Genomic DNA, 71,372 nt, shown 5'->3' on the forward strand with positions numbered 1-71,372 from the left:
CGCCCGAGAATATTCCGTGAAGGGGATCTAGTGCTAAAAAGAATTTGGCCAGTCCAGAAAGATTTCCGAGGAAAATGGACGCCAAATTGGGAAGGACCTTATGTCGTGAAAAGGCTTTCTCGGAGGAGCCCTTGTCTGGCTGAAATGACGGACCTGAACTGCCACATCCCATCAACTCGGACGCAGTCAAGAAATACTTCGTTAGGATGAAAACCAAGAGGGCGTCCTAAGTTGAAAAAAAAAAAAAAAAAAAGTGTTTAGGGAAAACTCGAAAGGGCGCCCAAATTGAAAAAGAAAAAAAAAGAGGAAAAGAAATAAAAGAAGAGAAATAAGGTGGGTTCAGATGAAAACCGCAAAGGGCGTCTTGCAACCAAGGATGAGTCCAAGTTAAAAACCCGGAAAGGGCGATTGGATATTAGCAATGGAAACATCCGGCACAGGAATCTTCTACAAACTCAATAAATCGGAGAAATGTCACACTCCCAAACGTTGTCGCATTTTCAAAATCCTTTGGCAAAGGCTGCATTCAAGTCACCAAACGACTTATCAGCTCAGAAGTGCCCACATTATCGAGATCTAAGACGTTCATTTACATCATTGTATATTCGTTTTCTAGAATGTTGCCATGTATTATGTTCTTCTCCCTTATGAATAAGACCATCTTTCCTCCAACCTTTTGAGCATCTTGAATTAGATTTAAACCTATGGTTTATTTATTTTTATGAAAGATCGCATTTACTGTACAAAGATTCATTGAAAAGTACAGGTACCCAGAAGCCGATCAAGGCTCATGCACGTGCTTGAGATGGTTGAGGAGCAGCTCCAAAAAAAAAATGTGCACATCAGATTCAAACATTTGAAGAATTCAAGATTAGAAATCGGAACTTCAAGCCTTCAAAATCAAGAGTCAACAATGACAGGCCACCGGAAATCAAGATTTCTCTCCAGAGCCCAGAATAACATATGTTGCCCATACATTTTAGGCATACCTAAGAGCATGACATCCATACCATCGCATATATGCATATCTTTGCAGGTTTTACCCAGAGCCAATTTCGACTTCACAGCGAAGGATATTGGACTCGAGACAACGCAAGTTCAACTTCACGACGAAGGGACCGCTGGTTGTCCCAAACATTTCTCCATTCAGAGCCAATTTCAACTTCACAACGAAGGATATGGACTCCAGACAACGCAAGTTCAACTTCACGACGAAGGGACGCTGGTTGTCAACAAACATTTCTCAAATTTAGAGCAATTTCAACTTCACAATGAAGGATATTGGACTCCAGACAACGCAAGTTCAACTTCACGACGAAGGGACGCTGCTTGTCAACAAAATTTCCAATCTCAGAGCCAATTTCAACTCACAACGAAGGATATTGGACTCCAGACAACGCAAGTTCAACTTCAAAACTTTCCAATCTCAGAGCCAATTTCAACTTCACAACGAAGGATATTGGACTCCAGACAACGCAAGTTCAACTTCACGACGAAGGGACCGCTGACTGTCAACCGACAACTTCTCAATTTCAGAGCCAATTTCAACTTCACAACGAATGATATTGGACTCCGGACAACACAAGTTCAACTTCACGACGAAGGGACCGTTTCCAATCTCAACCCAATTTCCCACAACGTTTTCAGAACCAGTTCAACTTCACGCGGGAGGATATTGAACGTAACTCGGATTTCAACTCTACGACAGAGGATGTTTGATATAGACAAAATTTGTGTCTTGTAATCTTTGCTCCACTTTCGTTACACGATAATGAGCAAAGAGGGGCAGCTGTAGACACATAATTCGTCACACATTTATATGATTATTTAACGTATATATATATGTTTACAAATTGTTTTATCATATTTACAGGCCAATTACACGCAAATAAAATGGCCCAAGTGACCCGGGCTCAACAATTCGTTTCTGATGCTTCCAAACCCTAGCACGCCCCTCACCAGCAGCCACGCATCCCTTGTTTCCAGCCGCTCGAGGACACCACAGCTTGCAGCCTCTCCAACGACTCCCGAGTTTCACGGCCGCACGCCTCCTTCACAGTCATTTCTCGCATGTTCAACAAAACAACGACGTGTGTTACAAGGATACATCCACAACCAACCAAGCAGTGATTTAGTCCAAATAAAATGCTAGAAAATCGGGACTGAGACTAGTATTCTTAGACTATAAATACATGTAAAGTGAACATGATCCGGGGAGGATACACACAAAAAAATACTGGAAATCACGAGAGCACACACAGGAAATTACTCAGCGAAAAAAACGAGCCTTGTAAACGTTTCAAGAAGAAATAAAAAGGTGAAAGTTTATACCTTTCTTACTTCTTTACCTTGCATGCATTATGTCCTTGTCGTTTTACTCGAAAAAACAGAAGATTTGGGGCCGATGAACACAAGGGAACCGTGATATTCTCTCTTAGATCTACGGTTCCCCGAGGCTTGGTTGGAAAAAATACTTTGATTTTTAAAACGTGCGAGAGAAGGGCTTTCAGAAAAACCAATTTTTTTTAGGTTTTGCCGCCGATGAACGGTGGTCGTCGCCGTTCAACGGCGGCGGCGAGGCGGCGTATGGTTACCGGATTCTGGAAACCCGCCGTGTTCTTCATATATGAAGAACAGGCGAGAGAGAAATGAATGGAAGGGAGAGGCTTCGGTTTTCTGAAGAGAAAATGAGAGTTTAAAATTTTTTTTTTGGCCTTTATAATTGGCCCATCCGACCCCGTCTCGACCCGACCCTGTTCAGGGGTCCGCGTGTTTAATAAATTTGGAGAAATCACCCTTTTCGTCCCCTTAACTCTTTAAGAGCCTAATTTGACCCCAAATCGAGCTTCCTCGTGTTTGTTTTATTCGGAATTTGGCACCCAACTTGTCTATCTCCCAATTTGGTCCTTTTCCCTGTAATTCCTTTTTCCAAATATTATAATATTTAATTATATATATATATATATATAGATATTACTATTAGCATTATATATATTTTATATTATCATTAGTTTTTTTTAACTCTCGTATATATTATTATTAGTATATTATTATTTTACCTATATGCTATACTATATATATATACATATATATGTATATTCTGTATTTTATCTTATTATTCTTTACTTTTTTATTATTATATTTATTTTCATTATTTAGTTTTTCTATTATTGTTATATATTTTTTCCCTCTCTCTCATATTAGCTATTATATATATGGTATTATATTATTATATGTTTTTGTTAATTTTATTTATTTACTTTATACGATACTATTTTACATTTTTTTTATATATACATATGTATGTTTTATTTGATTCTTATTATTCACATTTGCATATATTATTTTATTTCACTTTTATTATGCTTTCCTTATTTATTTATTCTTTTCTTTTTTTTCGTTTTATTGTGTCTTATTTTCTTATTTCTTTATTCTCTCATTTTTTACCTTATCATATGTTGTCATACTTGTCTTCATTCTTATTTCCTTCATGTTCTATATCTCCATGTCGATTATGTTATTTTTGGTGTATCATTTATTGTTATTTTTTTTTCTTCATTTTATTTTCTTTATTTTTTCAAGTTTAAGTTATTTTCATCACCCTTTCTAATACACATTTTGACTCTTAAAATGTTCACTTTCAAATCAATCAATTTTAAGTAGTCGAGATCGCTATTTTACCTCTTAATTTAAATTTACATTTTTCTTAACTAAAGACAACTGGAAATTACGTAGTACCGAAAGGATAGTTCAAGGGTGCTAATCCTTCCTTGACTGTAACCGATTCCCGAATCCGACACATCTTTGGTAAGACGCAGATCAGGTAAATTATAAGGTATCCGGTCAACCCATTTATTTTTAAATAAATGATCGGTGGCGGCTCCAATCCACAACTTTTCAAGTCCAATCCCAATTTCGGGGCTCAACCGAAGGGCGGTTGCGATAATATTGAATGCTACTTAAAATGTTATTTTTTTCTATCGGAAATGTTAATATCGAAAATATTCATTTTAGGTAGCGAAATTAATATTTTTGAAAGAAAAAATAACATTTTAGATAATGTTATACCGGAAATATTAAAAAAATATTAATATTTTTGATAAATTTTTTCCTTAACCTTATATTAGACTGTCGTACATCACAACTACCTCGTTCACAAGTTATAAAGAAGATAAACACTAAATACAGCAAAGATTCTCTTTGCTTTTTGATCATGTTGTCTTCCACTAGTGAAATAATGGTGAAGAAATGGGAAATAAAAGGCATCTTCGTCTACTTGCAAATTATATTTTAAAAGTTGAAGACATTCCATGTTTTCTTTCTTTTTGTCTTGTTTTGTGATGTGTTGTTTCACTTTGCTTTGAGATTGTAAAATTATAGGTTAAATTATGAATTTTGAACTTTATTTTCTATCCTATTTCATGCAATATACTTTAAATCTCTTTTTTAATTTCTTCACTAAACTTAATAAATTGAGGTTTTTTATCACTCGTCCTTTCAGTAGTTAACGACGTTAAAATGAGTTGTTATATAGATGCAAAATGATATCATTTTGGTAAACAAATTATTTTTTTAAACTGAGTTATTTTTAGCATGTTAACTATTTAACGGCGGAGTGACCAAAGTAGGAGAGAGAATGAAATTCAGTGACAAAAAAATCAAATGTATTAATTCATGAGAAAATTGAAAACTGTTAAATTCATTGAACAAAATATGAGAGAGATTAAAGTTTAATGATGAAAATTGTAATTTACCCAAATAATTTTACCAGCAGGAAGAGCAGAAACCGAGAGACACTCCAACATGCTTCTGCAAACATAATATCTCGGGTTCAATAATTTATTGCTCAAGCTTTACCTCGAAGACCAACAAGTTATCTCTAATCCAGACATGGGGCTGGACATTTTAAGAAATCAAATGCTAATCAATGGTAAAATAGGGTGAATATTTAACTAATCGAGTATCAATATTAATCTGGATAAGTATAAGAAAATATATATTCTCTCAATCATTTGACATTAAACGCTCACACCATTAATATTATTGATGATTGAATTCGATACCTCAAATAATAATAATAATTATTTTACGATACCTACCAAGAACACTGTAAATCTAGTTTTGATGGTAAGGTATTATGTCCACATCATAGTTAATGTTGTCCCTGCAAATACAAAAAGTAAACTCATTATATCCAATAAGGTTTCTCATATTTCAAAAGAACAAATCATTAAAGCTTAGAATCACAAAATTAGTAAGCTTGATGTTGACCACTTCAACTAACATTCATGAGCAATGATACGAACACAATCAAGTTCCAAAAAGATAGCAAAGATAAACAATAGATTACTACATTGCATTGCCAAGAACAATAATCCAGCCTAAGAGCTGCAGTTCAATACATATATGTATATATAATTATAAAGGGGCGCCATCTGTGTTTTGTGAACGAGTGACAGCCCTCAGCTTCTCATAAGCATCGGAGCAGGCATGGGAATAATCCGACAAAGCACGGAATATCTCCGGCAATCGGATTTTAAGGCTTCCTACAGATTTCTCTCGTACTTGAATGCAATGCTTTCTGTGAGCTTCGACTTCCTCTTCCAACCTCTTTTTCAAGCTCTCGACTGCGAATTGCCTTTCGGAGACGGGATCCTTGGTGTTGGCGTCTTCGCCTCTTTCTGTATCTATTTCATCTGACGCGGATCTGCGTTGCCTGTACTTGTGATACCATTCCTCGAATGCCTGGCTCTTGCGCAAGAATTCCTCCGGGTTTCCTCGCATTTTTCTTTTAGTTTCATCTCTTCGTCTTGATGAATGATAATGGACTTTATCACGGCGCCGAATGAAGAGATGGCGGATTTAGCAACCTCGTCGGGGAGCTTTTCGAGATGATCGTGCCAGGCGTGGAGGAGTGGTTGGATCGGAGGGTTTGGAACTCGTGGAGGAGATGAGATTTTCTCTTTCAAGCTGCTTTCGATAGGGATGAGATTCAACTTTAACCAGTTGTTGAGAGCTAGGATGTATTGCTTTTGATGAGTCACGAGCTTATCGAATTGTGAATGCCATTCTTGGACTACATTATGAAGTTGGACGGTGCGATCATGGTGTTGCTTCGTTGTTTCTTTGGATGCGAGTGCAACGTCAAGAGATTTAAGCTTTTCAACAATCTTGAGTTGGCTATCATGATGTATGCACATGCTTGCCCACATGTTCGCCATCCTGCAAAATTGGATGTCGACTTTTGCGGTCATGATTGAATTTGGTTCATGATGTTCAAATGCTTAAGTGCAAGGAGAGTAAACAATAAGTCGGTTTCTTAATCCGATACTTCGAGCAACACTAAAAGTAACAGACACGTTTATGAAGAAAAGATATCACATAGAAATGAGAGAATCAATATACAACCTACTGATACTTTCGTAGCAAAACTTACCCATCAACGAGCGTAACAAGTTTTGGGTACAACTGCTCGTCACGTAACTGGTTAACTTCAGACACCGTTGAATCCATGGACTGCATGTCAACTATATACCTCGTGTGTAGATGACTTACAGCTGCTTTCGTTTTCTCCAAAGATTCAGCGCTAGCTCCACGTTTCTTTTGCTTGTTTAACCAAGCCACCTTCCTTTTATACTCGAGCTTCATCAGCTCTCCTTGCTACATTAGGTACCAAATTTTACAAGAACAAGAATAGTTCAACGATGTTTATGCCAAATATATATATTAACATGTCTATCATCTACACAGATTGCCATGGAAAGCAGCCGGCCATTGAAAAGCACAGAACAGATAAACCGAAAACCTAAAGGCATACCTTTACTTCATCGTAAAGTTTCTTTTCCCATGCTAGCAACTTATCCAAAACAGTGGCATGAGTCTCGTACTGTTCTGAATCAAATTCATCCTTCCCGTTTTCACCATTCGTCATACCTCTGAAAGAATTATTCCATGTAATGACACGCATTACCCTCGCAGAATGATCAATATGTCCTGCAATCAGCCGACTCATTACCATGATTAATATGTCTGATCATTATACATTAAAGCATTTCTCTACCGGAAACACGGTGTCTTTCACCCATCCAAATAACACAAAAGAAGAAACAACTGTTCAATTATGCACCATTTGACACAATAAAAAATTGCAGCTTTTTCTTTTTTATTTTCATTTTCTTTCCTAAAGAATAAAGCATAAAGATCTAGGTCAAGGCCTGATTCTAACATGTAAAGGTAAAGGACATCAAGATCTAAATGTAAAGCCACCTTTTAGACAAAAAGTCCATTAGATCATTCAAAAACACAATTTTCTTTTGCTTAAGGTTTCAAGCTTCAAGCTTTCACATTAAGTATAAAGATCTAAGCTACCTTTATGGCACTCGACCCTCGAAAACTCGAATTGTCTCAGTAAAAAATGCATTAGCAAATTAGCAATCATCAAAGTAACTTAAGGACCAAGCAGATTACCCCGATTATCAGCAAAATTGGAATGATAATGCAACCTAGTAGCCTCGAGCATCTTAGAAACCTCTTGAGAATTCTCTGAGGATTTCAAGAAATGGTCGTCGATCTCATTTAAAACCAGCATCAAATTCACACCAGAAACGGCCTTCACCACTCTCCTGAAATCGGCCGGAGCCGTTTTAGAATGCTCGATCTCTATCGGTTGCTTCCCTTTCACATCATCCATCTCCATAGCCATTGCCATTGCCATTGCCGTCACTCTCTCCGGCGTCTTGGGCTCAATCTCATTTTCACCGGTAAAACCCACACCGGTGACATTGTTCTCCAAAGCATTGGCATTTCGGGTGTCGGTTTCGTTGTGATTGTTGTCCAAATCCAGGCTCGGACCCGGCATGTTATCATCGACCATGAAGAAGTAATCCCAAGCCATGTTTTTAGCTTCCGGCATCGGCGGCGGGCGGCGGGTCACATTGTTGTTCTCCAATGTCGTTGATGCCGTTATCTCCTCCCTGTGAGGCCCTTCATTGTGATTTTTTTCAAGCACCTCGTTTTCTAGATGATGCCCTTCTTCTCCTTCCTCCTCGTCTTCTTCCTCCTCTTCTTCTTCTTCAATGGCTAGGGAAGCATCGAACTCCTTACGACTCTTGATGGGCATTTCCGGCATGCTAACGGCGCGTTGGATGGGCGGGACGGGACTAGGGGAGAAATTAGGAAGCGGAGGAGGCGGAGGAAGGTTGTCCATCATAGGCGGCGGAGGAGGTGGCTGAGGAGTGGCGTCAAGAGGAGGAATCTCATGCTGGTGTTCGAGAGGCTCTTCGGCTTCTCCATGACCGTAGTCACTCAACGCAGCGCCGGTGTTCTTCAACGAAATGGCGTAACCAGCGTGACCGGCGGCGAAGGCGTTGCGAGCCACAACCGCATCTTTCATCAAATTCTTCCGGTCCTTGCAACGAACCACTGATTCTTCGTTCTCGATTCTAGACTGGGCACACCCCATTTTTAGATGAAAAAAAGTGAACCCTGCAGCTACCAATAGTAACCACCAGCTCCGACGGTCAAGAAAACCCAAATGGTGCGCCGTATGCGGTGTTTTTGGCTTTCGAAATTTGGGTTGGGGGATAAGAAATGAGAGAGAGTGGGATACAGAGAGTGTGAGTACAGAGAGAAAGGGAGAAGACAATCACACTGCAGCAAAGCTGCACAGGCAGAGGCAAAGAGAGTGATGAGAGTGGGGTATACATTTGTACTCGCGTCTTTTTCTCTATATTTTTTAATTAACGGTCACATTATATTTTGAACAAAAAAAAAGGAAAAATACGTTACACGACGAAGTTTTATTACTACATTAATTATAATCCTATAATATGGTTTTTGAATTTAGACTAGAGCTGTTGGAGTTGGTTAATGAATTGCATTAATTTAAATTTTAAATTTATTAAGGATATATTTATAGACTATAATTAGTTTTTTGAAAAATAATATAGGTAAAATAAATTATCTGGGAAATTATTTTATGCAAAATGAATTATCTAAAATTATTTTCCGTAAAATAAATTATATTTTTTAGAAAATAGATTTTGAAATTTATTTACGATGTTTTAATGATATTGTGTAAACTATTTTCACTAATTGTTTGGTACACTATAATTAATTTTATAGAAAATGATTTACATAAATTAAATAAAGTTCGGTTCAATTAATATTTGAAAAAATCGGTTTGATTAAAGGTTAAAGAAAAAATCGACTAATTTGGTTAATATAATTCGATTCGATCGGTGGTCGAATGAATCGTTTGAACACCTCTAATTTTAAATATTAATTGTAATACCCAAAATTTGGACTAGTGACTAAAATGTAATTTTTGAAAGTTTGGTGGTAAAGTAAAAACTTAGGAAAAGTTCCAGGACCAAAGTATTAGTTTTCTCAAAAAGAAATTTTATTCTATAAATAAATAGTTTATCCTTAAAAATGGATTCTTTATGAAATTCATATTTTGATCCGAAGTTTGTGTAAAAAGTTTTGAAGCAATAAAATTCGATGGATAATCAGATTAAATCGAAAGTTTACAAAAATTTAAAGGTTGATAGTGTGGGGTAGAAATATTATAATTATATTTTTTAATCAGTAGAATTTAACAAGGAATAGGGGAACTAAATGGATTATCCATGTTAAAGTGAAATAGTGAATTTTAGTAATTAAATTGAAAATCTAGAAAATTGAAAGGGCAAAGATAGAAATTAATAAATGAGATTTTTATATTTATTTAATGTTATTAAAATTGAGATAAAAATGATGGCATTGGGGTAATTATTAAGACTTATTAATGGCAAATTGGACTTTTAGAATAAAATGAATTTAAATTTCATTTTAATTAGAAATTAAGCCATGTGTACATGAGATATTTCTCATGAAAAATCTAGAGAAAAAAAGTTGTCTCCTTCCCCCTTTTCCTATATATTGCCATGGGCTTCATGGATAATAAACTAAGGTATGTTTAAAGTATTTATCTTGTCACACTCTAAATTAGGGCCTAATTTTTTTTTAAATTATTTCGAGGATTAAATTGAAATTGAACTAAATTTGGGAGCCAAAGTGAAGTTTTGATTAAATCCATATCCAAATTTAGAAAATATAAAAAACTAGAAGACCTAAAGTGTAATTTTACCATTTTCTTTTTAGGGATTATATATCCCCCAAATCCAAAAAACTTCCTCATTTGGAAACACATTTTCTCTCTTTTCAAGCTTTTCTCTTTTAGCAAAAGAAACTTCAATCGTCGTTTCGTCGTCGACCATTGCTCCATTTTTTACACCTCCCGCACCATCATGTTCCTTGCGTCGTTTCGAGTCCACATTTTTTCCGTTGTCGCTAGCGTGTGAGATGGTAAGGAAGATAAAGTTTTCGACGTTTTGAAATTGAGCTCTCAGCCGTTCACCGTTGTGAACCGAGCTTGGTAAGTGTCTAAAAACCCTTCAAAAATACATAAAAAATTTCGTAATTTTTCCGACCTTCGAAGGCGCCCCCACGTGCCGCCCCTACGCGTGGGGAAGTTCCACCGCCTGGTGGATTGCTTGATAATGGGCTAACCCAACCCGACACGACCCGATCTGACTTGCATGCCCAATCTGACCCAAACCGAACCAGTCAATCATTGACTGTTGACCTACCATTGACAGTTGATTGTTGATTGGCGTTGACTTTTTTTGAAAACCTCCATCTTGATTTTTTTCGATGTCTTGAGTCTGATTCCACAATCTGTTTTGTCAAATTCTGACCCGAAAGCCCCAAATCGAGCCCGTTAATATGAAAATGCTTAGTATTTTTAGTGTTTTTGCTTATTTATTTGAGATTTGATTATGAAATTGATTCGAGAATATATTTTTATGAAGGTACTCGTGTTTCACAGATCGAGGGTCGGTTAGATCCGGTGCTTCCCGTTCGTCAGATCCGCAAGATCTGCGTTCCTCGAGAGTTACTCGTAGGTATCTGTAAATTGTTTAAATAGGAATTATTATTATTATTATTCATATTATGATTCGATATGAATTTTTCGATTCGTAGGATCTAGCGCTGCCGCTGATCGTGATCGATAGACTCAATAATAAGCTTTCTTATCAGACTACTAAGACCGACACAGGTGTGCTTCATGATGGTGTTACATTATTGTTTTAAATTATTCATCTGAACTGTTTTAGATTTCTTATAATACTTGAATATTTTAATGACACGATACCTAATTTTTCAAATATTGTTTATCTGATATTTGATTTACTGTACATTTTTTACATGATCTATGATTTCTGTATTTTTGTATCTGATTTCTAAGTCTAGAATATTTTCATGTTTTACTAAATTAAACTTTCGTTTTCACACGAATATATACATGTTATTACTATCATTGGGGTTATTATTGGAGGAATTATCTTAGGCCTAGTCTATGACTTGTAAGTCCTTACTGTAGGCTCATCGGCTTTGTGCTCAGAGTAAGTCCTTACCGCAGGCTTCTCAACTTTGTGCTCAGGGTAAGTCCTTACCACTTGTCCTTATGCTATGTGTATAAGGCCCTTGCCGGGTGTACATGTGGGTGTATGATTATGAGGAACCTACACATTCTGGTGATCGGATAAGGGTAGTGTTCATATTTTTAAAACATGTTGGATAAATTGATTTTACTGAAATATTTTATATGTATGTTTTTATACACCATAAGGAGCACATTGGGCTTTTTAGCTCATTCTGTAAATTTTAACTTTTTCAGTTAGTAGCAGACCGTACACTAGCAGACATGGCATCAGGAGGATCGACTACTCAAAGTTTTGTACCACTGTATATCTCTATATACCTTTTTGTTATACTTTGGTGACACTAGTTTTTGCTTCCGTCTTGATATATTTGTACTACCTGTATTTTACTATGTATATGTTTTATATGATTTTTCTGATATATGTATATATTGATATATGGGCGTTTATCATATGAACTTTTCTTATGACTAATTTCATATTATATTGAATATGGATTTTAATGTTATTTTAAATATGAAAAGAAATTTCTGAATAAGATATGTAACCGCCTAGATTTGGGTATAACGTCCAGGTCGGGTATAGGGGGTTACATAACTGTCAAAGAAGAGGTGCAAAATCAAAGAGTTCAGATAGTGCACATGGGCACCAATGATATGATTGTGGATCCGTTGACTAAAAGACTAGCTCCTAAGACATTTATTGACCATGTTAGTGAAATAGGAGTAGTCGTGAAGTCTTTGTATAGCGGATGATTAGTCATACATATATGAATATGTGTCTTGCACATTTATGTTTGTTGATACTATAGATATCGATGTTTGTTTGGATTTTTCTTTTCTATGAATCATATTTCAGTTATGCATATTTTTTTATGATTATATATATTGGATCTTATTTTAAGACATTATAAGATAAGATATTTTCGGGTGTCTATCTTATTAAATTGTGTCTGCTTGAATTGGATTGACCTGTAATACATGAAAGTAATTGAGACGTTTGCCAAGCCCGTGACCGCCATGGTTCGCTCGGTTTAGTTCTTATGAAGTTGTGACTTGTATATTACATTATTTAAGTAAGCTTAAATTATGTTAATATGTTATATACTTGTCATATATGAATCAAGTGGGAGAATGTTAGAAATTTTGATTTCTAATATTGATTCATATAATTTAAGTAATTTATGATTATCGTTGTTGTACACACGATGATGATTAGTGTAGTATTGATAAGGTAATTATCAGGTGTAAATCCCTTTGTCCCATACCGTGAAAATATAAGTTTGAGTGGTGGTATGTGTAACTGAAAAAAGTATAGGCTTTCAGTTATTTTGGCCTTTCCGTTATTTTGTGATTTAAAAATATAGTGAAATCAATTTTTTAAAAAGCTCAGTAGCATACAATTTTTTTTCAAGGCTCTCTTTTTCTCTCTTAAAAATAAAACAAGAACACTCTTTCTGTTTTGGAGTTATGATTCTTTCATCAAAAATCAAACAAGTCTTGATATCATCACAAGGCGAATTGAAGATTATACAATGTTAGGATTGGATAACATTTATCATTTCTTACTTTTGGGATATTCAACTATCATAGTTGAATCATCAAGTAAGTTTTTATTTCTTTTACTGTAATTCTTAATTATTATGTCATTAGCTTGATTTGGTTGATTTAATTACCCTATCAAGATCCTTATGTATTAATTGTTTCCGCATGCAAGATTAATTGATTTTACGTTGTTTCCATTGGGTATTTTACCGAAATTGTTATAAATTTGATTTTTATGGGTTTTATAATTAATTGTACCACCATTATTAACTATTGGTCTAAATTCATGTCATAGCCATAGATAATTGGGTAAACTACACATTTAGTACTTAAATTATCAGTTTTGATCCGTTTTAGTACCTAAACTTTTAATTTTTTTAAAATCATATTGTTAGAACGATCTTTAAGCTTTTTAGGGATATGGAGGGGAAACGATCCAACTTAATTTTAGAAAATAATGATTTTTTTAAATAAATACATAAATAAACAAATTTGGAGTCATCATCGACCTTTGGGTTAGGTAGGTCGAATACCTAAAACAAAATCTTTTAAAATAATTTTAAAAAATAATTTTAAAATATAAAAAGTAATATGCATTTAACCAAAAACTCATTTTGAAAAGGGTTCGGGAGTCGATTACGCGTGGGGAAAGATTAGCATCCCCACAGTGCCCAAAATCGATACCTAAGCGATTATACATCATCTGAATATAGAAATTGGAAAATTTGAATATACATTTAAATTAAGATCATTTATGTATATATATAAATTAATAGAGGTGTTATCTTATATGAATAATTCTCGAAAATATTTTACTTGTCAGTTAAGGGGCATTTTCATGGATTCTCCATATGAGATAGTATTACCCTAATTTTTAATGAATTGCATAAATTAAATATATATATATATATATATTTAAAAACATTGAAATGTAAAAAATATATGTATTGGTTTATACGAAAACAATCATTGGAAACGAACACCTTGTTAGTTAAAGTACGCTTCTATAAATTCCACGTACAACATGTTATCCCAATACAACATGCATTTACAGTAAAGAGAAACCAACGAGGACTTAAACAAAATACCATGAACGCAGGAAACTTATGCAAGTAATAGGAAATTAATCGAATATGTGAATGAATACTGGAGTGAAAAGATAGTAACTTTGAGGATTAAACTGTAAAACCAACAAAAATCATGGCCATAAACAAAAATATCACGCAAACTAGGTACTGGAATCATAATAAATCCAACATTAACATTAAGGACTAAAATGGTAGTTATTAAAATAAGGTACTCAAATTAAAACAAGCATAAAAATAAAATAGCAAGTAGAAAGGGACTAAAACAAAATACGGGTAAAATAAAATGCTCGAAGTGAAAAGAAATGCAATTTCATTTAGTGACTAAATTAGAAGGTTACAAATCTAGAAGGATCCGGGAAGGGGTTTACCCACATGCCCAAAACACAAAAATCTCCTCCCAAAACGATGTCGTATAGGCCATGGTAAATATACCCAACAAACGACCGAAAATGGCCAAAACCCCTAATTTGTTTCACTTTCACTCTCTCTAAAAAGAGTAATTTTTTTCTACCTTCTCTTTTTTTTCCTTGTCGGGGGGGCCGAAAGCCTCCAGGCACTGCTTGCCGGAGCACTCCACTGTCGCCCACGACGGCTGGAGTTTAACTAACCTACTCAAAACAACGCTCGTCCTACCTTAAACCCAAAAACAAGCATCACTTCCCCTAAAACTACCCCTATCATCCTAGATCTAAAAGAAACGAAGGGGTTACCTTCAGTTTTCGACGACCCCTCCTTTATCTCCGGTTGTGAGAAGCACAACTTCGGGTGGTAATTCTATCTTTCTTCTCTTTCTCCTTTCGAAAAGTCTCAATTCTTCGTGTTGTTGGTTGATATATATCACCGAAAAAAAGAGGATTTTTCCTCTTTTGTGCTTCTTTTTTTATTTCAATGTTGCATGTTTTAGGTAAGGGTTTGACATTTTTTGCTTGTTTTCCCTTTTTTTTTTGCTTCTATTACTTTGACTGAGAAGAGTGAGACACGCCGGACATACGTACGAATGAGGTAAAAATATTTACCCCGAGGCCCTCTTCTCAAACTTTTCATGGTGACAGGATATGGTGGTAGACCTCGAGAAGGTGAGAAGTCACGGGGTAAGGCTTGATCGGGCGTGTGTGGGTTGATGACGCGTGATGGTTGCTGGATCGACGCGCGTGCATCTCACGCGCGAGATCTGGACGGTTGGAGTCTCGGCGGCGTTGGGACCTGATGGGAGCTAGGACTTCTGTAAACCCTAGAAACTTGGGCTCACTTCAGTTTAGGCTTGTTGGGTTGATTCGGGCCTGCTTCAGCTGGGTTGTAACGTTGGGCCTCCAATTGGGCTCAATTTTTTGGGCCATAGTTTTTGGGTCTTAATTGTATTTAATTTTGGGCCTGTAAAATTAATAAAAACATAAATAATAATAATAATATTAAATATTAATAATATTAAATAACAATAACCTAGACAAAACAAGCATCTATAGCTGCCCCTCTTTGTCCATGTTTATGTTAACAAGAATATGGCACGTTTTTGTCCGGTTCCATCTCGATGCTGCCTCAAGTGAGGTTGACAGATAACCCGAAGGATTTAATCATCATGCTCGAAAGACTTATTGGTGGCCCGAAGGACTTATCTTGAAAATAGTTTATTAGGTAAGAAATTTTGGAAATGATTTTCTTACTTTTCAAAAAAATCATTTTCTGAAAACATTAAATGAGAAACTTTGAAAATTGTTTTTCTCATTCTTCACTATCATCATATAAAAACATATTGCCCAAAGGTCTTATAGATGGTCCAAAGATTTATCATCTTGCTCGAATGACGGACAGATTAAAAATTTCATTTAATCTCAGACTAAATTACAAACTTCGTCAGTGTTGTCTTTAATACCGTGTCAAGTTTGTAATTAGTCAATTAAGTTATTTCTTCTCATCACTTTTGAAAGGAAATCTCAGCGCTGGTATCTTTGACCTTGAATCGTTATAGACCATTTTGACAGTAAACCATACTTGATTGAATTAGTTAGGTTACGTATCTCTTAAATCGCTTGGTTTTGTTTATGGATCCTGGAACTTGATGACAAAGTCCTTTATTTGTGAAGGTGTATGAACGTATCAAAGCACCAATGTTGACCCTTGTTGGTTCAGGAATCCCAGAACAGTCTTACGCTGTATTAAGTCATTTGCACCTCTTGGTGATGCGGGCACCTTATATATTTTCCTCAGACTACAAACACTTCTACTGTCAGTATAATGAACCATCTTATGTCAAACGATTGAAGCTTGAAATGTTGACTGCAGTTGTAAATGAGAGCAATACTTATGAGATAGGTAAGTAAATATCCTCACACTTGTTTTTAAGGGACTCTGGGAAAAAGATGACATCAATAAACTTTTAGGTGATGTTTGTTTTCACTGTGCAAGCTCTTCAAACCACTTATGTCTGCGTCGCGCAGACCACGCGCAGACATTAGGCTTCGCAGACTGTTTGTTTTTTAGAAGATAAAAGCCCTTCAAACGTCTACGCGAGCTCTTCTTGGTGCATACTTGGTTTTATGTCTTCAAAGGTCTTCAAACCTCTTCAAGAACAATTATAAAATATAGTTATTTATTAAAATAATTTTAAATAATTTAATAAGGTTATTTATTTTAAAATAAATTATTTTAAAATAAATTATTATAAAATATGGATTGATTTATTTTAAAATAATTTATTTTAAATAATTTATTAGTATGAATTGATTTATTTTAAATAATTTATTAGTATGGATTGATTTATTTTAAAATATGGATTGATTTATTATTGTAGTTGTATGGATTGATTTATTTTAAATAATTTATTAGTATAGATTGATTTATTTTAAAATATGGATTGATTTATTTTAAATAATTTATTAGTATGGATTGATTTATTTTAAAATATGGATTGATTTATTTTAAATAATTTATTAGTATGGATTGATTTATTTTAAAATATGGATTAATTTATTATTGTAGTTGTATGGATTGATTTATTTTAAATAATTTATTAGTATGGATTGATTTATTTTAAATAATTTATTAGTATGTATTGATTTATTTTAAAATATGGATTGATTTATTTTAAATAATTTATTATTGTAGTTGTATGGATTATTTAAATTTCAGTATTGTAAAACTAAAATTATTTAAATCTCAGTATTGCAAAACTCTTTTAAGTTTAAAAAATCAGTTTATTTATATTTCAGTTCATTTTAGCAATCTGCAGACGTTAAAAAACAAACAGTCTTCTTCTTGCAGACTACAGACTTTTGGTCCACCTTTTCTGCTGCAGATGCCTGCAGATGTGTTCCGCAGACTGCAGACCTTTTACCTATGCAAAAACAAACACCACCTGAATGTTCCCTATTGAGTATTCTGATATTTGATATTGTTGACTCATTTTCAGAGACCGAATTATGTGAATATGCTGCAAATATTGATATTCACATTGCCAGAGAGTAAATCAGGGCTGTTGGCAAAATAGCACTGCAGCAGTATGATGTAAATGCAATTGTTGATAGGCTTCTTCAATTTCTTGAAATGGAGAAAGACTATGTGACTGCTGAAGTCCTGGTAAATAAATATTTATGTTATACTAGATGTTTGGGATATTAAATATAGTGTTGCTTATCCTATCCCCTTCCTACTAAAAGGCCTTTTCAGTGCCAAAAAAGTATGATAGTTCCCTATTGCCAACAGATCTATATTGAGATTGTGTGTTTTAAATAATGCAGGTTCTTGTGAAAGATCCTCTTAGAAAATATCCTGCATTGCGGTTGTTGGAAACATAAGCAGCAAAAATGTGCAGGAACCAAAAGCGAAAGCAGATCTTATATGGATGTTGGGGAATATTCTCAGGATATGCAAGATGCCCCTTATGTTTTGGAGAGTTTAGTTGAAAACTGGGAGGAGGAGAATTCTGCTGAGGTAATTAATCTTCATGTATATTTGTCCTATGATTCCATTTAAAGCCCAATTTTTTTTGAGCCATTTTCTGGAATTGGTCCCTTCTGAAAAAAGAAGAGGTTGTTTAACCATTTAATCAATTGTTCAGCTGTCCCTATTCTCTCATTCCCAATTCCCTGTTACTCCTGTAATTGTTTTTCCAATGTCTTTCTAGTGGATATGAGGTGCAGTAAATGTGCTAATTTGATTTCCTAATGGCTAACAGTATAGTTGCATAGAAAATGTTAATAATTTTATGTGCTTGATCTCATATTTTTTTGTGTTTATGTAACATACATTCAGGCCCCTGCATAACCTCATAGCCCCTCTTCTTTCTTCTCCATCCTACCTGTTTCCGCTTTCATTAAGTTCACGACCAAGGGCAGTGCTGCTATCTTCTTGTTGTAGATTGAGTATTTTTTGAGTTATCCATTAATAGTAGAATGTCGCCTTATTGAAAGATCCGTGTTATGAATTATTTCATTTACTTGGTTGCTTGATTATGCGATTGATCAGGTTCGTTTACATCTTCTCACTGCAGTGATGAATTGTTTTTTCAAAAGACCACCTGAGACCCAAAAGGCACTTGGAGCTGTATTGGCTGCAGGTGTTGCTGATTTCCACCAGGTATGGGTTTTTTTTTTAAATTCGCCCCTCCCCCCCAAACACTTTTATGTCAAAAGTACAGTTTGTTTTCTGGACACAATCGATTAAATCTTCAGTGTGACTGCAGGATGTTCATGACAGCGCCTTGTTCTACTATAGGATGTTACAGTATAATGTATCTGTAGCAGAACGTGTGGTGAACCCACCAAAGCAAGCTATTTATGTTTTTGCTGATACTCAAAGCAGTGAAATTAAGGATCAGAAATTTGATGAATTTAACAGTTTATCTGTTGTATACCAGAAGGTGACTACTAACTTCTTTCAACTTCATGTTATACTACACATTTTCTGTATTTAAAGCTGATCTGAAAGCTCGTGATGGGTTGTTAAAGTATCCAATATGTGTATTTACATACTTTTACACAACCATGACTGATCCATAAAAGAAGCTTTACTTATATATGTAAATAGTTGCACCTTTCTCTGAACTCATCATGTCATTCAATTGGTGCAGGAATACTCGGTAAACCCTCATGGTGTTGCTGCACTGACGGTTCCTCAAGCGCTTATTCGGCACATGCAAAGTCATTTGATCCTCTGCATCGCATCAGGCGGTCAATCCCCGAGCTTCAAGTTTTACTTTTTTGCACAAAAATTGAGGACTCGTCATCAAATTATCTCGTCGAATGCATAATCAACACTTCATCGGCTAATGCTCAGGTTAAGATCAAAGCTGATGATCAAAGAACATCCAAGGAATTCTCAACTCTTTTCCAGTCAGCTTTGTCCAAATTTGGCAATCCCAGAGCAATCCCTCATGGTCTATTTCGTTAGGGAAATAAACAATTATATATTCATTTCATTTTTTATATCAAATAATTCCCTGTATAAGTAAATAAATAAAATTCATCAACTAATCTAATCAAAAGCTAGATAATATTCTAATAGTGCACAGTTTCATCAGAAATTGTCTCGGCTTTTAGGTCTTTGAGATTCGGTGCTGGAGCCAGACGGGTTAATGTTGAGCCCATATTCACTGGTGGATTCACTGTGTCCACTAAATCCGCCATTGTTGATGCACCGTCGAGCATTTTGGATGAACATTTCTGAAGATGTGTTTAACGAGCTGTTCGACAACGTCGTCAACGAAATGTCGTCTTCTAGAGCACGGACAACCTGCAATGTTTTGGGGGACAAAATTAAGAGAAATAATCTTGGTTTGAAACTCCATTTCTAACAACGAAAATCTTATATGTATGTATGTATTAGGTACATACCTGAACGAAAATCTTATATGTATGTATGTATTTAGGTACGTACCTGGATCATTCGAGGTCTAAGCCATGCTGATTGGCGTACACAAGCAGCAGCGCAACTGAACATGGTTGCCATCTCGCTAATGTTGTAAGCGCCGTTTGACCTCGGATCAACGAGAGTATCAAAATCGTTGTTTTCGAGTGCACGAGCTAGCAAAGGCCTTGCCTGTTCAGGCAACACAATGAACTCTAGTTAATCATAAGGATTGCAGTCGATTTGTGCCACAAGACTATGTATGCCCAAAAACAACGTTGTTGACACACTTCCGGCTCGACCAGATTAGGCCGGCCTCGTCAGACTGTATTCGGATATTTCCTCAACCTTGTGTTGTGAAATGCTCTTTGATGTTTAAATCATCAAGGAGAATGTAGGAGAATAAAATGCAAGAGTGCAGGCTCCGAGGAGCGTCCCTAAGCCTTAACTAACAGTTAAATCAAACAAGTGACTTACCCAATCAACCAGGCTATGATTTACCGACGATTCTAGCTCGATGATCGGCCGACGTCCGGTTATAAGCTCTAAAAGCATGACACCGTAGGAATATACATCTGATTTATCAGTTAATTTACCTGTTAATGCATACTCTGGAGCAAGGTATCTTCATTATGCATGCCATTAGAGCAGACGTATAAGAAAATATTCATTTGGTTACACAGTTGTGGGAGAAAAGAAAGAATTTAACCCAAAAGTTCCCATCACTCTGGTAGAGATGGTGTAACAGACGGACTCGCATCGAAGAAAATCTTGGCGAGTCCAAAGTCGGAAACCTGAATGCAAAAACACAGAGTTCATTGACTAGTGGAAACGTTTCAAAACTCCCACTTCAGTGCTTCTAGTCATTTGAGGCCTACCTTTGCTTCAAATCTGGGATCAAGAAGAACATTAGCTGCTTTGATGTCGCGATGAATTATCGTCGGACTACCTGTACAAAGAATCTACTTCAACCACATCTAGAACTAGATTATGAATTCCGAAAGATACCGAAATGATACGAAAATTTCAAAATCCGAAGTGCCTTACAGTCCTCATGGAGATATGCTATTCCTTTTGCAGATCCTATAGCAATTTTGAGTCTCCTTTCCCAGAGTATAACCGACTGACCATTTTCTACAACATATAAACATTGAATCATTGAAGCATTGATCATAGAGAATGAAGAAGAGGAAAATTAGATAAAATACTAACCATGCAAGTGGAATTCCAATGTTTTGTTAGGAACAAACTCATAAACAAACAATCTCTCAGCCCCATTAATGCAGTATCCTACTAAGGAAACAAGGTGTTTATGATGAACTCGGCTGATAGTCTCGACCTCGGCCTGGAATTCACGCTCCCCCTGCCGGCTCCCAGCATTCAATTTCTTAACCGCAACATCTTGTCCGGTCAGCAAGCGCCCTTTGTACACGTAACCGAAATCGCCTTGTCCAAGGAGGTTGGATTTGGAAAAACCATCGGTGGCGATGAGTAGTTCATCATAAGTAAAAATGCCACGTGAGCCATTGGTATCAGCTATATTTGAGCCAGATCCTATAGCAATGGTGAGCAGTGGTGGATCAACTTTTTCTTGTTTATGTTGGATTGAAGCTGCAAAAAATTCATCTAACATCCAACCAAACATTGAAAGAGATATCAGATTGGAGTTAGCAGTTATGATCTGAGACAAAGATGAACTGATTAAACTCACCTTTTGTGACGGAAGATTGTTGCTTTTGATCCAAAGGGTTCTGTTTTCTCCTTCTACGTCTACCTTTGCAACAAATGCACACAAATGCAAGCACAATAAATAGCAGAATTCCAGCGCCAATGCATACAACTATAAGCCCAATCGGAGAATGTGGGGTTTGCTTTGTGGTTGACAAACCACCTTTTACGGCTGGTGGCGTTAATGGTGGTGGTGGTGCAGGAGGCGGAAATGCCTGAAAGAATCCAAGAGTGTTAGACTTAGTAGCACTGATGGAATGTGAAGCTGCTGGGACCGGCGGAGGGGCAGGCTGCGGAATGCCTGAGACGATACTGGGGTTTTAGGGGCCCTTATAGAATGAGAAGCTGCAGGTGGTGGAGGAGATATGGAAGCAAGAAGCGGTGGATCAATAGGTAACCTTGGTGGAGGGAGAGAGGGAGCTCTTGTTGCTGGAGGTGGAAGAATAACAGATGGTGGCGTCGATGGTAAAGGTTTAGATTGTTGAGGAGGTGGAGAAGAAGATTTGGGCAGCAATGGGGGAGGAATAACCAATGCTGGTGGTGGAGGAAGTAGAGGTGTAGCTGGAGAAGCAACAATGGGACTAATCGTAGTAGCGGCAGGCGATATTGGTGGTGGATAAGCAACCACCACTACCACCGGCGGTGTCGGAAGCAGTGGGGGAGTAAGTGTAACTGGACTTGCAGCAACAGCAGCAGGTGGGGGAAAAATCAAGGCCGGCAGAACTGGAGGTGAAATTAGTGGCGGGGTTGATATCGGAGCCAAATGGGGTGCAAGTAAGGGTGGAGGAGAAGCAGAAACTGGAGGTGGCGGAAGTGGCTGCTGCACCACCGGAAGCGGCGGTGAAACGGAGGAGGGAGAATCTAGTGGAGATGGAGACAAAGAGGGAGATAACATCATCGTAATCAAATTTTTTAGTCGTTCTACAACCTCCACATGCAAATCACTGTATAACCCATGTTTTTTCTCTCCCAGTGGATTTCATAGCTGGAAAGTCTTTGAGAATTCTATTTTTTTTACCACTGCCAGAAACCATTAAAACCAACCACTAGAAGACTTGCAGTTCCATGGCAAATTACAACATTATCTATATAGCAGCTAAGGCTTAGGCTAAGAGAAGGAATCATTTATTTATACAAAGGGTAAATTCCAACAATCATTAATAATTTTTACTCTCTCTCTTATTTTACTTACTATACTATAAAACCTTTCAAATTCCTCACTGAATTTAATACAATTAACATTTTTTATTACTTGGCCATTAAATATTTAACGGCGTTAAAACAACGCTATTTTAGAAAAATAAAATTTTTACCAAAACAATGTTGTTTTACATTTTTATAACAACTCATTTATAATATTGTTTAGTGAAAAAACGGCCACCGAGCAACCAAAAATACTAATTATGTTAAATTCAGTGAAAAAATAAACGAATTTAAAATATATGAGTGAAATAAGATATAGATTAAAGTTTAGTGATGGTTGATATAATATACCCATATAAAATTAGTGTCAATCAGTCTCAATCAATCATAATAGATCACATTCATTTACCCTTCACGGACGAGGAATCCCATTTTCATCTCCAAGGAACAATTTATTTAAAAATAATTTTATTATGGGTTATTAGTATCTAAATTATCCATTTTAGTATTGAAATTTCTCTTTTTTAAATTATACTTAAAGTTTGTTTTTTTATATTTCATTTTAGTATCATTCGTTAAAAAAATAGTTTTTGTTTCATTTTAGTATATCGTTCAAAATTTAACGTTAAGTTTTGAACAAATTAAAAGTGTAGGTATTAAAACAGACTAAAACTAATAGTTTAGGTACTAAACGCATTAAATTTTTAACGACATAGAATTAAAATGAAATTAAAACTAAACGTTAGGTATGATTTTGAAAAAAAATTAAAAGTTTAGATACTAAAATAGATCCAAATAGATAGTTTAAGTACTAAATGCATAGTTTATCCTTTAATTATCTCATCTAGTTTGTAGTAAACAATTGTGTTAATTGTATGGGATGTACCCAAACTATGACCCTCATTTTATAATGGTTTCTAAATTTTGAAACATTTTATATTAGTTTCTAAATCATTATCCTCATTCTAAACTTACGCTTACGCTTTAAAACATTCTATATAAATAGTCAAATTATTATTATCATTTCATTTTGATCCTTCTATTAACTTTATGTTCACTTTATTAGTTTTTTAAGATCCTGAGAATTAAACATATGACCTTCTAAAAAAATTATTATGTTTTTAAGGTCCTGAAAATTAAACTCTTGAATTTCTATCAATATGCTTTTAGTTCGAGGTTTAAATATAAAATATTTCAAAGATTTAGGGATTAAGCTAGAATAAGATCATAATTTAAGAATTAATATAAAATATTTTGAGATTTTGGGATTAAATTAAAATTTAGATCATAATTTTATGATATTTGTATAATTGTCTCTAACTATTAGATGAATTTAAATATATAAAGAAAAAAATGCATAACAATTGAATCAAACATTAACACTACATTTATTTACATATATTGTTTATTATATAATGCATTATTATTTTTGGTTGGGCTCCAATTTCAAGTCTTCACCTTGATTAATCTGGATCGACTCGGGTCACACACCTGGTTTTGGTGTGTGAGTATTTCAACGAGAATTTTCTGCATATGTAAGGACTCGAACCTAATACTATATTTAAGCGATATCAAGTTACTTTCTACTTGAACGAACCCGTTGCTTATATAATGCATTATTTTAAACTCGAATGAGAAAATCATTAGTTATATTTATTTTCTTAAAGTTGGATCTTATTGGTCAGCAATTCCCAATTGCAAAATAAGATAAGACATTTTTGTTTTCATTTGATTCTAAAAGTTATTAAAGGTATTGATTCCTTGCTTAATCTCTGCCTCTTCTACTTTATCCTTTTGCCAAACGAAAGGATTAGTTCATAATTTGGGCCTTGAAGTATATCAGTTTTCTAATTTTGGTACAGAACAACAACGTTTAAGTACCAAAATGGATAAATGTGTATGGTTTAAGGGCCAAGTCATGAATAAAACCAAATAACTTCTCAAACAGCTAACAGCGAATACTGAAGTGACATATGGGGTGAAAGAAAGCAAGAGACGTATGGGGGGAAAAAGCTTGTGGAAGCCATTGATTCCTTCAAGGAAAGAGGCAACAAGTAATGAAGTTTCTCAGCTCCTTTCCAATTCATACATACACATACATATATATAGATTTGGAACAGATGTTGGAAGGCAAAGCTGTGATAGAAGACACAGATATGGCATTAGAGATCCAAGCTCGAGCTTTGGCTTCCGCTTCTCGAGCTCTCGATCTGCATGAAGTGTTTGACTAAATTCCCATTGCTGCATATATTAAAAAGGTTAATCTTCTTCTTCTGTTTTCTTTTCCTGGAAAATTTTTCTGGGATTTCAACCTTTGTTTAATATATATATAAGCAGGATTTTGACAAGATGTATGGGGGTGGATGGCAATGCGTGGTGGGCACAGATTTCAGTTGTTTCTTCACCCATTCCAAAGGAACTTTCATCTATTTCTCCATGGAATCTCTCAGTCTTCTCATCTTTAAGGAAACTCAATCTTCTTCTTCTACTTCTTGATATGATCATCGTATGTTGTTGTTTCGTTTCTTTCTTTGGGCTAATTTCATTGTATGTCCCCAGACTAAGTGTTAAATTTAAGATCGGTCCCTCGGTTTCCAAAATGTTTCAGTGGATCATGATCAAGTTTTCGGGGACTGAATGTTAGTTTGGTCGTCCCAACCCACGTTGGCATTTAACACAACCTGACTGGAACAATACTTTAGTTTAAAAGTTTGGTACGAATGTTTTGGAATTTAGGGATCAATTTAAAATTTGACCTAAGTTTTGAGGATGTCTGTGCAATTAATTTTTTATTTGAAAATGTGAATGAATGAAAAACTTTTTTTTAATTAATTTGTGATAAATATAAGACAATATATGTTTAAATCCGTCATTTGACATTGTACACTCACACCACTAGCATTTATGGTGCTTGAACTCGAGACCTCAAGAAATAATAACAATTCATTTACCACCGAGATCGCTTGATTTCACACTTGCTTGATTTGTGCAAAAGACAAAAACTTTGATCAAATAAGAAGGTGGCATCTTTGGATTTTTTTTCTTCCACTGTTGAGTGATGAATCATTTATCAATTAGTACGAAGTTGGTGAGTATTGCCCTTTTGCTCGTGGAATTGGGGAGAATTATAAGGAAACTTCATAGTCCTGCTTGTGGACTAAATTGTAAGGAAATTAATTTGACGAGGAAAACAACATGAAGTATAAAAGTTTCTTACAGAAATAAACAAAGAAATTCTAACCATAAATCCATAAAATTGACCATCGATGAATTTTAATATGTAAAAATATATAAATCTGATGAATTTTAATTCATTGAATTTGATAGGGATACTTTTGTTTAAAAGTTGAGTTTTGGGTGAGGGCATGATAATTTTTTAAAGAAAAATTAATATTAATCAAGCTCGAATTTAAAGATGATCTGATTCGACTTAATTAATAGAATGTATAAGTTTTTTAGATAAAAATATTATTATATCATGACACATTAGATACATATTTCAAGTTTAATATTGGATTGACATATTTGTAATAATATTGTATTTTTTTTTAATATTTTAGACGATTTCAAGATAATATATGTTCAGAAAATTTCTTAATCATTGACTATGCACACATATCTTGTAAATACAACGGCTGGGAAATCAATATTTTTTTAATCACTGAGATCACTCATTAAGTAACTTGATAGTAGCCATCGATAAAATGAATAATCTGATTGTTATAATAGATAATCAGATAGATCAGAGAGACTTGATTGTAGCTAAAAAGTTGACACACAATAGAATGATTTGTTTGTAACAATTGATTAAATAAATAGTTTATTTGTAACCTTTTGAAATTAAATTACTCATTTTTAATTTTACTAATAATTTAGTGACCTATAGTAAAATTTACTCAAATTTTAAATGAAAAATGGCTGTTAAAATTTCAAAAAATAAAAATAAAAATGAAACAAAATGTTGACGGTCTCGATTATGACGCGGACATATCGTGACCGTCAAATCCAAAACATATTTGATCTTACACCGTAGGGTTTGAAAATCTCCATTTGTCCGCCACTTTTATGTTTCGAATATCTCTTTCTCTCTGGTTTCGCTTCGTTTCACTTCGCAGTGCATTTGCAGATCTCAAAAAGATCATTAATTTATCTTTAATATATTCGCTTTGAATCTGCAAATGCTTGCGGTTTTGACTTCATCTCTCCACTGATTCTCCATTTCTCGATCTCCGAAGCTCAGTTCGGTACTGTGTAGTTTCTTCTTCTTCTTGATTAGGAGTTTCCCTTTTTCTATCTTATGAATTTGAGTTTTATTCAACCGATTTTGATGCTCAAGTTAAATAATGGATGATCGAATTGTTCAAAATAATTTTGATTTTGATCATGATCATGATCATGATCTAGGGTTTGAATTCGAGAGAATTTATTATAAATTCCGATATTTGATTTATGTTTTATTAATTTACCCGAATTATGTGTAAAAGTTTCAAAACCATTGATTACTAGTAACTCTGTTGTAATTTTCTTCAATTTTTTTTTTTATATTAGTTTGTTCTGTTGGCCGGTGGCGGGGGAGGAACTTTATTGTTAGATTTGATTTTGAATGATTTCGAGAGCATATTGCTGAGAGAAGTGTTGTAGAGTTGGCATTGGGGTATGCAGCTTTATTCATCCGTAAAGGAACTATGGAAGGTGACACTACCGTATCTACTCCTTCCGCTGGGCTCAGATATAGAGATGGTACTCAGAGAATCCGACCTATTCATGGGTATTTATTATTTTTAGTTCCTCTTACTTAAAAGTTTTGAAACCATTACTGGGGTTCTTGGGCGTGCTTGCCCTCCCACTATAATGTTTTTTTAATGTTATCTTATAAGTTGCAAGAAATTGATTGTTTTATATGCTGCTGAGTTTGCTTCCTTCTATAGGAGGACTACTGGTCCAACAAGAAGATCTACTAAAGGACATTGGACAGCTGAAGAGGTATTGTTATCTTTCAATAGTTATGTTTCCTGGATTTTGTTATAAGTTTACACCTTTTGCACCTTTATTGCCCTTGTTGTGTTATTTATTATAGTATTCATTAATTTTAGTCCTGTTGCTCTTTTCCTTCAATGCAATCAGTGTTGGTGTCCATTTAGATATGCGGGTGTGTTTTTTGTGTCAATCAGTGCATGTATATACATATTCTTAAATGATTTTTCAATTTGACAACATAATTGTATGGACTTCCAGGATGATATTCTGCGCAAAGCTGTTCAATATTTCAAGGGGAAAAATTGGAAAAAGATAGGTATGATTTTGAATGGAAGTGGCATGGCAGCCCTTTGTGCGGCGTTTTGCACAATCTAATTGTATGGTGGTTCATCTGCAGCGGAATGTTTCAAGGATCGGAGTGATGTACAGTGCTTACACAGGTGGCAAAAGGTCCTGAACCCGGAACTTGTTAAAGGGCCATGGACAAAAGAGGTTATTGCTTTTCTACTTATTTATTTCTAGCAGTTCCTTGAAGTGACTGTTGTTGAAAAGCAGAAGTTTTCTTGATACTGTAACAACATTCTAAGTTGCTTTTGCAAAATATGAGCAGGAGGATGAGATGATTATTGAGTTGGTGAATAAATTTGGGCCAAAAAAGTGGTCAACCATTGCTCAGCACTTACCTGGACGTATTGGAAAGCAATGCAGGGAAAGGTGTGTAATGGAGCTTTTAATTATGATATTTTAAATCCACCTGCATTTAAAACTTTTTTGAAGGCCATGAAGAGGGGAATTTTGTACCTTGCAATGTGGCCTTCCTCACGATGGCTAAAAATCACTGGGAAAAGGCAAAAAGTCTGGTCACAATTGTTCACCCTGTTGAATATTTAACAATTTTTTAGAGGTTTTCCTTCTGGGATGTTATTGTGAACAAATTCTCTTGGAATTTATGAAATATTTTTGTTGAAATTTATTGTGGACAATTTTGTTAATGAAATATTTCACCAAAATTAAGGAAAAATTTTCTTGTTTTACATTTGTGCTCAGAAAACTAAGTACTGATGTAGGTGGCACAATCATCTCAATCCTGGCATAAACAAAGAGGCGTGGACTCAGGAAGAGGAGCTGGCTCTTATTCGTGCTCATCAGATTTTTGGGAACAGATGGGCAGAGCTCTCAAAATTCTTGCCAGGAAGGTACTTATTTTAGAGGCCATACGTTTCCATCAATGGATTGTCAGGGTTACTTATATGTCTTTGATTTCTTTACCACTTCCCCTGTAACTGCAGTTTGCAAGTCATCCTCTGATGTTCGTCTGAACCTGATTGCTCTGTAATTAGAAGTTAATATATTTATTTTGCATTTGAATTTACTGATAACTTGTTCTATTCCCATCTTTGTATGAGTAACAGGACAGACAATGCCATAAAAAATCACTGGAACAGTTCAGTCAAAAAGAAGTTGGATTCTTACATAGCATCAGGCCTTCTGGAACAATTTCAGTTCCCACTTAGTGCAAATCAAAGTCAGACCATGCCTTCATCTTCTACGAGGATGCAGAGCAATGCAAATGATGATGGTGCCAAATGTATGAAAGAATCAGAGGACATGTTGGAATGCAGTCAACAGTCGAATATGATTGGTTGCTCTCAATCCACAAGTGATTTATGTAAAGCTGCTGTACATACAGGTGAGCAATTACACTTGACTGAAATGCCTGGAGTGGAAAACGAGAAGCATTGCAGTCCAGCACCTTGTGCAGAAGAGTATTACCCATCTTTTGAAGATGTCAACTTCTCTGTTCCAGAAATAACTTTTGAAGCTGGGTACTCTTCCAGTGGGAATTACCAGTTTGGTGAGCATATGTTGATAACTTATGATAAATGTTGTAGGGTCCTATTCTCAGTGGCAATGAATGATGGATGCATTGCCTCTGAAAATTTTATGCAAGGGTCTAATATGGCTGAATTGGGTGGCTGTGCAAGTACATCACTTTGTCAGCCTTCAGTCATCCAACAATCCGAAACTGGAAATACTCCAGCCTCACAATCTGCTCTTCCTTCAAGGTCTGAGGTATTGGCAACCTCGTGCTGTCAGTCTTCTGCATCTCCTTCACTTCATTCAGTGGAGGATGGTACACTTATGTATAGCCGAGAGCCCAGTCAATTAAATGGTCATGATGTCTTCGTCTTTACTAATGATGATCATACAGATGATACAGACCTACAAGACCAATCTTACCTTGCAAAGGATTCTCGGAAGTTGGTTTCAGTTAATAGTTTTGGTTCAGAATCAAATGCATTGCTAACTTGCCTTGCTGCTGATGATAAGCAAAATTTACCTGCAGAACAAGATGCCGGAGGTCTATGTTACGAGCCTCCTCAATTTCCAGGCTTGGATATCCCATTTTTCAGCTGTGATCTTATACCATCTGGAAATGATGTGCAGCAAGAATATAGTCCCCTTGGTATTCGCCAGCTGATGATATCTTCAATGAACTGCATCTCTCCATTTAGGTTGTGGGATTCACCATCCTGGGACAGCAGTCCAGATGCTGCGCTTAAAAGTGCTGCCAAAACTTTTACTGGCACACCATCCATACTGAAGAAGCGTCATTGCGACCTATTATCACCTTTATCGGAAAGAAGAAAGGAGAAAAAGCTGGAAACTGACTTTACATCCAGTTTGACAAAAGATTTCTCTCGTTTGGATGTCATGTTTGATGAGAATGTCTCTGCCAACACATCTCAGGTGTCTCTATCTGAACATAAAACCAATGCTAGAGGCTCTGATGAAGAAAAAGGAAACCGGCGTCAAAAATTTCAAGGAGAACTTGACAATGGTGAAGATCACACCGAGCCATTCAATGTTGAAGCTCCAAAGAAAGATTCTGATGGAACTAATTTCCAGGAAGCCTATGGTATTGATACCAAGGACAAAACTTATGTTCATGCTTCCGAAAAAATTGTTAGTTTTTCCTCTCTCTCTATGATTTTGATGTTTTCTAGTCCAAGGTGAAGCTGCCAAGATTAAATCCATGTCAAAATTTTATTCAAGTCATGTATGATGCTGATAGCTCTATGTACAACATACCCTGTTTTCTCTTTGGTCTTGTTTTGGAAATCTTGGTCTTAATCATTCTCATTGTTACCGTAGCATTCCTTTTGATTTATCATGCTAGTCTTTTCCCTCTCTACTTTTGACAGGTCCAACAGCCTTCGTCAGTGCTTATCGAGCATAATGTAAATGAGCTACTATTGTTTTCTCCTGATCGTGTTGGTCTTAAAGCTGACAGGCCATTATTGCCTTCAGGCATACGAACTCGACAAAGTCAGAATCATAAAAGCTTTAGAGCTGTTTCATCAAATCAAGGTCTTGCTTCTGAGTGTTTATCAGGAAATGCATGCTTAGTTGTTAGCTCTCCCACTCTGAAAGTAAAGAACAGTGAAGGAGGCCACTCAATTACTGCAACTGCAGTACAATGTACCAATTCATCCGCAACCCTTGAGAATTTGGCCGATAATGCTGGGATTGATGCTGCTACTGAAAATTATAACATGTGAGCTCTGCTGCTCCCCGTTATAATTACAATTGTTATAGGGCCTTCTATTCAGTGTCTTTTATGTCAGGAGCTGCTTTTCTTCTATTTCTACTTCCAATGCTAAGATAAACTGATTGGTTCTTACATGTGTTTTCTTGACATGGATTGCCAGATTCGCTGGAGCTCCATCCAAAAGAAGTATCGAATCACCGTCGGCATGGAAGTCTCCTTGGTTTATTAACTCTTTCATTCCAGGCCCAAGGATTGACACGGAAATAAAAATTGACGTATATGATTATGACCACTTCAGCCTTAGATTCAGACTTTAACCTTCTTTTGTGCTAATAATCATATTTTCTTTCCAGGACATAGGATACGTAATGAGCCCTGCGGAAAGAAGCTACGACGCCATTGGGTTGATGAAACAATTAAGCGAGCATACTGCTGCTGCTTACGCCGGTGCCATGGAGGTTTTGGGAAACGTAACTCCAGAATCAATAGTAAAAGGAAGACGTACCAAGAATCGTCATGTGGACAAAGAGAATAACTGTCTTGAGAGCCATTCAAATTTGGCTCCAAATATCTTGATATTACTGAAAAAAACATGCTTAATGCTCTCTTTTGTTAATAACTGCAGACCGTTGAAATTAGTATGCGATTTGTCCGCAGGCGGAACGCCGACTCCTCGATTTTAGCGAATGTGGAACACCAAGAAAGGAAACTGATAACATGAAGTCCTTGACACCAATAACCGTGAGTTTCTCGAGCCCCTCGTCCTATCTTCTAAAAGGTTGCAGATAGTGCCTTTTGGTTATCATTTTTTGTGTCTAGTTCATGTCACATATGTATGCCATCTTATTTTTCATAATCATTCCATTTGTTGACGGAAAGAGAACTAATCCAAGTAATTAAATTGATAAAAATATTGTACCAAGTGCACATAAATTCTTCAGCTCTCTGAGGTCAGCATTTGTTAAATTTATTCTTTGATTAATATGTGGTAATTATAAGGAAGTATATGTTCAAAGATAACTCTCAATCATTTGACGTTAAACGCACCCTGACATTCCTAGTGCTCGAATCGAGACCTCAATGAATAACAACAATTCATTTACCATCGAGATCATTTTGATTCGTGTTTAACATTTATTATTAGTTTAACCCGATTTGACCATAAAAAAAACCCTCAACAATCTTTGTCTAACCTAGTAAATCAACATGATCCCAAATAATACCTACTAAGACCAATCCTTTTGCGAAATTGCCGGTTTACTTGTTTGAAATATCTATTGACATGATAGAAGTAAGAAATCAAATTCTTGAGACTAAATCCAAATTTAAACATAAAGATCAAAACAAGAACTTTATATATATGAATGTTGAGTGGGCATATCAAACTCCAATCTTACATGAAGTACATTGTGACAATAACAACTTCAAAAGGGGGGAACAGTTGGTGATAATGTAATATCAGAGTTCGAATTAACTCATTTCATTAGACTAAACATTTGTCTATAGTTGAGTTCCCTCTCAATCAATGGCCTAAATCAATTTACATCAAAAATGGGATTTGAACCCACACCCTCTTTCTAAGACCAGAACGTGAGTATGGCGCCTTAGACCACTCGACCATCCTGACAGCCGATAAGTATCAATTGAAAACTTTCTAGAATCACATAACTATGGTCTATGCAACAGGTAAGATGGTAAAAATTCCTTCCTAGTCCCTCTTATCATAGCAAGTATATCATTTTGTCCTTGTAGACTTCATCTGCATAATTGTGACTAAACAAAAAGCTTCCTGTGGGTGCATTTTGATGGTGTTACCAGGTGTTTGAGAAGCTTGGACCAAGTTTATTTGATTTTCTAAAGGGAAATAAATACTCCCCATTTCCTGTGGATCTTGTTCGGGAATTTGGACGTCAACTTTTGGAATCTGTAGCATGTGTGGATTGTTCTTGTCTCAACATTATATCATCTTTTCATTTTCCAACGAATCACCTTGTTCTGTTATTTGGCCTTGTTTAACGTCTCCCTACGCTTTTAAATTATGTGGCCAACATGCGTGATTTACACTGAATCCATACTGACCTGAAGCCAGAAAATGTTCTTTTTGTATCTTCCGAATATGTAAAGCTTCCTGGCTGCAAGGTATTTGGAATTCTATAATTGACAATTTATGCCATTTTAGATTGGGGTTACAATGCCAATGATAATAAAATTACTTGGAATGGTACAGAGGAGTTCTTCGAATGAAGCGCATTTTAGGTGCTTTCCAAAGTAGAGTGCCATTAAGTTGATTGATCGCCTCAAGGTCAAATTTCCTTTATGTATCACAAGCAGAGAAGAGTAGGTTAATATAGTTCGATATCTATGGGAGATGAGGTTTATTTGGGACAAAAATAAAATGTCAGACTTGTTTAATAAATGTGTTATTTAAGTTTGATGAACCATTTATTTATTATCATCCTTTATTTACATCGACAGTTGAGATTTAAGCTGGGCGAGTAACCCTTATTTGCTTGGAGAGGTTCGGGTTGGTCTACTTGAGATATACAAAGTTTGTTCTCGGCTCTACTTGAGTAACCCTTATTTGCTTGGAAAGGAATTCATTATACTCCTACAGCTATGGATAGTTGTTTGTACTGGCGCATTGGTTCACATAGCACTGCTCGTATATTTTTGAATAATTGGGGTGGCACTAATAAAATTTCCCTTATAGGTACACGTGCATAAGACAACAATCGGCAGAATTTGACCCTTTCCCATGAGTTTATGATTCCTGACCGGCCCTATTGTAATGAAGTTCTAGTTCAATAAGGTTTTAGTACGGTTCGACAGTGATCAAATCCTTGTGGTGCCAATTGCTCCATGTTCGTGAGATGTCCTGGTGTGGGGCAATCATGATTCGGGTGTGTGTTCGGTTAGGTCAGGGTATTTGGGTGTGGGTTTGATGAAGAATCAGTCCTTCATGTTGTCCGCTCGTGCCCGAGAGCACAGGAAGTGATCCATTGGGGGTAGTACAATTTGCAGGGTTTGTCACTCTGCGGTGGAATCTATGGAATGCCCGCAGCGCAATCGTTCATGAAAGCATCACACAACCAACTTGGCTTATTGTTACCAACGCGCAAGTCCTCTGTAAATGATGCTCATCGACACGAGTTAACTGTAGGGGGAGTCTCTTCGCTTGAGGAAATGGCTCCAGCTGCCTCAGGTTGTTGGTAGAGGCCTCCTATCAATGGTATGATCAAGATTAACATTGATGGTTTATTTGATTCGACGAAGGGTCTTGCTGTCATGGGAGCATTGGCTCGAGACCACATGGGTAATTTGCCAGGGGGCTTGCTCATACCACGATGCTAGTTCAGGGACCCCTATAGAGAAAATCTTTGCGTTCGGGGCTGTTTCGAACATGACGGTTGAGCGAGAATGGACTAATGTCCATTTTGAATCAGATTGTGCTGTTTTAGTGAATAAAATTCACGTATTAAATTTTTCCTAAATTTCATACACTTAAAAATTTTAATATATATATAAATAATTCCCCTAAGACAAACGCAAAGTGGTCAGCGGCAATAGCAAAGAGCAGACCCGACCACTTTCTTCAGTTCTTCCCCCAAAGTCTCCCAGTTCCCAAATCCCCAAAATTGCCTTTAACACTCCCCTACCCTTTTAAATTCTCGAATTGCCAAGTAAACCTCAGTGTCTCATCTAACCTAACGCTCACAGGCGCAACCCTCACTGCCTTTGAGCTTCAAACCACGCGGCGGCGCCAGCCATGACCGGGTCCGTACCTTTACACTCTGGTTTTTCTCAATTCGAAACTCACCTGTTCCTCCAAACATTCTACCCGTGCATTTGGGGTTTACAGTGAAGAAAATGCCTCAATAGCCGTCCCAGAGGCCGAGGAGACCGCCGCATGAGGCAAAATTTGCGTTTTGCAGTGAAGAAAGAAGAGAAAAACGGAGACATGCATAGTGACTTGTTGAATCTGAAAGCGGGTTCAAAGGAAATTTTTAGAAAAATTCAACGTTGAAACAGGAGATTTAAAGGGGTCGGCCTTTTTGTCAATTATTTTTGGGGACTGATTGTTGTTTATACATGTGCTGAATATTAGATTTTTTTAATTAAAAATGTTATATTATGTGAATTGAACGGTAAACGTTCCGCTGTAGCTTTATTTATTTATTTTTAACATTGGTGATGTTAACTAGTTTACACATACATGGAGAGTACCGTTGTGGTCGTGGAAACTCAGAGTTGCAGTTCTAATCTTGTCCCCAAGTCTGGAGAATCACCGATAAATATTGACTCAATATCTATAGATCTCATCAATGCTAATGATGACATTGGTGCTAGGAAGTGTGAGCATTTTTCCATTCGGTAAGCCATTATTCAGTGCACAGTTTCTCGGTGAGGTTTTTGCTCGATTTTATATAGATATAGATATAGTTTTGTTCAACAATGGTCCAGGACTTGCTATTTGTAATACATTAATATTTGTGTTGGAATTTTGTTAATTTCCTTTTGTTTGAAATGCAGTGGATATGCTTCTGAGATGCGCCACAAAAACTGGACGAAATGCTGGCCATTTGCATTAGATGGTGTCCAGAGTATATCTGAAGAACAAGACTGTAAGCTTCCTCCTTTACTAGTTCCGAAGTTCAGATGGTGGTGCTGCCAAAGCTGTCTGCACGAAATTGGGTCGGACGGCAATGTAAATGAAGAGAGAACTTTTGCTAATAATGGTAGCAAATTGAAAACCTTTGGCTCCTGTCCTCACCTGTCATCATCCAATGGTGGTGCTACAATTCAGTTATCAGATTTGCAGCAGTCTGTAAAGATTAATGTTGTATCAGGAAAATCTGATGTTAGTGCTCGTGTTAATGTCAATAGCAGTGATAAAAGTGAGAAAGCAGCTAAAGTTGCTAATATACCAATCATAGGTATATTTCTATCCTTGCTCAATTTGCTCTCATGTTTACTTTTACATTAGAGCATTAATTATGTTTGGTGAATTTTACAGGGCAAACAGATCTCTTAGAAAATAACATTAGCAAAGAAACCCATATTTCAAAATTTGCTGGAATAGATGTTATTTCTAGCCTTATGAAGCGGACATTTCATATAGGCAATAAAGGTATGTCTACTACGAACATATACTAATTAAAATGCTAATCTGTTTCATGCTTTGCAACTGAAAGTAGAACTGCAGTGGCTGCAATAACTGTGCTTCTTATTCTTGCAACAGTGGCTCCTCTGCAACTTGATAAACCTAGTATAAAGGATAATGAAATTGCTGGCTATACTATTCCCGAGTCAAACCCGAGTTGCACTGTCAATGATGCCACTGAAACACATCAAGCAGAAAATCACGCTTCTACTTTTGTTCAGCAGATGGAGTTCGTGAAAACTCGTGGTCCCTTTGGAGTAGTCAATATGGTTAATGGGGTTAGTACAGCTGAATATCCTTCATTGGAATTAGATGATTGTGATTATGCATCATCTGAAAGTGCTGAGATATTGCTTGGAAGTTCATCTGGAAGAAGAAAGACCCGCAAGGTGCGTCTGCTGACTGAATTGTTGGGTAAAAAGGAAGATGAAAAAAATGATCTCTCAAGTTCAGAAGATTCACCTTCCACTGCCATTCCTGATGCATCTATGGCAATAGATTCAGTGTCTGCTCCCCATGATCAAGTCAGTTTCCAAGGAAATGTTGCAAGCAATTTGTCTCTTAGTAGGAAAAGAAAGTTGCCACAAGATGAAACACGGAGGCTTGGGGAAATGAGTTCTCCAAATAGTGGGAATAAAAATCTTTGGACATTCAACAGAGGTGCAGAAACTACTGATGAAATTCCAATTCCTGATTCAGATTGTACAGTTAATGGAAGTGTCTCACAAACTGGTGCAAAGAGTCATTTGGTTAGCCTTAAGGTGTATAAAAGTCCTACTGCAGGAAAGATGAAAAACAAAAAGACCCAAAATTTTGATGAATGTTTGTCTGTTGTTCTGTCTCGAGAAAAACTGCAGAAGCAGAAACAGAAAAAGGCTGGAGATACCACTAAGAGCAATGCCATTGATATTGTTCAGTACAAGTCGAATGATGCATCTAAAGACAGTGAGTTGGATCCCTTTTCTGAGTCTGCCAAAAAGGCAGAGAAAAATTCTAATTTATTGAAGAAAAGGAGTAAGATGCATCAAGATCTTGATGGGCCTGCTTTTCCTATTCCTTGGAACAATGGCTTGCTCAGAGAATGTCCGACTTCAAGGAAAGATGTAGAAATACAACAAACTGGGTCTGTTTCTGTAGCCCAGGATGCATCAGCTGAAAGAAGAATGCAATTTTCACTTAATAATTTCTTGCCTGCCAAAACATATGATGGAAAATATATTTCTCCAATCAGAGATGGGTTGCCACCTCTATTGCCTTGGCAAGGGCATGTTCACACTGAATATGAGATTGGGAGGAAAGATCTAAAGATGAATTCTGTTGGGAACTCTGGTTTTCCTTTTAAATCTGAACTGGAAGCATATCTTTGGAAGAGAATGCATGTTGACCTCAACAGTAACCAAACTACACAGAGAATACCATTCCTGAACGAGAAGCAAGAACACTACTCTTGTGCTGATGTTGGGAGCTGTTCTTTGGTTCAGCAAATGGTATGAGCTTTTCTTTTGTTACCCTTGTTACCAATTAACATATAAAAATGAAGAAGTTATTTATGGCATGACAATTTTGGTACCCCCAACCTCAAAATTTTGATTTTGGTCCTCTGCAACTAGAATAGTTTTGCATCTGTTTTGCTATTCATAAAATATTCAAGTTATGATAACATTCAGTTTAAATTTTTGGAGCTTTCACATTAAGTTATTTACACATTTGAGCCTTTGACTTAGAAACATTCCCTTCTCTATGACCTTGAATTCGAAGATAAGTTATTAATCAAACAACGTTAAGACATTTTTGCCTGGATTATGGGATTCTGCAGGAGGAGATATAAGAATCTCTTTAAAAGTCGACTCCTTATTTTTTGAGAAAACAGGTCCTCAAAAATGAGAATCTACTATACTTTCATACTTGTCCTCATGGAAAAGTGACATTATTATCTTATGCTTATTCCAACCACAAGCTTTCATTTTGGTTATACCATGGAACTACTACTGCTTTTATCCGTAGTCCATTTACCATTTTGGTTCGGTTATAAGCTCATACAATCTTATATATTATCTGCAATTGATTGCATATAGCTAACGATTAGGGTAGGTGTTAATGTTACCCTATGTTTACCTGTAATCATTTTACCCCTTTTAAACAGGATTTCAGGGGTAAAAGCAATAACGGGAAATCTGTGGAGCTTCAGGACTACTCAGCAATAGCCAGTAAGAATTATGATCAACGAGCTGAAAGGGCATCTGGGCAAGGAGCTTCAGATGACATACCCATGGAGATTGTTGAACTCATGGCCAAGAATCAGTATGAGAGGTGTCTTCCAGATAGAGAAATTGATAAACAACCATTGGAAACAACCAATAACACCAGAAGTCATCAGATCAGGGTGGATCTTAATAAAGTATATGGAAATGAAGAGATGAGCCTGCTTCATGAGACCACTCAAAAACCAAAACCCCGGGCTAAAAACAGAAAAATTGGCAAAATTGAAAGAGATGATATGCACAAATCAGTTGATATTTTCTCTCATCTGGACTGGAATCAGTACAATATGAGCCAATTGGAACAAAGTTTTTCCACCGCCAGCTTTAAGTCTTCTCTATGTAGAGAGAAGCCATTGAATGGATTCCAAATTTCTGCTGCCAATTCCAGCCGGCAAAACAGTGCACAAAATTGGCAGTGTATTGGGAACATGGTTGGGCAGAGGTCCCCTCAGGCCAGTGTGCAGGCATTGGAAGTTTGTAATTCATGTCATAGTGCTCCACAACAGAATAAAGAAGCAGCTAATTTATGGCCGTCAACTGTACCAAATAACATGCCCTATCTATTTGGGATTCCTCAGAGGTGTAGAGATCAGGTGGCCAATGTCGATGTGCTTTCACATTGCCATAGAAATCTGCAAAAGGGAAATGCGAGTGGAAATGATGATCGGAATTTCTTAAATCAGGCTTCAAGTTTTGAAAAGCATGCTAGGAAGTTTGATTCGGAAGTCCTTAGGACACATGCAGATTACCCATTTGCTTGCAAACATAACGGGATGGGGTCAATTGATCTGTATTCTAATGAAACCATCCCTGCCATGCATTTACTCAGCCTGATGGATGCAGGGTTACAGTCAGGTGCACCAGTTGATGTGGATGGAAACCAAGGATATGTCAAGAAAACTTCCTCTCATGGTCATCATCACTCAAAAGTGTTTTCGAGCCTGCCTTCTAGGGGAGATAGGACCAATTCAATGAAACATGCAACCTATGATTGTTATGGTAAAAGCCATCTACCCGAGAGTTTATGCGAATGTACGTTTGCCACACCTGCAGCCAGTCCTACATCATTTCTGCATGATAAAAGTTTCAAGAAGGCAAGTTATTTTACGGCTCAATTATCACTGAAGTCTAGAGAGAAAGAGAAGAAGTTCTCAGATTCACAAAGGCAGAATAAAAATTGCAGATCACAAAAAACTGCATCTTCAAATAGTGGCATAAATACTTGTGGAACGTGTACTTTCCATAGTATGCCAAAAATGGTGCTTGGCACATCTGATTTTATGATGTTCCGGACGCAGCTTCAAGCATTAGTGAGTGCAAACAAACAGAACCAGGATGCTCGAACTATGAGTGGTACTCTTTTCCATCCAAAAAGTGGTTCGGAGAATGAAATGTGCTCTATTAATAGAAACCCTGCTGATTTTTCCGCGCCTGAAGCAGGAAATATCTACATGATTGGAGGCGAGGACCTGAAATTTGGAAGGGGAACTCCCTCATCTGGGATGGTAAAATTAACCGGGGACAAGCGTCAGAAGAAGCTTACTGTTAGAAAAGAGCGGTCACGTTCATGAGACAGTGGTGATTGCATATGTCGATAGCACCACCGAACCACATTCGTCTTGGTATTCGGTTAAAATGCATTAATTCCGTCCACTGGGAAACTTGGGAAACTTGCATTCTTTCGATCAGCATTCAACTCGTGTAATTTTCGGCAGGCAAAATCAAGCACTTTGATGCCTTGGTTAAGAAAAGCTTAAATGCTTTATGAAGCTTCGAGACATAAAACCGGTAATATTTCGCAACACAAAGTTGCTATATTTTATTGCTCTACATAGATCATTCTACTTGCATTGGCACATTTCCCATTTCCGAGCTTTGAGAACATGAAAAGAATATGGTAGGTGCATGGTAAGGCCTGTAAAAATATTTGCATATTCCCCCTCCCTCCCTCCCACCTACCAACTGAATCTTTTCGATGTTGTAATGCTTGTGTTCTTCTGGACAGAGGTTTGTAAAACCTAAATACTGCCGCTTTTAGTTCTCAATCAAAAGGGCTTGGAGAACACTTGAATAACTCTATATTCCATTCTCTAGCAGCTAGTGGGATTCGAAACAGAGGACGGACAATATAATGTGTTTTGAAGCATGAGTTTGAATCATGGCTGTTTATGCCGTAGCGATATCGTATCTGTATCGGCCGGTACAAATTAAGATGGTTGTTATTGTCACGAGTTAGTTTTGGAACAACTATATAGTTTCATAATGATATTGTATTTTTTGTGTTGATTTCTGTATTAATATATTTGGTCGTATTGATGTTAAATTTTATAAAATATTTATTAATATAAACAGATCTTGCTCATTCACAAAAAATAAAATGCATTATATTTATGGAAGTGTATTATATATATATATATATAAGATAATTATTTCATAGTAGTAGGAAAAAAATATTTTAAAGACGTGATAATTATTTAATCTTGTTTGTGAAATTAGAACATATAACGATCAATGCATGTGATAATAATATTTTAGCCATAAGAAACTAAATTGTTAAAACATAGCAATGGAAAATAGAAATTGAGGGAATGCTACAAAATTTAGAAGAATTACAACTCAAGAAGGAAACCCTTCTAATAATCTTAATTCAAATCCTTAAGGATCTGTGTCATCTAAGGAAATGTGTTAATACACAGATGTAAATGTAACGAGTAGTAGAACCATACTTTTACCTCCACTTGTCTTGTAGTTCTTTCCTCTCCGACAACCTCCACGTTACGAAGATGGCTGCTACGAGCGCCACGATTGTAATGAGGAGCAAGGCATAACTAAAATCTTCCGTGAGAGAATCGTATGTCCTTGAAGGTGCGAGCTGAGTGAAAAAGAGGTCCACTCCGTGTGCGAAGACGAGGGTTGTCGATTCCAGCTTGGCTGGAACCGTTATTATACCTCGAAGACCTTCCACTCTAAGAGCGTGTGTAACATAGGACTGGAAACAATTCATCGATAGCCATCGGTTACAGAAACAGCGGGATTAAATTCATAGAATGCTCATGGTTGGCAAGTTTCAGCATCTGCTAATGCCCTTAAGTGCATGCTTACATGCATACTAATCAAGCATCTCAAAGCAGTATCTCTAAAGAAGAGGTGTGTACGTGTATATACACATAATGTATTAAATAAAGAAGAGATAAAGATGGTCTGGGAGGAAACAAACCTGAGGAATGATCGGCAACGAATCAGTTAGCGGTATAATGCCTTCTTCTTTCTCTGCTTGTGTAGGATTAACTGATCGACGAGGATCCAAGAAACGCTTATCAAGAGCCAAAACCTGTAAAATAGGGTTACGATCACATCGCAGTCAGAAGTATCAACTCTAGTACCATTCGTTTAAAGGAAACATGAACAACTCATAATCCAGCATAGCAGACAACTCCTGACTTAATTCTTTCTGAAAGTTTATAATTTACCTGATCACCAATTGTACCGATGAGAAGCTGCTTGGAAGTTATACCCTTCGCTGTTGATGTCACAGCTATAGCTTTCACCGAATGGGTGAAAAAGTAGGACTGCGATTTTGTTATGACCTCTGGTCGAGAAAACAAAGATATCCGTGAAGTAAGGTTGTGCTTTCCAAGAACAAGCTTCCAAACATCTTTGTTGTCCTGTGGATGGCATTTTAGTTGGGGAAAGATAAATTTCATTGAAGTGGTAACATAATCAACCAAACATAAACAATTCAAGTCCGTCCACTTACAGCCCGAGACTGGTCATAAATTTCAATGACTGACATCTCATATCTATGCGCTCTAAGATTGAAGAAGTGGTAGACAACCCAGTTCTCACTAAACACCTACAATAAATAATAAGCATCATCAATTGCATCCTTCTCATACCATCTTACGACACCAATACGGGAGAATAAGTAACTTACAGCATGAACAGGGCCCTGTGCACCATGATGAGTCACTCGGTACAATATACGACCAGTTACAATGTCAATAAGATATGCAACCAGCCATGATTCTTCTGGTGTAACAGATCCAATTTCACCACTTCCTTTGGGTGCAACAGTTGCCACAAAAAGTAGATTTCTTGATATATATTTATACATGACATCCTGGTCAGCCATAACCTTTGCTTGAGTATGTACCATCTGGAAAACTCAAATATACAAGCATGCATTATGTTTTATACATGCAGCATTCCCAACAAGGCACCAGTAGTTAAAAATTCAAAAGACAGAAGAAAATGCACATTTTGAAACAAGTCAGTTAACCACGTTTACCTATCTTCGAAAAAATGAAACAAACCAATTGCATTAAAGACCAAAATCATATACTATTTATTTAAGGAAGCCTATAGGAAAATGAGAGTGAAGTGACAAGTTTCATGCAATTGTCAAAAGTCTTCAGCTGAGAAGTGCATGACCAAAAAATAACTCAATCAAGGGAGCAGTCAATTAATGCAATAATGCTACACGATGCAATTGAGTCTGGAAAACTCCTAAGATCACCATACAGATTGACAAATAAACAGAAGTCATTGAGAAAACACCATGGGGGAGGGAGAAATGCTTTACCTCATTCAATTTTCTAGTGACAGTTGCAGTTATCTTTTCTGATTCTGAGGGGAACACAACCGACCACAAGTCCCTTGCGTCGAAGCAGAACTCATCAGCTACTTCACCAGTGCACTTGCACTTTAAAGCATGCCCCTTGATGATGCTATTATGATCCTCCACTGAATACCAGTATATGTTTGAAAATTCACGTTTGAAGATACCGAGAGCCTCAGAAGTTTTGGGATATAAATGTGCATGTTTATCAGAATCGATCAGCAGATGGAGTCGCTGTTCTGTTGAATCTGTATGTGGAAGGGGAATAACTTGCACAACAGCGTGATCGAGACTTAAAGAATTAAGCTCCTTTCCGGTGTAAGTGTCGACAAAAGAAAGTACACCTGGTGCATCTGAACTTGGACCACACCTGCTAATCACAAGAACAGATGGATTTTCATCCAGAGCATGATGATGAGGAACCTGCCACTGATACAAGTTTAATCCTACTGGAGATTGACATGCCTCTGACTTGTGTAGCAAGTGAGACCAGACAATGTGTCCATCTCCAGTATGCAGAGCAAAAAGTTTCCCTGCCCTCGTTAGTACTATGAGCAGCTTCCTGAATCCATTGTGGTCTCGGGCCATTTTGCTCTTTTCAGAACTTTTTAGTCTCATACTTTGTATGGCTGCCACATCCTCAGGGCTTGCAAGCATTAGTGTTCCCTTCAGCTTCAGCATATGTCCCTTGAGAAAAGGAGTGCATCTTGTCAAAATCATGTTGTGAGCTTTGACGGTAGGTGATTCATGTTTGTAAAACTAAATATACACACACACAATGGCACAAACACGCACAAATATCCATATTCTTTCTAATTTTAGAACCACATGAAAGACTTCATATGTAAGATAATTGAACATGTATCAGAAACAAAACCAATAACTAAATATCTATTAATCTCTTAAAAGCAAGAAAAAGAGTTAGATCATGCAGTCTACAGTTGCCTTTAGTTGAAATGCAAACAAAAAATACCTTAAAAAATTCATAACCATACCTTAAGCCATTCAAAGAGGTTGTGCTCCACTTTTGCGACAGATACACCATCCCTTTCCACAGGTAGTTCTGAAGCTGTTACATCAATTATTGATGCGAGACCATCTTCTCTGCTCCAGACAATCGCACCTTGTTGTAATAACAACAGTGAATGATCTTCCATCACAATTAACAGCCGAAATCCATGAGACCTATCAGTTCGGATGTAATTATTTATGAAAACCTTGTGGGGAATCCCTCTTTGTTGGTCCATTTTAATGCTTTCTTTAAGCAAATTAGCATCCCAATCATGTGCAAGTTTCGCTACAAGATGAATCTCACTGCCTGCATGTTGAACCAATGCAAATGCTTGTTGGCTCTCAGAGATTGGGAGAGCATTACTAACAGCTGTTTCTTGATTCAATTTTTCCACCACTTCCAACTTGCCTTTACCTATCACTCTAATAAATATAGTAACTGAATTTATTTTAATTGCAAATATTCCTGGGACTGATGAAGGTATTATTACCGCCGGTCCTGATGAGTCCTCAACAATATTTGAAATGGGTGTCTGTTGAAAACTAATTTCTCCATTTTGAAAACTTATTGTAAGCAAAATTGACCCTGTGGAATCAAGAGCCACAACTGTCTCGCTAGAAACTAGTGAAAGTTCTCTCAAAAACCCACTAGAAAAAATTGCACTTTCATGCTTCAACAACTCTCCATTCCTAGCATTGATTTGATACATCTCAAACTGGGATGAAGCAGCAAATCCTACAACATATATTAAATCACTGCCAGGAGGCTGAATTACCTGCTGAGTCTCAAAGCTGCAAGGAGCATGGAAATGCAATTCATCAATAATACCATTTTTTCAAAGGGCGGCAGGTATAGAGGAAACTTGTTGAAATGTAAAACTTTCGAATTGGACAAACCTTTCTGTTTCAAAATCCTTCTTCCAAAGAACCTCGCCATCTATGCAAGAAACAGCATGGAGACGGTCATTGCTAAAAACAACAATTACGTTATCCTTCTCAATTTTCAGGTTTGTCTGCACAACATTAATACAGTCAATCTCATGTTTCTACAATCAAAGAATGAATTGTATACTCTATATCAATAACACTAAAAATGCTGGTAAAAGAAGGCAGGAGAAGTTCTACCGGGAGATAAAAAGTTACAATAACAAATGTTTAACAAAGCACACTTCTGTACATTAACTAGCCTCCTATTGGATGTGCTATAGACAATTAAGAGTCTTTAAGATGAAAATTTAGAAGAAAAAAAATCTTAATTGTACAACCGGGCTTCTAATATAGAAATGCTTGGTATAAATTTCGGTGACCATGATCCATAGAAAACAGATGGTCGAACAATTGAAATAAAAAAGATGTTAACTGGAAATAATCTGGCTTACCGGCAGTAATAGTAAAGATTTTGAGTGCTTAGGACCCTGAAGAAAAGACTCCCACACCATCTGCCCATCAGGAAGGTTCCAAGATCTTAAAATACTTCCTCCCGATGAAAGGGTAATGACGTCTGCAAGAAAAAAAATTATTCAAAACTTAGTCACCAATACAAGCAATGAAGTCGGTCAAACCTTTCCTTGCAGAATCCCGAAGAAGGATAGACCAACAGTTTGATTAAAACTGTAACTACGTAAGCCATGAAAGATTCTTCTTTGAACCAAATATGGATATGGACATACTTACATTTTCCAAGACCGATGTCAATTCCATCGATAACATCATTAGAACCAAGCAAATGTCTCCAAACTACATAAAACAGCCAAACATTATCCTAACAACAACTTTAGCAATAACCGGAAAAAATAAAAGCTAAATAAACAAACTTCAATTTTTGTAATCGAATAGGATTGAACTTACAGATCTCGCCATGACGGAGATCAAGGGAAGCTATAACATTCTCTTCAGTGGACACTATAACTCGTCTTCGACCAGTTTTTTGAGTGGAGAACACTGCTTGCTTCACTTTTCCTATGTATTGTTGATGCCTAAGATTTAAACAATAATTATATAAAAAAAATCATATACATATATAAGAAAGTACAGCTAAAATCGAATTCAGCAAAGTAAAGTATTGTTGACGCCTAAGATTAAACAATTAATAGGAGAAAAAATTATATATATTCATACAAAGAATTAAAGAAAAATTTCAATCGAATTCTACTTAGTAAAGTATTGCCGATACTTATGACTATACAACTAGTCAGAAAAAAAATTATATATAACAGAAAAGAACTAAAGGTTAAATTTGAATCGGATTCAGCGAAGTGAAGTATTGTCGATGCCAAATATTAAACAATTAATTAGAAGAAAAAATCATATACATATATAAAGAATTAAAGCTAAATTTGAATCGAATTCAACTAAGTAAAGTATTGTTGATGCCAAAGATTAAACAATTAGTTAGAACAAAAATTGTACAAAAAAGAAAATCATAAAATATAAATTTTGAATCCAATTCAACGAAGTGGAGTATGAAGTTGAACTTACCAGTCCATGAGGCCGACTTGATCTTCGTAAAGGGAAAGGACCGGACTTAGAGAAGAGTAGAACCATAGAACGAGGAGCAAAAAAGGAACAAAAAAAGACCTAATCGCCATTGTTTATGGCTACGAGGATTGAAGAAAAGGTTGTATCAGTTTCCCTATAAGTATCGGAGGGAGAGAGACAGATCTAAGAAAGTCGTCAAGGGGAGGAGTTTGCGAGGACTATATTGCTATACTTCTTCAGCTTTACACATTTTACTTGCACATAGCCAGCTTTTAGGATTAATATCTTATTTGGTACCTAAAATATGTTACATATTTCTAATGTGATCCTATTTTTTTTTTGACCTCCCGCTTCGAAGGTTTAATTTTGACTAATCCAGATCGTACACAAATACTCAAAATTGATATTTTGCTTAACCGATATATTAAACTACTTATCACTTGAACCAACTTTTATTTTATTAATGTGATGTTATTTTAATTTATTGTTATAATAATTAATCTTATTATTATAGAAATTAATTTAAACATCAAGATTATTTATAATTTCATCGAAATCAAACTCATCCTTCATTTAAATGGACCTACTTATTAATTAAAAAAGACGAAAGTGTTCTCACAGAAAACTATGACGGGAACTGATACATTGTTCTTATTTTGTTCATGGTCTAGCTTCAGTTCATGGTCCGCCCATGTATGCATTCTCCTAGGTGTGATTGTTTTTACTTGAAATTTGAAAAAAAATATTAATTATTTTTTTACTGATAATATTTATTTGAAAATTTAATTTATAAAAAAATATTATTAATATATATATCCACTTTATAAAACATTTCTCAATCCATTACTAATACCCAATAACTTGAGAAGACATGAACGAACGAGGGCCTTTTGTTTTGTAATAAACTTGATTTAAACTCTAATTTGCTGTTTCAGATTTTGTCTTCTCTTCTTATTTGTCACTATCTCTGGGTTTTCAAATAATGAGGTTTTGACCCGAATCAATTTATTTTAGTGATTAAAAGAATCGTTATTGTTTTTAGAAGTCACGTGATCGACACCAACGTCTGCAACATATAGGGTGTTCAAATCTAGGTACATATTTTCGGGTACCAGGATACGTTAAAACCGGGTACCCGCATTTTCAGATCATGGGTATTAGGTTCATATTTTTTTAATTAAAGTTTTAAATCACATAAGAAATACATAAAATTTAAAAGTTTATAATACAATCCATGTACAATAATTAGTGATTTGAAATCAATTTTAAGGATAAATATTTAGATATATGTATATATATTAAAGTTTATTTCTAAAAAAGTATTAAAAATATTAATATCAATTGTGATTTTTTCCCTTTGATTCTTGTATTGACAAATTATTTAAATTAAAAATAAAACTTAAATGTAATAATATAAACCTATTTTTTAGAGATTTTAATTGATTTTAAAGTAAAAATATTAAGAATATAAAATAAAAATATAATTAAACTAATATATATTATAATTTTAAACTAACATATATATATATATAGTACCCGATGATTATAAAATTTCGGCCTAGACCCAGCCCAACTACCGGGAAAATCACGGGTCGGGTACCCAACCGTTTAGGTAATTTTTTTAAAAATTATCCAATTTTTAAGTTAAGATCGGTCAACGAGCCGAGTATTTTTTAACATCCTAGTAACAGGATGATGAACATTCATTAGCAAATGATTAATAGAATTTATAATATATATTATTTATAATTATCTTAGTTTAATAAAATAAAAAAATAACGAGGTTTTCAAAAAGGAGCATAGTGGGACTTATTTTCAACCAACAAGACCCTAAAGATAGATGGACGAATGAGCTTTGGATTAGGGGGTGTAAAAAAATCGATTCGAACAATTTTATCCGATTATCCGGTGATCCGATCCGTATTTTCGAATATTCAATCCAATTTTTTATTTCGGATAATCAGATCGGATATGAATTGAAAATTTCTTAATTTCGGATTATCCGAATATCGAAAAAATAGATGGACCTTTAGCCCTAACCCAATAGCCCAATCTTTATGGGTTCAACACTGATATAAATATTGGATAGACCATTTAAACTGAACCTCATGTTTATTTTATTGGGTACGTCCTTCACCTTTCCTTTTTTTTAGGTATATATTTTTTACTTCTTAAATATCAATTTAAATCTAATCTAATCTATATTTTATATTTAATTTAAACAATTTATATTTAAGCGTTAAAAATATTAATAAAATTAAATATGTATATTTATTTTGTTTTAATTAACATGTTTTTTTATTTTAATTAACATTCAACGAATCACATTATATTAAAATTTCATTTTTAATATAATTTACATATTGTGAAATTTGATAGGCATTTTTTAACAAAAAAGGGAAATAAAACTAATAATGTAAAGTAAAATGCAGCTTCACAGTGAGCTTCAATCTCCAGCCGGTTTTATTTGATCGATTTTATTTAATATTTATTATATTTTCAAATAATTGAATACAAGATTTTAAGAAGATTAATTAAAAGTTTTATTTAATACTTACCGTAATTGATATATTTTATATTATATAATAAGCTTTATTAATGAAATATTAATTAAAAATATTAATATATTCGGATAAGATATAGGGATATCCGATTATTTCATATCGGATTCAGATCATGATTTTAGCTATCCGAAATTTCGGATATCCGAATTTTCGGAGCGGATATCCGAATTTGCACACCCCTACTTTGGATCCAATTAGCTATTTTCCAAAATAAACAACCAAGCTTTTTGAGTTTTAGATTTGAATAAGTAAAATTTCAAAATTTGACCATTTTATTATACTCAAATGTAAGATTTAGTCCCTAAATTTTAATTTGATGTAATTTAATCCAACTACTTTTATAATATCATGAAGATGAATTTAGATAACACCATTAATTATGATCAGAATGCTGACGTACTCGTCAAGCTAACATGAACCGTTTGATAATGGAAGCCATGTTTTCTCTCTAAAAGAATTCACATCATAAAAGTATATGATCGGATTATATTACAAGTACTAAATCTCAAACTTGAGAGTAAAAGAGTGACCAAAATCATAATTTGATCATTAGAATATAAAACTAAGCTACCTCGTTATATATTTTAGTAATAATTGAGAGAGGACTATATGGTGGAGTGATCATGATGACCAAAATGACAAAATAGAGGTCAGCTTCTGCAGTGATTGGCCCTAATTTTTATAGGAAAATAACATGCCACTGCAGAGCAGATTTGCAGGTGGAACATGTCAAACTAAAGTTGTTGGGTAAATTACACGTTTAGTATCTAAACTATCAATTTTAGTATATTCTAGTATTTAACTTTCAATTTTTTTAAAATCATGCCTAAAGTTTAGTTTTTATTTTATTTTGGTATCGTTCAAAATTCAATGCTAAGTTTTGAAAAAAAATTAAAAGTTTAGGTACTAAAACGGATCAAAACTGATAGTTTAGGCACTAAACGCGTTTAGCTTTTAATAGCGGGTACTAAAATGAAACAAAAACTAAACGTTATGTATGATTCTAAAAGAATTAAAAGCTTATGTACTAAAACGAATTAAAATTAATAGTTTAAATATTAAATGCGTAGTTTACCCAAGTTGTTTTAGATTACTAGTTATTATTTCAATCGTACATATTAGATAACCGAGACTTTCATAAATTGTTTTTGTAGGTAATTAAATAAATTGTAGTGATTATGACAATACGTGGGGCTTAATTAGTACTATATGGTTATATAATTAGTGAGTATTAGTTCAAGTGGTAAGCAGTTTAATATCATTTAAGTAAGGTCTCGAGTCCAAGTCCTTGTGTATGCAGAAAATCCCTGGGAGAATCACCCATCAAGATCAGATGTGCGACTTGGGTCGATCTAAATTAGTCAACGCAAAACTTTGGAAACGCGGGGGACAATTTTTTTTTTACTTTTAAAATTTATAGATGTCTCTTTTTCCCATATGTAATGGGATAAGGGAAGGTAAGATAGTAGGTTGCCCCAACACTAGGTTAAGAGCAGCTTCCGTAGGAGACCTCTGAACTATGAAATGTCATCCATGAGACTCGATCCCACGACCTAAGATTAAGAACCTTGTACTCTATCAACTGAGGTATATGGTATTTTTTACTTTTAAAATGTATTTTTTAAATTTTATATCAGTGTATACTTTACTATTGATGACAAAGTCAACAAAGTTCTGCTTCTTCCAGGACCTCAGAATTTTATCTAAACGATTGATGAATAAGAAAATAGATAAAAAAGTAAAAAGAATTGAAGCGTGCAATTGTTATAGCATCGGATTATGATTCTTTATAATTGTTCATTTTGTTGTTTAGGAGGATGATGCCGTTTATCTTTAACCCAATATTGTTATTTATATTTGAACTAAATTTTAATTGTATTATTTTTATTTAATAATTTATTTTTTAATAGTTTTGGGGTTATTGAGAAATATTATTTGTTAATAATTTTTTTAGTCTATTGACAACACGTGTACATCTTACAAATATAACTACTTGAGTTTGAATCCTCTAAGAAAAAAATGGTTTTTTACTATTGAGATTATTCAATGATTCTTCGTGATAGAGTGAGACCAGTAAATTGTTATAAATGCGAAGAGATGTGTTTAATATAGATATTATATTTAAAATTATATGTTAAAAAATAAATAAAATTTATTTTGTTATTAGTTAAAAATGGGTAAATTACGTATTTAGTACAAACTATTAGTTTTGGTTCGTTTTAATGTCTAATTTTTAATTTTTTCAAATCATACCTAACATTCAGTTTTTGTTTCATTTTAGTACCCGCTGTTTAAAAATTTAGTTTTTATTTCATTTTAGTATCCCATTCGAAATTTAACGTTAAGTTTTGAGGAAATTGAAAGTTTAGGTACTAAAATGGATCAAAACTGATAATTTAGGTACTAAACGGTTTAAGTTTTTAACGGCGGTTACTAAAATGAAATGAAAACTAAATGTTAGGTATGAGTTGAAAAAAATTAAAAGTTTAGATATTAAACTGAACCAAAATTGATAGTTTAGATATTAAATTCGTAGTTTACCCTAAAAAAGTTAAGGTCACTATTTGGACGTCAAATATATGCTTAAAAAGACATGAGTACGAAGAAAAATAAGATAAAGAAGACTGCACAAACTCTTCACTACTCCGACGTTAATTTCGGGCAGCATTAGTTTATGTATGTGACAATCTTGGGAGTTAGCTTTTGATTTGTTTATTTATTATAGTGGTGAATTATTATCTTCAAAGTGATGGATTCAAAACAATTTTCCTTTCCCTTCATTTTCATTCGTTGTCTTTTTATTTTTAAGGTTTTGCTTTGAATAATTTGATCGACTTGGGTCACACATCTAGTTTTGGTGAGTAAGTCTTTCAATGAGGATTTTCTGAAGGCTTAAAAATACAAAAGGTGCCCTACGTATGCCCGTTTTTTCAGTTTAGTGCCTAACGTTTTTTTCGTTCTAGTTTGGTGCCTAACGTTTCATCCCGTCACTCAAAATGGTCACGCCATGACGGACCGTTAGTTTTCTCCTTTAAGTAACACGTGCCACAATCTGGTAATTTTAAAAATTACTTTTTAAAAATAAATATTAAAAATATTATTATATTTATAAAAAAACCCTTATTTCTTTTAAATTACAAAAAAACCCAAATCCTAACACCGAAGCTTACCCACGGCGGCGGACAGCGAGAACGCGACTACGACGTGACCCACCGGTTGGGGTTTGAGCGGATGGCGACAAGGAAGCTAAATATGGTGGCGGTGAGGCGAACGGAGGTCCGAGGTGGCCTGAATAGTCCAAAATCCGAGGTGTTGGGGTGAGTTTTCGGCAAAACTTCAAGGGCTCGATTCGGTGAACGGCGACGACTATTGTAACATCCCAAAAATCGGGTTAGTGACCAAAGTGCAAGATTTTAAAACTTTGTAGTCAATTTCAAAGAATTGAGAAGTTTAGAGACTTAATTAGAGTATCTGTGTAGGATTGAATAATAAAGTTTGAAAGAGGAATAGGTATAATGGCCATTTAGTAAGGGAGTGAATTAAAAATTCGTTCTTTGGTATTATTTATACACGTGGAGAAAGAAAAGCGAGGTAAAAGAAATATATGGAGATTTGGTTCATCTCTCTTCTTCTTCTTATTCTTCTTCTCTTCCCGTGACTACATGAATAAGGTAAGTTGGTCTCAAGTTGATTATTCATGTCATTTTAAAGTTGGTTTTGATTCTTGGAATGTTAAGAAAGCTTAAGGAAGTTAAAAGAGAAGTAGAAACTAAAAGATGGATAAGTTATGAGGGGATTTGTAAAGATGATTTTTGAGTGAATGTATGAGAAATGTTTAGAAATTGGATTTAAAGGTTAAATTTGACTTGTCAAGGATCTAATTAAGAAGTTAGAAGTAATAGAAGTGGATTAAGAACATGTTGAATAATTGGTATGATTTTTTGTTCTAAGTGTTCTATGGGAATTTTGGATGTGAAAGTGTGTTAAAGTAATATAAGTTAGTTTTAATAAGTATATTTGAGTTTAATGATTTGAAAGGAGTTAAAAGAGTGGAAGTTAAGTAAGTTTTGGAAAATTTTCGGGTAAAATAAGTAAGTTCTGGGCAAGGGGTATCGGTACTGGATGACCAGTACCGATACTTCAGAGTAAAAATAGGTGATATTTGGGTTTGGGTATCGATACTGGAAGAACAGTATCAATACCATAAGGTAAATTGTATGAAATCCTTTATTCAGTATTGATATCGAATGAGTAGTATCGATACCAGTGAGCCAGTATCGGTACCATTTTGAAGATGAAATTCCAGAATCGAAATTGAGTATCGATACTGAAGATAGTATCGATACCATAGTGTAGAAGTATCGATATTGTACCTTGAGTACCGATACTATTCAAAGTGAAATAGTGAATTAAGTGTTTCGTTTAGTTTAAGTTATTGGCGATTGATTTATAGTATTATGAATTTCGATATTTATTTAGATCGTATATTGGTGTAGATATTGATCGAAAGCAAGATTCAGACAATTCAAAGTTGTAAGATCGATCTAAGGTGCTAAGTGCTTAGCTTGGACGAGGTGAGGCTAAGGTGAATGCATATTATATTGTATATGGTATTTTATGGAAATAAGACTTGCGATGAGTCTATTTCCAAGGTCTGATTTCATAAATCTAGGAATGCAAGCATATTGTTTATATGGTTTTCTATGTGTACATGAATACATGTTTATAAGGTATATGCATTGTTATTCGTAAACCATGTGTTGCATGCTATCTTATGTGAATATGAGCTATGTGAGTACATGTCCATGTGATATAATCTATGTGAATATGATATATGTTAATACATGTCTATGTGACAAGTTATGTGAAACTAAACTAAATGAATATATGGAACTAGTATATAAGTGACGTGATATAATATAAGTGATTATGTGAAACTGTGAGATAAGCTATATGCCATTGATCTACGAGACTATATGAAAATGTGTACAGAAGTACAGACATAAGTTTATATGTTATACATATTGTTATACATAAGCCATGTGTTATATGTTATTCTATGTGCAATGTGATCTATGTGAACATATGAAAATAAGATATAATCTATGTGACATAATCGACGTGATTACTGGTCTAGGTGAAATAAGATATAATAAATAATATAAATGGTAAAGCCCATAGTATGTGACATGAGAGCTGGGGGTATAATTGGCATGCCAAGAGTCAAGGGTTACGCGGTCATTCGAGACAATCCTACGCGGTCCTTCGAGACATTTCTACGCGTTCCTTCGGGACATCTATGTGGTCCTTCGGGACATTCTATGTGGCACTTCGGTGCACTTCGGTGCAAGTTCTACGCGGTACTTCGGTGCAATTTACACGAGCTGTGGTGACAGCATTTGTGCACAACCTCAATGCACTCACATATCTTTAGTTCTCATAAGTGTACCATGGGCTATTAAAAGAAATAACATAAATAAACTGAAGTAATGTTATGTGTTTTTCTTTCTGAAATGTATTATATGATGTTTATTAATGTTAAGTACCAAATTATATGATGAAAAATATTAATAATAATGATAAGAATGTTGATGATGATAATGATAGTATATGTACATGTATGTATTTTGTTATATGAAATGTTCTATGGTTTTGTATGATATCATTGTATGAAATATTCATGCATTGTTAAGTATTTAAAGTTTTCATTATACGTTTTATATGTCTCACTAAGTCAACGACTTAGCGTGTGAATGTTTCACACATAGGTTCTGAGAAGAAAAATGAGCAAATATAGGCAAGTCAGGTCAGATTCTCCTTTCTAAAGATCAATCAAAAAAATAATTGAATTGTATGTATTTTGTTATACTGATTTTAGTTGGCATGTAATTAAAGATTTGAGCCGGATATGCTCTGATTGATTTTGTAAAACTATATGATTGTATTTAATGTAAACTGGTTTAGTTTTATTTTAATGTAAATGTGAATTTTCAGTTATCTTGTAAAAGTAAACTATTTGGAAAGTCAATGTGACACATCGGACTCATATCCGGGTCGGATATGGGTTGGGGTGTTACAGCTATCCACGAATTGTTTTGGGGGGTTTTGAGATGACGACAACGAAGAAGCTAACTATGATTGCGATGAGGCGAACGGAAGTCTGAGCGACTAGAATCGTCCAAAATCCGAGGCGTCAGGGTGAGTTTTATATCCCGAAATTGGAACATCATAAGCCAGAGCTTGCACTACCTCTCCTCCGATCCATTTTCAACTGCAATGCATTTAAATCAAATAACATAAATCAATGAAATGTTAGTGAAATCCATATTCATATGCATGAACTAACTTTGCAACTTATGGGTAAGTTTAAAACAAAACCATGTTAAAATATCAACCAAACATAGCATATCATGTCTTAAATTAAAACTTACGACCCATCTGGATTAACCTCAACACTTCCAAAGAATCCACCATGATCAAATCCCAATACAATTCGTGGATAGCCATCGTCATTCGTCGGAATAGAGCCCTTGAAGTTTCACCAAAAATCTATCCCGACGACTCGAATTCTGGACGGTTCCAATCGCGTCGGACCACCATATTTAACTTCCTCGTCGACGTCCGCTCAAATCTCAACCGGTGGTCACGTTGTAGTCTCCATTCTTGTCGTCCGCTGCCGTGGGTAAACTTCGGTGTTAGTTTTGGCCTTTATGTAATTTAAAAGAAATAAGGGTTTTTTATAAATATAATAATATTTTTAATATTTATTTTTAAAAATAAATTTTTAAAATTACCAGATTGTGGCACATGTCACTTAACGGAAAAAACTAACGGTCTGTCACGGCGTGACCCACTTTGAGTAACAGAATGAAACGTTAGGCACCAAACTAGAACGAAAAAATGTTAGGCACTAAATTAAAAAACAAGCATACATTGGGCACCTTTTGTATATTTAAGCCTAATAACTCGAACCTGAAACATTTTTTAAGCGATATCAAATTATTTACCACTTGATCTGATTTATTTTCGAACCCTTTCACCAAAAAGATTAGCTTTAATTTTTCAGAAACAAAAAAAAAGTAGTGATTTATTCTAAATAAAGAAAACACCTAGTTAATTATGTTAATTTTTACCATACCTAGTAAAGTCATTTACAATTGATGATGTTTTTGTGAATTTTGTTTCTATATTATTTACTTTTGAAAAGTTTATTATTAAGTGATTGTTGGGTGAAAAAAATAAGCGTAAATTACAAATTTCATCATTAAACTTTACCTCTCTCCTATTTTACTCACTAAACTTTAAAAATTTTTAATTTCATCACCGAACTTAATATATTGGGTTTTTTGGTCACTGAACTTTATTCTCTCCTATTTTGGTCACTCCGCCGTTAAATAGTTAACAACACTAAAAACGACACCGTTTTCAAAAAACAAAATTTTCACCAAAACGACGTCGTTTTGCATCTGTATAACAACCCATTTTAACATCATTAACTATTTAATGATCGAGTGACAAAAAAATCCAATGTATTAAGTTCAATGAGAAATTAAAAATATTTAAAGTACAATGAGTGCAATAGGAGAGAGAGTAAAGTTCAATTATCAAATTTGTAATTTACCCAAATATAATTATTAATTATAGATAATTTTATATTAAATTATAAAAAAAAATTGTTTAGTGTCAAAATAAAATTAAAATAAGTTTATATATGAAAATGAATAGAATAAAAATATGAGGTGTCAAATAAAAAATTGTCCTTTTGATTAGTTTTTTTTCTCTTTTTGATTAATATAGTACGTGTTCTAAAAACTCTCAACTATTTAATAAAAAACACCTAAATACGCTATAGTCTTTGCTGCTCAAATATAAGATCTGTAGAAATAATAATGATTCATTTAATCACTAAAATATCTTATAATTTCTATATTCGAATCCGAAATTTTTATAAATAATAATAATTTTTTTAACCACTAAAATATCTTAATTATGTATTTTAGTTAGTCATTCTCCGTCCTTTATAACAAAATATATTTATTAACCAACATGCCAAGTGGGTAATATTTTACAAAAATCATGGTGTCAAACAATTTTATTAAACCAATAGCCATGAAGCAAGTCAACGGGCAACAGCGAAGTTGCAACGTATAGATACGCCAAAGAAAATAAACGAGGGCAAATTACAAATAGCATACTTGAACTTTTATAACATTCCGACTTATTGTCACTAAACTTTAAAAATAATAATTAAATCACTAAAATTTCAAATTACTCTATTTTTAGTCATCTCACTATTAAATAATTAATGGTGTTATGCTTAGGCATCTGTTTTTTCAAATTATAAAAAGGCCTTAAATCTTTCTTCATTTTTGTTAAAATAACCTTACAGTCCCTTTAATTTTCCAATGATGGATTATATTCTTCCAAATTCCAAGAGGTAGAAAAAGAGTAGAAGAGTTATATATCCTAATTTTACATTGATTGTATAAAGGAGATTGTAGATCAGAATTATTTTTCTTTGAATTTTGATTGGATTTTAAAAGTTTTAAAGATAATTTTAGAAAAATTTAAACTAATAGAATAATAAAAAAATGATAAAATAAATTTATCGATATCTAATACTGAAAGAAGACTTTAAAAATAATAATTTAAAGATCAACATCACACATGAACGAAACTTTAAGATTTTCATCTTTATTGAAAAGAAAAAACGTAGCTAACAAGTGGTTTCTAGTATGATTATCAAGTGAGTCGATCACGAGTTGGACAATGCTCGACTTGTGCTCCTTACAAATTGATTTGTGCTTGATTCGACTCAATTTGTTAAGGTTTCGAGTCAAGTTAACCCGAATTGAACTTGTTATCAAATTTTGACCGAGTCGAGTTCAAACTGATCACGAGATGCTCAACTCATTAAGCACCCCTAGTTTCTATATCAACTAAATGAAGTCCACAATAGCATAAAACCGTTCAAGATTGATTTGCAGAAAGCTTTCGATTCTATTAGCTGGAGGTTCTTGTTGAATGTTCTTAGAGCTATGGGGTTTCTTGCAAGGTTTTGTGGATGGATTGAGACTTGTGTGACTACCCCTAGGTACTCAATTGCTCTGAATGGCAGTCTTGTGGGGTATTTTAGGGGTGCTAGAGGTGTTAGGCAGGGGACCCATTGTCCCCTTACCTTTTTGTAATTGTTATGAATGTTCTCTCTAGATTGCTTGATGTTGCGGCTAGGAATGGTATTTTCAGATTCCATCCAAAATGTAAGAGAATCTCCCTCACACATCTCTGCTTTGCTGATGATCTGCTACTTTTTTTCATGGGTCTATGGATTCAGTATTAGGATTTAAAAGCATCTTAGAGAAATTCTATCATCTGTCTGGGCTCAAGTTAAATTCCCTGAAAATCAAACTCTTTGTCTATGGGATTAATAGAGGTGATTTAGAGCAGATTCAAGTAGTCACAGGGTTTAGATCTTGTAATCTTCTATCAGGTATTTGGGAGTTCCTCTAGTGACTCGTAAGCTATCAAGGAAGGACTGCACTGCTTTGCTGGAGAAAATTAAGGATAAATTGAGGATGTGGTCAAGCAGGAAATTGAGCTTTGGGGGGAGACTCCAACTTATTAAAGTTGTTCTTTTTAGTATCTTTAATTACTAGAGTAGCAGTTGGTTCTGCCTAAGGGTGTGATTCAGGACATTGAGAGGTTGTGCATGAGGTACTTTTGGAAGGGTAATGACTCCCCTGCTCGAGGTGCAAGGGTCAGTTGGTGCCAGATTTGTTCTATCAAATCTGAAGGTGGCTTGGGGCTAAAAAGTTTGATTGGCTAGAATAAAACCTGTTGTTTCATGCTTGTTAGAAATATTTTGGCTGGTGAGGGATCATTATGGGTTACCTGGATTAAGGCGTATTGCTTTAAACTTGATGATTATTGGAATGTTGAGAACAAATCCCACTTTAGCTGGATACTCAAAAGTTGATCAATCTGCGAGGGGAAGCCAAAGATTTATTTTCTGCTTCAGGTAATTGGTCACAAATTAGGGGGAGCTGGATTTGGAACACATTCAAGACAGGAAGAGTAAAGTTGCTTGGCATAAAGTTGTTTGGTTCCCTGCTCACATCCCTAAGTTTTCTTTGATTGCGTGGATGGTCATCCTTGATAGGTTACCTACCAAGGATAGACTTTGTAGGTTTGCTATGGTGACTGTTCTAGTTGTGGACTGTGTGGCGCTGATCTGGAATCGAGGAATCATCTATTCATGGTTTGCCTTTTTCTAGGGGGCTTGGAATGCTATACTAGTTTTGTGGGCTGTAAATTCAGTGGCCTAGTTGGGATCATATGTTTGACTAGCTGGTCAGGAATCTGAAAGGCAAATCTGTTAGTGCACATCCTTAAACTTTCATGGACTGGTTTTGTTTACTTCATTTGGGAGGAGCGCAATCGCAATGTTTTAGAGGTGTGATGAGTTCAATAGATTCTATTGTACATACCATTCAAGAGGCTGTTAGAATCAAGTTACATAGACATTACATGAATAGGCTAGATATTTTAATAGTCAATTATGTATTGATTGGGGTCTATTCTAGATGTTCTTCTGTACTTTGTAGCAGCTTGCTGCTTTCTTTGGATGATAACAAATTTGATTATCCAAAAAAATAAAAGGGAGTAATATAAAAGTTAATGATTAAATTAAAAAAACTACAATTTAGTAACCGAAAACAGGAATACATAAAAAGTTGAGCGGTGAGATTTATAATTTTACTAATAAACGAATACTGTCGAAACATTACACTTGTGCATATATATAGCTCTGTCATCGAGCAGAGAACAGGCAAGCCAGCTCCCAATTATCTTAAAGCTGCTAAGCCAGGCTTAGTCTTTTGATACTCTCCGGTGATCACCATGCCGAAAATCGCCTTGGGAACTACCCGAGAGGCTGCTCAGCCTGACTGCATAAGAGCGCTTGCTATCGAGTTTATCACCACTTTCTTCTTCGTCTTCGCCGGAGTCGGAGCAGCAATGACAGCCGGTAATCAAGCATTCATCCGCTTAAATTTCAACGCTATCATGAATCGACATCCTTTTTATGTTTTTAAAACGTTTTGTGATAATTAACAGATGAGTTGGGAGGAAATACACTGGTGGGGTTGTTCGCGGTGGCGGTGGCTCATGCTCTTGTGGTCGGCGTTATGATATCGGCCGGACACATATCCGGCGGCCATCTCAACCCAGCCGTCACGATCGGGTTGCTATTCGGCGGCCACATCACGGTGTTCCGAGCTATCCTTTACTGGATCGATCAGCTGTTGGCATCTTCAGCTGCTTGTATACTTCTCAAGTATCTCACCGGAGGACTGGTAACGTCGATTTAATTTGATATTCCAGTTATTTCATTGTTTAACTCATTTGCATATCGTGCAGAACACTCCGGTTCATACGTTGGCAAGTGGAATGGGGTTCCTTCAAGGCATAATATGGGAGATTATCCTGACATTCGCCTTGTTATTCACAGTGTACGCCACAATGGTGGACCCAAAGAAAGGATCCATCGATGGACTTGGTCCGATGCTCACCGGGTTCGTTGTTGGTGCCAACATCTTAGCCGGTGGAGCTTTCTCTGGTGCCTCGATGAACCCGGCTCGGTCATTCGGACCGGCTTTGGTTAGCTGGAACTGGACCGATCACTGGGTTTACTGGGTGGGACCTCTGATCGGGGGCGGCCTTGCCGGCTACATCTATGAGAATTTCTTCATTCTCAGGACTCATGGTCCGCTTCCCCATGAAGATGGGTTTTAAGTGTTTACTATATTACATAACATTATGGTCTCTTTGTTTTGTCTCTCAACGTATTTTAAGTTTTTAGTGTGTCTGGTTCCTCTATATCTTTGTTTGATAATCTATTTTACGAATTAACGAATAATATTTTTATATATTTTAATTCATTTATTAAAGTTTAGATTGCATAATTGGATGCATAAATAAACAAATATGTATATATATTTATTTCTCATTAAGATTGGATCTGTAAATGGCCAACATTATATCATCTTTTACTCTTTAGTAGCTGGCCATGTGGAATCATTCACACCACATGCCTATCTAAACATCGTCTTAAAACTACTGGAAATGATTACCTTGAAGCTTCTTCTCGACCCAATTAGGAGACAAGACAGGGTTCATCTCGTACTCCATTGTCGATTTCGTTTTGGAATCATTTCTCTCTGCAAAATCGAAACACACTTTCTCTTCGGGCATAATTTTAACTCTCCACACTTTAAATGTCTGGTCCAAACTGGCACTGTAAACCAGAAACCCCATCACGATTTTCTCCATCTCCAAACAAGCCGCCAAGCATCGAACCGGTCCTCTATGGCCGTCCAACACCGCCAGACATTCATGGAAACAGCTCCCCTCCTCTCTTCTCCAAACCCTAATCGTCGTGTCCTCGGAGCCGCTGAAGACCAACCTCTCGACAGCCGCCAAACATAGAACTGCAAAACGATGTCCTTGTAAGAAACCGCCATGGTTAAACCTACCCGACATTTTTTCCTTCTCCCAGAAGTTGATGGTCCCGTCGGATGAGCCCGAGTAGAGGAAACAGTTGTTGAATGTCGTACTTAAGGCCAAGGCATTGACCGGGGATTGTTGGAATTTTAGTGTCATAGTTAATGTGTGGGAGTTTTCTCTATGTACTCTTCTCCATATCTTCACTGATCCATCGGTGGAACAAGTGAAAACACAGCCATCGTCTTGGTTTACGACGACGGCCTTAACGTTGCTTTCGTGTGCCACGAATGAGTCGACGCATTTCTTGTCCAAAAGCCGCCATGCTTTTACTGTTTTGTCGTACGATCCGGTGTACAAAAGCCCCTCGGCGTGGTAATAAGCCATGCAGGAAATGCAATCTTTATGTTGTTGGCTGCTTGTTTTTGGGAACTTTAGAAACGAGGTTTTTTTAGGGAGTGTCGCGATCTTCTTGTAGCTGAAATTATCCGAAACCGTGTAGTTCCATATCCGGACCTTACTGTCTTTATGTGTGGTGAAAAGCATGTTACCGTATGCGAAAATGGCCCGGACTTCGCCGGAACTCGCCTTGATATAACCCCGCTCGGTGCAGTCGGGTTGCCTCCACGCCCTAATACGGTTGCTATCGGATCCGGTGAAAGCTAACCCTTTCGAGAGCTCTATCGAGTAGATGTTCCCCTCTTGGCGAGTGAAGGGAAGCGATGCAATGGTATAGAAGAGCCGGGGACGGTGTTTGAAGAGGGGTGAGCGTCCACGGCGATTCGGGACTACCGGGCGGGAACATCGAGTGTATGGCGGCGGCACTCGCTCGGGGGCTCGAAGCTCGTCCGGGGCTGAATTGGAGATCTTGATCGTGCATGTCTGCATAACGAGTTCTAATGGAAAGACGAGGAGGTGATTGGGATGGATTGCTTTCTTCATCCATGAAACCATGGAGGATATTTCTCCCATAGAATTCCATGGCAAATATGATATTGCGAGATCAGAGTGAAAACACGTGAGAGTTGGCTACAGATATATGGGATACGCATTGATGGTGTAGTTATATGAACTTAATTTGGTGCGTTGGGTTTATTTTTGATGACCCAATGGCACCATTAAAGAAGACGTGCTAATACATGACGACAGCCATCATATATATATATAGAAATACGTTCATTGAGTTTAAGTAGGAATCAGTTTAATATTATTTAAGTAAATTTTGAATTTAAGTACTTGTGTATGTAGAAAATCTCACTTAGATATTTGTCCATCAAAATCAAATGTACGGTCCGAATTAGTCAAGGTGAAATGAAGCTAGGATTTTGTTACTACAAGGACCTATACAGTATTTTTACCAATATATATCCATTGTGTTGGTAAAATCCGAAAGTCGTTCCAATCATTTGAAGGTAAGATCCTCTGTAGAAATTCCAGCTCATGGGTCATTCATTCAAGTACACTGTATTTATACGAGTACAATGGGTGGTTCCTATCATTTACCATTGTTCAAATATTAGGTAACCATCCTAACTACTGGCATTAACTGTTTTAGTAACTAGGCTGCCCACAACAAGAAACATGAGTCCCCAATTGTTTCATTGTAGAACTAACACTGCCATGCACAAAACCAGAAATGAATCATGTTTGGCTTAATTATAAAATAAGAGCCCAAACTATAATATTTTTCTCAAAAAGGTGTCCAAACTTTCTGAATCATTTATGTGCCTAACGTTACAAATGTTACCACTTTAGGTGTCCGGGCCGTAACTGATATTAAATTATGTCGTTAAAGGACGCGTATCACGTATTGGTAATTTTAAAATTTTTATTTAAAATCAAAAAATAAATTTATATTAAAAAACACAAAATTAAATACTTTAAAAAAACTCCAAAACTTTAAAAACTCTCATTTCAACTCTTAAACCCACACCTCCCTCCGTCCTTTTCCGGTGATGAAGCTCCACCCGACTATCGATAACCCTATGAAATTGCGACCAATCGACGGCTAATCAATGACCAATCGATGTGTGTATCCCGACGAACCCTACACAGCAAATAGCGACCCCACATGATCTCGACAATCAATCGACAACAAGTATGGCGACGTATGACTAGGAAGATGGCAAAAATGACGTCGTCGGGTTAGGGTTAAGGATTTAGGTTTTTAGGGATTTGTTTTTTTGGTAATTTAAGAGAAATAAGGTTTTTTATAAATATAATATATTTTTAAAAAAATTTAAAATTATAAAAACGTGACATGTGTCACTTAACGGAGAAATTTAACGACAATTACAGTCCAAGCACCTAATGTGGTAATGTTTGTAACGTTAGACACTTGGATGATTCAAAAAAAGTTTGGGCACCTATGTAGAAAATGCATTATAGTTTGGACACTTATTTTATCATGTTTTTAATTAATAAAACATGATTTTAAGATAATTACTTATAAATTTGTAAAACCAATAAAAAATAAAAAAAATGAGACGAATAATTGTAGACACTCATTTTCATCCAAGTTTGAGCTTTTTATTTATTTATTTTTATTATAGTAATATAGTATAATTTTTGAAAATGTTTTTGAAAAATATAATATAAAGTTTTCAAAAAAATATTTTTTGAAATATATATTATATAGTTTTTTAAAACGTTTTTTTTAAATTATGTACAATATATAAGTTTTAAAACATTTTGAAAATTATATAGTATATAGTTTTGAAATCATTTTGAAAATATAATATATAGTTTTTAAAAAAATATTTTTTGAAAATTTATATAATATATAGTTTAAAAACATTTTGGAAAACTTATATAATATTTTTAAAATCATTTTTGAAAATTATATAATATATAGTTTTGAAAACATTTTTAAATATAATATATAGTTTAAAAAATATATATTTTTGAAACATATATTATATAATCTATATTATTATTAATATTTATTTTATTTTATTAATCTAATCTAATTTAATTTAATTTATTGTTATTTTTGTCAGGGTCCAAACGGGTCCAAATCCAATCCATATTTCAGTCCAGATTGGGCCTGAATCAGCCCATCAGAGGTTAGGGTTGCAATCGTGTAGGGTTTCATTCAACCCTCAATAGAGCCGCAAAATCAGGAGATCAAGGGTCACGCGAAACGGCCGGACGTCGGCCGAGGATCCAGGGACTGAACCATCCCGGGATTTCAGCAGTAACGTTCATGACCTCACAACCATCGGAACTGACCATCACCGGTGGGGGTATAAATACCCCACCACAGATCGACTGAAAAGAACGGAACTCACGAGAGAGCCAACCAACCACTAGAACAGTACCCATTACGAACAAAAACAAACAATACCAAACAGTAAACCAGAACCTCACCAACAAGAGCAAATCGAAACACGACCAACCAAAACCCAAAAACAGTCGAGATACACAACATCAACGACAAGCCAACGTCAACAGAGAGCCAAAAACGAACATCCAACCATCCTAAAAATAAAACGGTGAGACCAAAGCCCCACAACAAAAACACAAAGGAAATACGCAAGGAAAACCGAAAGCCGAGGTCTCAACCGAGAAGGCAAAAGGTCGTCGGCGAAAAAGGTACAAACAGAAGCTTTCGGGCTAGATTGGCGGGGATTTTGGGGATTTAGGCATCGGGATAGCGTTTTTGGGGTAGAGAGGAGTGTTTTGAGTGATTGGGGTGTTATCGGCCGCCGCGGCGGTCGGCGGGTGGCCAGTTCCCCGCCGGTGGGAATCTCTAGAGAGAGGCAAGAGAGATTTCATCTTTAGAGGGAGAGGGAAGATGACAAAATGAAGAAGGCTTGGCCATTTTGGCCTTTGAAATGTGCATATATAGGGGGAACGAAGCTACACCGTTTTAAGCTCCCATACCCGTGATTTCCAGCTGTAAAGGGTCAATTTCCATTTTGGTCCCTTGGGTTTTGTAAGCATTTGATCGAAATTATTAATTTGGTTCTAATTCCGTTTTTTCCTTAAATTTGTCCCTCGTTTTATTTTATTTTATTTTTCTCACGGTTTTAATTTAATTTAATTTTTCTTTTTTTTTACCTTTTTTATTCTCATTTATTTATTTGTTTACTAACCTTTTATTATTTTTTTATTTTATTTTATTATTTCCCATCATCTTTATTTTTTTTACTAGCTTTTGTTCATCTTTGTCAACTATTTTGTATTATTATTATATTAAAATGGGTGTATATGTATATATATATATATATTCTTTTTATTCCTTTTTGTATTTATTTTTATTTTACTATCTGATATTTTTGGGCATTTACAGTGGTAATTTCAAATGATCAAAGGTAAGTAATTTGAATCGAGTATTTAAATTTAAATTTAAATTTTTAATTTTTCGTAATTAAAGGCAACCGTCAAATTAATTGGTACCGAAAGAGTAGTTCAAGGGTGCTAATCCTTCCTTGACCGTAACCGACTCCCGAACCCGACACGTTTTTGGTACAACGCAGATCAGGTAAGATGGTGTCCGACCCACCTAAATTCGTTTTAAAATGATCGATAGCGACTCTAATCCAATCAAATCAAGTCGAAGCCCAATTCTGGAACCCAACCGAAAGACGGTTCCTACAATAATGTTATAGGCTTTAGCCTTCTTTTTCCCAGAGGTATCATGAAACCCAAAATCTTTGTTTGCTTTTTGGGTAAATCAAGTGGGAAATTTTAATATACCGTTAAGGAAAAACATTATTGGTTTTGTTATTATTTTTTTAACAAAATTGGTAAAAAAAATTATCAGAAATATTATTATTTTTATCTAAAATATTAATATTTTTAACATTTCCGGTAAAGTGTCAAATAATAATAAAACCGATAGAAAAAATAACAAAACCAATAGCGCTTAATCGGATATGTTAACAAAACCAATAAAATGTCCAATAATAATAAAATCGATAGAAATAATAATGTTTCCGGTAATCATTATTAAAGTTTCCCGGAGACATCACGAAACCTAAATCATGGTTAGCTTTTTGTGTAAATTTTGGAAACTGATAATTTAAATGTCACTTTGTTTTTTTAAAAAAAGATATGGATTGTTACACGAACCAAGTGATCAAGGTGGTAAATGATTTGTTTTTATTCTTTGAAGACCTGAGTTTGAAAAGATAAAATGTCTATTATAGACATTATATTCTAAATTAAAAATATATCATTTAAATTATATTTACACTTATATATCAATTATATCAATTTAAACTATAATAAATTAAAAAATTATTATTATATATAAATTATATGACTATAATAAAAATATAAAAAATATAAATAAAAACTCAATTATAATAAAAATATATTTTATAATAACTCACTATTAATATTTTAATATATAAACCATGAATTTATTTACTTTTAAGTAATTGAAAAAAATTATTACGTAATAAATTATTTTTTAAGGATGTTAGTATTAAATTATTAAAATAAAATATAAATATATAATTGAGTAGAACCCATACATTAGTAAGGATAAAATTATAATTTGCTTCAAAATGCAAAGTTGAAAATGAAAAAAAACTATAAATCTTAGCTTTTATGATTGGTTTGAAACCACCGTTTTACCGTAATTTTTTTACTTTTTACCCGTTTAACATTAATTTTACAGTGAAAACAGATTTTTGAAATTAAAAATAATTTTAGAAGTTACGCGAAACAGGAGCTTAACTATATATTCTAAATTTTTTTCTCAAACCTTAGCGGTTAAAGTAGTTTCCCTAAAAAGCCTAGCTGGAGATTCTTTGTTTCCAAATTTTATTGGTAAAGCCAAAATTTCAGTAAAACGGAAGCTGCGTTGAAACCTTTGCTCTCTTCATTTCACTGTTTGGCTGCTCAGGCGAGAAAATAGTTCATCAAAGCAAAAGCAAAAGCAAAAGCAGAACCAAGGTCAGAGGACGAAGATTGTTCTCACTAATTTTACAGCTGTGTACCTCTTGTAGAAGATTCCTAGCTTCCTTCCGCTTCTTATAATTTCCTGAATTTGAGATTCCTTTTACATCAAGTTGAAGAGTAAGCTTTTTTTTCCTCCTCTCCTCGTAGTTGAATTTTGTGTTTCTTGTTGTTTCGTTGATTCTCCCTGCATTTTCTGGATCTTCATTTTTGTTTAATAGAAAGAGCTGACGTTAGATCTGTATTTGAATAGTTTATACTCTCTACATCGTTGACTGCTATAATTGATTCAACTCCTGTTCGGTATGCTGATTATATGATTTTAACTTACAAGGTTCTTTTTATTTTTGAATCTTTTTGTATACTTGGTTTGAATTAGGTTCATGGACCAGTGAAGGAGTTTCATTCTGACTTAATTCAAGGACCGAGGAACACAGTGCATTGATGATATTTTGCATTGGAACTGATTTGAGAATAAGTGTAGTTGTTTTTCAATGGGACATGAACTTAAATCTTGGTTTCAGTTAGATGCCAGGTAATTGATAATGCTTATAGGAATTATGTTTGTAATCCAGTATCTCGAGGTTCCATACCGGAATGTGTTGTCAACATCGTTTCCTTCTAGTAAGGTTTCAGTTGAGGGACAAAGTAGTTTCTTAGCTGGTGCTCTGCCTTTTGCCGAGTCAGAGGTGACGAAACATAATGTCACTCATTCAATCGGTTTGGACTATAAGGGAACATATGCCGATAATGAGAAAGCTCAGGATAATGAGATCTATGAAGAAAGGGACACAGTTGAATAATGATGCTATATCAGAAACCAATGTGGGCTTGAAAATCTCTTCTACATTCGGGCATGGTTGTCCAAACAAGTCTTCAACTAAGGAATTGGTAGAATTAAATAAGAATTCTTCAGTTGATTGAGCTAAAAGTTCCAAAAATAAGACCTATGAAGGAAAGGACAAAGATCAGAGTAATGATTTTAGATCAGAAGTAGGATTGAAAAGTTCTATATTAGATAACCACAGGGAGTCTTCATCTGAGGAATTTGAAGACTATCTTGAAGGTTACAATAATAAGACAGTCGCAGAGGAGGCTAGCAAAGCTGAAGAAAGGGACACAAATTCACCCATGAAAAATACCTTAGAGAAAGATGTTGAGGCAAGTATTAGGAACCCTGTTGTGCAAGTCAATTCCGGTATATCTTCAGTGGAGCAACACGTGAATAATTCCACCTCATTGGGTGGTGAGTATAATCCCCCCAAAACGCCCAAGATGAAGAGAAAGCCCGAGATGCCATCTGCACTAACCACGATAGCTGATACGAACAATTTAAGTCGTGTTTCATGGTATATGAAATCTTGAGGGAAAGCATAGTATAGATGGAGAGATTATACCCAAGAAATCTTGATGGAAAGCATAGTGTAGGGAAAAGATTCCGAGCTTTTTTCAATGGTATATGAAACTTGAATTAGTTTAAGTTACTTCTACCCAAGAGCATAATTAATAAACAAATTACATCATAAATTACAGGAGCTATGAATTGATGGAAAGCATTCTCAAAGTATACGTCTACAAGGAAGGAAAAAGACCTATATTTCATACCCCGGTTCTCAAGGGTATTTACGCCTCTGAAGGATGGTTCATGAAGCAACTGGTCACCTATAAAAAATTTGTTACCAAAAAACCAAGAGAAGCCCAACTGTTTTACTTACCTTTTAGTTCTAGAATGTTAGAAGAAGCACTATATGTCCCTGATTCTCACAGTGAAGAGAACCTTATAGAGTATTTGAAGAAGTATGTGGACATGATTGCAGCAAAATAACCTTTCTGGAATAGAACTGAAGGAGCTGATCATTTTCTGGTTGCTTGCCATGACTGGGTATGCATTTTCATGCTTTCTTGGCTTTTACTTTTTCTTTTTCCTCGCATTTGGAACCACTTAAGCTCTTCTACAAGTTACAATTGGCATTTATGAGTTCTTGTTTCGATTTTCGTTTTCTTCTAAGTTTAAACTATCGGGCAAGTCCCTCTAGTTATAGGTTTAGGAGTAAGTTAATCATTTATTCTTCAACATACACTATCTTCTAATAAACATTACTTTCTCAGGCAGCATCTGAAACAAAGGAATACATGGCCAACTGCATAAGGGCCCTTTGTAATTCCGACCTCAGAGAAGGTTATATTTTTGGGAAGGATGCATCTCTTCCCGAGACCATCATTTAGAATCCTCAGAAACCTCTAAGAGCCCTTGGCGGCAAGCCTCCATCTAAGAGATCATCTTAGCTTTTTTTGCGGGAGGCATGCATGGTTATTTAAGGCCAATTCTATTACAACACTGGGGAAACAACAAAGATCCCGACATGAAAATCTTCGGCCAAATGCCCAACCGTAAGGGTAAAATGAACTACGTCCAACACATGAAGAGCAGCAAGTACTGCATTTGTCCCAGAGGTTACGAGGTCAACAGCCCACGAGTGGTGGAGGCCATTTTCATGAATGTGTCCCGGTGATCATATCTGACAATTTCGTTCCTCCTTTTTTCGACGTCTTGAATTGGGAACCATTCGCCATCTTCGGTTCGGAGAAGGATGTTCCGAATCTGAAGAAGATCCTCTTGTCGATCTCGGATGAGAGATATCTGCAGATGCAGCTGTGTGTCAAAAAGGTACAACAACATTTTCTTTGGCATCCTAGACCAGAGAAGTATGACATTTCATATGATTAGTTTAGTTTTCTTTAATTTGTTTCTTCTTGGTGCAGCTCTGGCTTTGCACCTTTGTTTTCCTTTTCTACTTTTTCATGAATAAAATTTGCTTATGGCTTACGAAGAACAAGGTTTGTGCTTGGTATCCTATATATATATATATATCTTTAAATTTATAAATTTTAATAATCAAACTATACCAAATTAAAGTTCATGAATTAAATTATAACTTTCAACTTAGTTCAGGGTCTGAATCAGAATTAGTCCTAAATAAAAAAGAAAGAAGTTAACGGTTAAACGGTAATAACCAGCTAAAGTTCCAACCTTTTTCTTCATGTGTACCTAATTTAACGTCCCAAAAGCTATTAAACTGATTCTTCAATGGGTACATCAAGCAAGAAGAAGATAATAAAGATATTATTAATTCGATCAAGTTAGCAAATTTGCAAAGAATTTCAATCTAAAAGATCCAATTTTTCCAGATATGACCACAGAGACCAAATCCAATTTAGTTAAGGTGAATAGCCTAGTGATCAAGATGGCTCTTCAAAGGGAAAGTTTGATGCTGATATGAACAAGAAGAAACTTGAAAGGTCCAGCAAACAACAGCATGTTGATGCAAAGCAAAAATCTTTATCAACTGTCACAACAAAAACAGAGGTACCCATCTCTAAATTTTCCTCCACGAACTAAAATTTTCAATAGATTTGTTGGTTTTTTATCGATTGTTTCTCGATTTGATGCTTTGGGTTTCGTTTATTTTTCAGTGAATTGTTAGGTTCTAAGTTTGGTTAGCTTATA

The 71,372-nt window shown here is 35.3% G+C and overlaps 6 protein-coding genes and 5 pseudogenes across 9 annotated transcripts in view; 7 read left to right on the forward strand and 4 right to left on the reverse strand.

The window, feature by feature from the left end:
* Nucleotides 1–5,335: 5,335 nt before the first annotated feature.
* On the reverse strand, nt 5,336–8,625 carry LOC120141338 (annotated as a pseudogene).
* A 6,548-nt stretch (nt 8,626–15,173) lies between these two features.
* On the forward strand, nt 15,174–19,503 carry LOC120141350 (annotated as a pseudogene).
* A 53-nt stretch (nt 19,504–19,556) lies between these two features.
* Nucleotides 19,557–22,582, reverse strand: LOC120141351 (proline-rich receptor-like protein kinase PERK3). The gene is given in 10 exon segments (XM_039156256.1): nt 19,557–19,845; nt 19,990–20,151; nt 20,437–20,584; nt 20,669–20,694; nt 20,697–20,753; nt 20,838–20,908; nt 21,007–21,093; nt 21,172–21,585; nt 21,671–21,902; nt 21,989–22,582. Coding segments are annotated over 10 exon segments (2,007 nt in total). The 3' UTR covers nt 19,557–19,629.
* Nucleotides 22,583–24,627: 2,045 nt separating this feature from the next.
* Nucleotides 24,628–25,560, forward strand: LOC120141359 (annotated as a pseudogene).
* Nucleotides 25,561–27,364: 1,804 nt separating this feature from the next.
* Nucleotides 27,365–32,149, forward strand: LOC120141368 (transcription factor MYB3R-1-like). The gene is made up of 11 exons (XM_039156268.1): nt 27,365–27,598; nt 27,759–27,813; nt 28,066–28,123; nt 28,205–28,299; nt 28,418–28,521; nt 28,875–29,003; nt 29,220–30,774; nt 31,014–31,366; nt 31,521–31,635; nt 31,714–31,938; nt 32,021–32,149. Exons 1-11 carry the CDS (start codon nt 27,516–27,518, stop codon nt 32,147–32,149), a joined length of 2,901 nt encoding a protein of 966 aa, XP_039012199.1. The 5' UTR covers nt 27,365–27,515.
* Nucleotides 32,150–34,923: 2,774 nt separating this feature from the next.
* Nucleotides 34,924–41,083, forward strand: LOC120141366 (protein EMBRYONIC FLOWER 1-like). 3 transcript variants are annotated; one of them, XR_005517766.1, is made up of 6 exons: nt 34,924–35,731; nt 35,891–36,294; nt 36,375–36,488; nt 36,600–38,008; nt 38,665–40,570; nt 40,788–41,082. XR_005517766.1 is itself a non-coding variant. In XM_039156265.1 (5 exons), the coding sequence occupies exons 1-5, from the start codon at nt 35,574–35,576 to the stop codon at nt 40,351–40,353; spliced, it is 3,735 nt and encodes a 1,244-aa protein (XP_039012196.1). In that variant the 5' UTR covers nt 34,924–35,573; the 3' UTR covers nt 40,354–41,083. The 3 variants fall into 3 exon arrangements, 2 of the variants coding, with proteins under 2 accessions (XP_039012196.1, XP_039012195.1); XM_039156265.1 differs by having other exon boundaries at nt 35,891–36,255; nt 38,665–41,083; XM_039156264.1 differs by having other exon boundaries at nt 38,665–41,081.
* Nucleotides 41,084–41,294: 211 nt separating this feature from the next.
* On the reverse strand, nt 41,295–47,140 carry LOC120141367 (ER membrane protein complex subunit 1-like). Of its 2 annotated transcripts, none has more exons than XM_039156267.1 (12): nt 46,890–47,140; nt 46,260–46,387; nt 46,086–46,148; nt 45,791–45,912; nt 45,309–45,424; nt 44,396–45,203; nt 43,365–44,087; nt 42,717–42,938; nt 42,540–42,635; nt 42,253–42,447; nt 42,000–42,113; nt 41,295–41,771 (listed from the first exon to the last, which is right to left on the reverse strand). In XM_039156267.1, the coding sequence occupies exons 1-12, from the start codon at nt 46,997–46,999 to the stop codon at nt 41,511–41,513; spliced, it is 2,958 nt and encodes a 985-aa protein (XP_039012198.1). In that variant the 5' UTR covers nt 47,000–47,140; the 3' UTR covers nt 41,295–41,510. The 2 variants fall into 2 exon arrangements, with proteins under 2 accessions (XP_039012198.1, XP_039012197.1); XM_039156266.1 differs by having other exon boundaries at nt 45,309–45,457.
* Nucleotides 47,141–60,286: 13,146 nt separating this feature from the next.
* Nucleotides 60,287–61,390, forward strand: LOC120141336 (aquaporin TIP4-1-like). Its single transcript, XM_039156249.1, has 3 exons — nt 60,287–60,479; nt 60,569–60,807; nt 60,872–61,390. The coding sequence occupies exons 1-3, from the start codon at nt 60,353–60,355 to the stop codon at nt 61,244–61,246; spliced, it is 741 nt and encodes a 246-aa protein (XP_039012180.1). The 5' UTR covers nt 60,287–60,352; the 3' UTR covers nt 61,247–61,390.
* Nucleotides 61,391–61,503: 113 nt separating this feature from the next.
* LOC120141331 lies at nt 61,504–62,940 on the reverse strand (annotated as a pseudogene).
* Nucleotides 62,941–67,965: 5,025 nt separating this feature from the next.
* On the forward strand, nt 67,966–70,674 carry LOC120141352 (annotated as a pseudogene).
* A 305-nt stretch (nt 70,675–70,979) lies between these two features.
* Nucleotides 70,980–71,372, forward strand: part of LOC120141332 — a 1,653-nt gene continuing 1,260 nt past the window's right edge. The window contains exon 1 of the mRNA XM_039156243.1: nt 70,980–71,233. Within this exon, the coding sequence (XP_039012174.1) occupies nt 71,142–71,233 (92 nt within the window). The 5' untranslated portion in view covers nt 70,980–71,141. The remainder of the gene's footprint in view (nt 71,234–71,372) is intronic.

This window comes from Hibiscus syriacus, unplaced genomic scaffold (assembly GCF_006381635.1).
Source record: "Hibiscus syriacus cultivar Baekdansim isolate YM2019G1 unplaced genomic scaffold, ASM638163v2 tig00110796_pilon, whole genome shotgun sequence".
Lineage (NCBI taxonomy): Eukaryota > Viridiplantae > Streptophyta > Magnoliopsida > Malvales > Malvaceae > Hibiscus > Hibiscus syriacus.

What these genes read in the sequence shown, in the direction of transcription:
- LOC120141368 (XM_039156268.1), top strand. Translation starts at nt 27,516, where the DNA reads ATGGAAGGTGACACTACCGTATCTACTCCTTCCGCTGGGCTCAGATAT. An exon ending in GAAAAATTGGAAAAAGATAG is followed by an intron (nt 28,124 to 28,204) that starts GTATGATTTTGA and finishes GTTCATCTGCAG; the next exon opens with CGGAATGTTTCAAGGATCGG. An exon ending in TGGCTCCAAATATCTTGATA is followed by an intron (nt 31,939 to 32,020) that starts TTACTGAAAAAA and finishes TGTCCGCAGGCG; the next exon opens with GAACGCCGACTCCTCGATTT.
- LOC120141366 (XM_039156264.1), top strand. Translation starts at nt 35,574, where the DNA reads ATGGAGAGTACCGTTGTGGTCGTGGAAACTCAGAGTTGCAGTTCTAAT. An exon ending in TGTGAGCATTTTTCCATTCG is followed by an intron (nt 35,732 to 35,890) that starts GTAAGCCATTAT and finishes TTTGAAATGCAG; the next exon opens with TGGATATGCTTCTGAGATGC. An exon ending in TGCTAATATACCAATCATAG is followed by an intron (nt 36,295 to 36,374) that starts GTATATTTCTAT and finishes TGAATTTTACAG; the next exon opens with GGCAAACAGATCTCTTAGAA.
- LOC120141367 (XM_039156266.1), bottom strand. Translation starts at nt 46,999, where the DNA reads ATGGCGATTAGGTCTTTTTTTGTTCCTTTTTTGCTCCTCGTTCTATGG. An exon ending in ACCTCTTTGAATGGCTTAAG is followed by an intron (nt 44,088 to 44,395) that starts GTATGGTTATGA and finishes CCTTTTCTCAAG; the next exon opens with GGACATATGCTGAAGCTGAA. An exon ending in TCACTAGAAAATTGAATGAG is followed by an intron (nt 42,939 to 43,364) that starts GTAAAGCATTTC and finishes TGAGTTTTCCAG; the next exon opens with ATGGTACATACTCAAGCAAA.
- LOC120141336 (XM_039156249.1), top strand. Translation starts at nt 60,353, where the DNA reads ATGCCGAAAATCGCCTTGGGAACTACCCGAGAGGCTGCTCAGCCTGAC. An exon ending in CGGAGCAGCAATGACAGCCG is followed by an intron (nt 60,480 to 60,568) that starts GTAATCAAGCAT and finishes GATAATTAACAG; the next exon opens with ATGAGTTGGGAGGAAATACA. An exon ending in AGTATCTCACCGGAGGACTG is followed by an intron (nt 60,808 to 60,871) that starts GTAACGTCGATT and finishes CATATCGTGCAG; the next exon opens with AACACTCCGGTTCATACGTT.